This window comes from Misgurnus anguillicaudatus, chromosome 2 (assembly GCF_027580225.2).
Source record: "Misgurnus anguillicaudatus chromosome 2, ASM2758022v2, whole genome shotgun sequence".
In the NCBI taxonomy this organism is placed as follows: domain Eukaryota; kingdom Metazoa; phylum Chordata; class Actinopteri; order Cypriniformes; family Cobitidae; genus Misgurnus; species Misgurnus anguillicaudatus.
In genome coordinates, this window is record NC_073338.2 from 2,675,627 (window position 1) to 2,747,465 (window position 71,839).

Consider the following 71,839-nt stretch of genomic DNA (forward strand, 5'->3'; position numbering starts at 1 on the left):
AAGACAGAATTTTTTATTTTTGGGTGAACTGTCCCTTTAACACCGCAAGTTTAGCGCCCATGGTGGTTTCATACAGAATATAAACATGTAGGCTATTTTATAATTTTCATGTTGTCATTCCATTTTCCTTATACGAGTCATGCACAGTCCTGTTTGATAACCCGCATCCGCGCGATTAAAATAACAGTTGACCCATTATCCGACATCAGCATCAATTTATTTCATACCCGTTTTACATAAAGACCGGCCGCACCACAAATCGTGATGTAAGTAGAAACCTTTAAAGATCTTCATGCAGAACATTGACAGAAATAAGCACAGGACCATGCTTGTTCAAATATATTATCATTTAATGTGAAACTTTGTGAGGGTCGGCTGATTGACAGCTGAGCGGTCAGCAGTGTTTGAACACTCATAAGCGCTGCGCTTATATTTATTATTACCTTATAAATTGATGATATGATTGCAGTGATTCCAAAGGGATGTCCAAAAAAACTCAAGTAGAGTGTTAAATGTTTAAAGTTTAATGTCTCTTTCACGCTGCCCTGTGTAAACCCACGCGGGTGATGGCAAACGCGTGAGGAGCTTGCATTTTGCATTACCTTAAATTACCTTTAATTATGGTCATACAAATAAAAGTAAAACAACATTCAAAACTGTAATGTGTAAATTTATTTATGTAAAGTTACACTCGCAATAATAACAAAACATTGTGCTTTTTTAAATAGGTAAAAAGTGTTTTGTGCTGCATCGGTTTGGGAGCACGTCACACAAAAAATAAACTCCTATAGGCTATAGGCTACTTTTGAATTCGTTTTGTTAATTTGCTAATTATTTAAGGGAAACACATTTCATATAGGCTTATTTATTTTATTATTTTTTCACCAAAGAAAGACGTTATCATCACATTCTATTCATTTTAATGCTTTTTGCGCATAAACTAAACCCTTGGGGGAATTATTTATAAATGAATCAACAACGCAAATCAAGGAATTAACTTATTTCTCTATTTAAGACAGTCTGGCAGGGCGGTAACAGCGATACATCAAACACCGAAAAGTTTATAGGATTAGATTTGGAAGTAAGATTATGAAGAAAACAGCGGTCCTGACTCCTGGCTTTTTTCTATAAATTGAGCACGCGCGGCGTTGCTGTTCGGGTTACGTTCAAATAATTTCTTTAAAAGAATTATGCTCTGACTCGATTGAGGTTCATTACCTAATTCCGTCTTCGGGTTCGGACCTCTCGATCCCAGTGCCCGGTTGCATGAAAGTCCTTAAGCTAAGAAATCCCTTAAATATAAGGTTAAGGGTGCCCTTAATAAAAAATGGGTTGCAAGAAAAACCCTTAAGTGAACCTTAACGCTGTCAATAAGTATTTACCCTTAAATGCTAAAGTATTACCTTAAGTTCTGCTATGCGTTGCAACAAAGTCCTTAAGTCCAATTTTCCCTTAAAAACGTAAGGGACTATAACAGGTCCCTTAACGTCACACGCGATGGCTGATTGTATGGTTATTTATGAAAATGAAGTACCAACGCGCATTTCTAACGATCGAAATAATCCCTAGAGAAAAGTGATGCGTATTTATTAGGAGAATAGCGGTTTGATCATCCGTCAATCTAAAGTGTTTCCAGTTTGAATTACTTTGAGGTTTTATACATGCAGCACGTTACAGTCTGTTATTTGTGATGTTTCATTGTACACAAATCCGCCGTCTGTTGAGCTGCGTGCGTTGATTTGTTACCGCTGTGAGATTTTGTAACTACAGCAACCACGTCTCCGCTGCCGTGTTTTGGCAGAGACTGCCGTAAAATACTTAGTATAAACACTTAGGTAAGGGTGACAGTTAAGACCTTTGTTGCAACGCTCTTAAATAAATCCCTTACCTCAGGGAATTTTTCTCCCTCAGGGAAACCCTCACTTAAGGAGTTTCATGCAACCGGGACCGGTAAGTTAAGCAGGATCTTTCGCCACAAGTGTTGTATTGCCATGCTGGGCTTACAAATGCTCAGACAGGTTGCTCATCGCGTTGTCAGCAGTTGAAAGACACTTGTCGTGTGGGCATAGTGTGCATTTCACACGAATATTTTTGTCCTTTCGAGCAATACGCTGAAAGTAATGTGAATATCGCCCCAGTGGCTGAAACCCTCCGTCTTCATTTCCCGCTCCCCTTTGCACCAGCAGCTCCGTCAAATCAATCTCTATGGCCAGGGACGTCGTTAGGCCTATTTTAGGGGGGCTGAAGCTACCCCAAAATGTCCCTAAGCCCCCCTAAATGATTATAAGAACAACAGTAAAATTTGATTTATCAAAAACCGTTTCCTCATTAATATTTAGACTCAACAAATGTTATATATCCAGCTACAAAAAAACATCTGACAAGTCGGACAGAATACGCTAGATAAATGTCGAACGTCAAGTGACCAAACCGGAAAACGGCGATCGCTTCCGGTTGCCTGTATTAGTGATGGGTCGTTCGCGAACGAGCGGGTCTAAGAGCTGATTCTTTGTAGCGAACGAGCAGAGCCGAATCTTCAGACGCAGGCAGGGAAGCCGGCTCTTCTAAGGGAGCCGAGCCAGAAGAGCCGAATCTATGAAAAGAGCCGGACTGCCATCACTAAAATGTAGAGCCAGCGCTTGAACCGAAAGAGCCGAATCAATGAAGAGAGCCGGACTGCCCATCACTAATACACACGCTAGTACGCACGCTAATGGTAAAATAAAGATTGGTAAGTGTCGTGATACGGAGGAGTGAAATTGTAAGTTGTTTTTAATTACCTGCTGGCTGCTTACCTTTAGCTACGTTTTCTTGAGGTAAAGGAATGGGAATATTTTGGTTTGCTATTATTAGTCTTGCACAAGCAAAATACAAGAAATTGTTAACTTAGCAATCTAATCACAACTCTTTATTCTTTGCCAACAATATAGGCCTAATAATCTTTAAAATAAAATATCTCTAAATTAAAATATCGTAGGCTTAAGATGAGTAAATGCCCACACTCTCCACAGATACACATGTGAAACAAAAATGAAAGCAGTCATACAGTACATATTATACAGTAATCATTACTCCAAATCTTTTTATTCCTTCCGCCATCAGGTTATTGTATTTATACAGTAGACACTTTAAAAAGGATCCATATCAATAGCTTACCTGGTAAAATACTGCCTTTTTGTTGTTGATTTATATTATACATTGTATTCATTTGGCAGAATAAATCATCTTTAATTGAGAAATGCTCAAACCTGTGTGTTGTCAAATATCACTATGACTTTAAAACTCTAGTTCTTGGGTTAAACTGTATGCAAGTCAAACAAAATTGCACTCTGATTGAACATATCCACCATAGCATTCTGTGTGTGGACAACTTAATATAGAAATTAGATATAGTATGCTATTACTTTATCATTCAGTTACAAAAGCATACAGATAGCATTTAAGTCATTGCTTATAGAATAACTAATCAGGAGCAAAGTCTGGCCTAAATTCCCCCATGCAGCTTTGATGTGTCTAAAAGCTAACATTACAGTAACTTTTATTTTACAGAGTAGAAATGGAAGAGGAGGATATGTCTGTCATGTTTTACTTGTTAACATCTTGGTTTCTTGACTGGATGTTGACATAATTGTAGCTCAGTCAGATGTGAGTGCAAACATTTTGCAAACACAAGTTACAAATACTCTGTGGGCTGAGCCCCCCCTGTCTTCCAATCCTAGTGACGTCCCTGTCTATGGCAACGGCACACGTACAGGGACACGCATGCACGCACCACTTAAATAGACAGAACTTTACACCCAGGCAAACACTGCTTGGGTAACGCAGGAAAGCGCGTTCCTATAGTCTAGTAAAGTAGTGTAGTTACCAATATTATTAGTGTAATGCGTTACTTTACTTCGTTACCCAAAAAAGTAATGTAGTTACTGTAATCCTTTACTTTGTAACTCGTTACCCCCAACACTGTTTACCGTGATGACTATTGAGCAGTACTACCACGTGAAACTATTTATCACTACTAAACGCCCAGTGTTAGCATATAGCCCGTTAGCATCAACAAACAGGTGCCGGCTTTAGTTACCATTTGCCGATCTAATGGCGGACTCATCCAATGTATGCTATTCAGACCTGTCCTCACCTGAGCGGGAAGCTGTGGAGCAGTTGATACCCAGTTATCGCAGATCCTACGCGACGTACAGCGCCCAGTTCACCCAGGCTCCAGACGTCCACAAGCGACCGAGAAGTGCAAAAAGCGAACACCCTGCATCGCCCAGAATGAAAGCGATCGGGAAGCCGTGGAGGAGCTGCTGCCCGGCCTTCGCAGATTCAGCGTGCCTCACATCACCCTGGCTACAGACGTCCGCAGGCGATCGGGGCGTGCTGCAAGCGAGCTTCCCTCGCGATGTAGCTTCACGGACCACGTCCAGGTGACCGAAGACGCCATCACCCAACATGAAAGCGGTAAGACTCCGCTTGTTATTGTAACCTGCATTACTTGCCACATGTACAGTTTAGCTTCTTCTATCAGCACAGAGGGGTTTACTTGTGCTAAGTGTATTGAAGTAGTAAGGCTGAAGGAGAAGATTGCAGAACTAGAAGTGCGCATCCAAACGCTAGTTGATGACAGCAATACCGCTAATGCTACAAATGCTAATACCGCTAATGCTACAAACACTGTTTCGGGTGCACCTAGTGTTAAACGGAATACACATAGCTCGGTTCCGTCATCTGAGTCAAGGCGGCCGACTAACTGGGTGACTGTCAGGCGGAACAGTCGTTTCCGGTGCCCACCCAAGACCCCCCTGGAAATTTCAAACAGGTTCGATATTCTAAGCAATACACCGACTGAGACGTCTGTTAATAGTGCCTTGGTTATTGGAGATTCGATACTTAGGAACGCGAACATTGAGGCACCAGCCACCATAGTCGATTGTATACCGGGAGCCAGGTCTTCAGACATTAGATCAAAACTTAAAGTGCTGGCTAATGCTAAGCGTAAGTTTTCTAAAATTGTTATTCACGCCGGCACGAATGACACCAGACTCCGCCAGTCGGAGATCACCAAAGATAATAATAAAGAGATATGTGAAATTGCTAAAACAATGTCAGACAATGTAATATGCTCTGGTCCCCTCCCCGCCTACCGGGAGGATGAAACATACAGTAGATTATTGTCTCCTCACGACTGGATGTCAAAATGGTGCCCTCAGCATAACGTAGGGTTTATAGACAATTGGAAGCATTTCCGGGGGAGACCTGACCTGCTAAAGAGAGATGGCCTCCATCCGTCTCAGGAAGGAAGGGCGATTCTCTCTATAAATCTGACCAATAGTCTTACTTCTAATACAGTCTGACTATCCAGGGTACAGGTCAGGAAAAAGACGGATCGGCTTAACCGTCCGTCTGTTAGCTGCCGTGATATGTCAAGATCACTTATATCCCAGCACTTCGAGTCAATCTTACCAGAATATCAACACATTTCAACTGTATCTGTTCCCCGAACAAATAAATACAGAGCACCGCTTGCCACATCTGGTACAAATCTGATTAATATAAAATTAGAAAACAATACATTAACAGATGAATCTCGAATGTTAAAATTCGGCCTTCTTAACATTAGATCGCTTACCAATAAAGAACCTATTGTCAATGAAATAGTTACAGACCAAAACTTAGATGCACTCTGTTTAACAGAAACCTGGCTTAAAGCAGACGACTACATTAGTTTAAACAAATCCACCCCACAAGACTATTATTATAAACACGAACCTCGATTAAAGGGGAGAGGGGGTGGTGTAGCTACAATATACAACAACAGTTTTAAAGTAAACCAAAAATCTGAACTAAAATTTAAATCATTTGAACTAATGTTGTTAAATATGGAAATAACTGATCGTAACCACAATTAGCTCTCTTTTGCCTTAGCTACAATCTATAGACCTCCGGGCCACCATGCAGATTTCCTTAAAGAAATAGCAGATTTCCTGTCTGAGCTTGTAGTCACTGTAGATAAAGCTCTTATCGTTGGTGATTTTAATATTCATGTGGATAACCCAAAAGATGCACTAGGAAGTGCGTTTATGGATGTTCTAAATTCTCTCAATATTAGACAAAACGTGACAGGGCCAACGCATACTCGTAAGCACACATTAGACTTAATTCTGTCACTCGGGCTCAATATTAATGACATCAAAATATCACCTCAGAGTGATGAAGTTTCTGACCATTACCTTGTGTCATACACTGTACTTCTAGATAGGATCACTCAATCCACAACATGCTACAGATTAGCCAGAACAATAATTTCCACCACTAAAGATAGCTTTATTAGCACTCTTCCAGACCTGTCCCAAATTAAACATGTAGCAGATAACTGTGACGATCTAGATATTGTAATAGAAAACCTAAACAATGTCTGTTCCAACACATTGGATGCCGTTGCTCCCATTCGAAAAAAGAGAATAAAGAAAAACCGCCAGCTCAATGGTATGATCATCACACCGCAGCACTCAAAAAGGCAACTAGGAAAATGGAAAGAAATTATAGAAGCACAAAGTTAGAGGTATGGAGTGCAGCATGGAAAGAGAGTGTTAAACACTACAGACAGGCTATTAAAACCGCCAGATCTACCTATCTTAGCAAGCTTATAAATGAGAATCATAATAACCCTCGTTTCCTCTTCAGCACCGTTGCAAAACTAACTAGAAACAAAGAACAAACAGAAACCAATAGTAAACTTCAACACAATAGTAACGACTTCATGAACTTCTTTTCTAACAAAATTACGGCTATAAGGGAAAACATCGTAGCTACCCAGGCAGCCACCACTCTACCCGTTAGTTCACTTAACACTAGACTACCATACGAACATCTTGATTCATTTAAACCTACTACAATAGATGAGCTTTCTAGGCTAGTTACATCATCCAAATCATCGTCCTGTATATTAGACCCCGTTCCCACAAAACTACTTAAAGAGGTATTCCCTGTAGTGTCAACCCCAGTTCTAAATATCTTTAACTCATCGTTAGAAATAGGATACGTTCCAACAGCTTTCAAACTAGCAGCTATTAAACCGCTGATTAAAAAAACACAGCTTGATCAGGGAGAGCTTAATAACTTTAGACCAATCTCAAATCTCCCTTTTCTTTCGAAAATATTAGAAAAGGTAGTGGCAAGCCAGTTACGCACATTCTTGACAAATAATAGTACATATGAAAAGTTCCAATCAGGATTCAGGCCCCACCATAGCACAGAGACAGCATTGCTTAGAGTTACAAATGACCTCCTATTAACAGCCGATCGTGGTGAAATCTCAATTCTTATATAATTAGACCTTAGTGCAGCCTTTGACACAATAGATCATACAATCTTACTCAATAGACTAGAAAACTATGTTGGTATCAGTGGTCAGGCGCTAGCCTGGTTTAGGTCGTATCTAACCAATCGCTATCACTTTGTTTATGTAAACGAGGAAGAGTCATATCACTCCCTGATATGGTGTACCGCAGGGATCGGTTTTAGGTCCTATACTGTTCTCGTTATATATGTTACCCCTAGGAGACACTATCAGGAAACATAACATAAGTTTTCACTGCTATGCGGATGACACCCAGCTTTACATCTCCTCACATCCCAGCGAAACACACACGCTTTCTAAGCTATCAGACTGCATTAGCGATGTTAGTGACTGGATGGCACATAACTTTCTTAAGCTGAACTCCAATAAGACAGAGATACTTATTATTGAACCGAATCGCTACAAACATAATATGTCAGATTACAAGTTGCACATAGATGGCTGCACTGTGGTACCATCTTCCTCGGTTAGGAACTTAGGTGTGATGTTCGACAGCAACTTATCCTTCGATAGTCATATCGGCAACGTCTGCCGCACAGCATTCTTCCATCTTAGAAATATCTCAAAAATACGCCATATACTGTCTACATCTGACACAGAGAAGCTTATCCATGCTTTTATGACCTCTAGAATAGACTATTGTAACTCGCTACTCGGGGGATGCCATGCAAATCAGGTAAACAAGCTTCAGCTAGTTCAAAACGCTTCTGCAAGAGTGCTTACTCGATCTAAGAAGTATGACCACATAAGTCCAATTCTGGCATCTTTACACTGGCTACCAGTTAATTATCGCATACAATTTAAATTATCACTTATCACCTACAAAGCCTTAAATGGCCTAGCACCCTCATATCTTAGAGAATTACTATCAGAATACAATCCATCACGTGTACTGCGTTCGCAAAATTCTGGTCTCTTAGTTGTCCCTAAAATATCAAAAGTGTCTAAAGGTGGAAGATCCTTTTCCTACTTAGCCCCTAAGCTCTGGAATGATTTACCAACTGTTGTCCGAGAATCAGACACAATAGATACATTTAAATCTAGACTTAAAACTTTTCTCTTTAACAAGGCATTCACATAATTTGTTTTAGTAATGGTACTCATCTCACAATAGATAGCTTGTACAACCTAATAAATAAATAAACTAAATCCTCATTTTCGTCAACACTTCAAAGCATGGTAAATGCTATTAATATTATTAAGAAATATGTTTAATCTCTCCTTACTCGTTTACATATGTGCAGCAAACCATGAGCCGGGCATAAACTTTCAAAAACAAATGTCACGTATAAAATAGAAAAGGCTACATATAAGGAAAAGGAACGCTACTCTGTGCACATACAAACCACAATACAAGGCCAAACCTTCAAGACCAATAAAACCCCGAAACGGGCCATTAATTCCAAGCGCAGAGGAGTGATTGAAAGTTATGTATGGCATTATGTTATCACTTGCTCGGCCCTCCTCCTGAGGTTTCTGAGTCGAGTAGGGAAGTACTGTGAAGCCCAGACAGGCATCAGGGAGATGGCTGGCGCAGTCACGTCGCCGTCTCCCCTTTACTCCCCTTTACTCCCTTGCTCGTCCGGATTTCAATGAAGCTCGGTGGGTATAGATTTGTGGTATTAAGCCCACTAGTCGGGGGCGGTACTTCGGTTCTTAAAAGGGTGTCACTGCATCCATCTTGTGGGATTTGATTTTGTTTTACTAATCGTGCTGTTTATAATCTTAATTCATGTGTATTTTTACAACAATGATTTCTGTGCTGAGTACAAGAAAGTTGTCTGTGTGGGTGTGTAAAAGTTGAGAGGCTGTGGTTTCGGTTGGGGGAGAAACAGTATATGCTGAGGAATGTACATCTGGAAATTGTCAAGATAAGAAAGAGGTCTGAGGGGGAAAAGCAAACAGACAACCATGTTATTAACCAATGCTTTAATATTCACAGGATAAAATATGCAATGTATTTCTTACTTAATCAGTATTAATCATTTAATAATTGATGTAATAAAGATAAGATGTTGTCTTTGATAAATGTGTATTAACCAATGAAATGAAGGTTGCATACAGAATAACCTAATGGCAGAGGTGTAAAGAGTAGCTGAAAGCCATACTTGAGTAAAAGTACAAATTCCTTACTGTAAAAATTACTCCACTACAAGTTACAAGTTACCAATTTCAATATGACTTGAGTAAAAGTATTAAAGTAACCCAATTTAAAAGTACTCAAGTATTTTTACTCGTACTGAATGTTGGCTCAAAGATGCACTAGTCATCAACACAAAGAGACATTGTAGGTCAGTGAAAACTAAGAAAGTTTATTTATGAGGTTTTATTTCCTAATATAGAAAAGAAATCAAACTCCTAAAAATTTTGACCTGGCAGAACAAACACAGATTAAACATAGTCATAGTCTTTTGACAAAAATTGAATTAAGTTTTAGTCATATTTTTGTCATCTGAATTGATTTAGTTTAAGTCTAATTTTATTCAACTAAATGCCATGAGATTTTAGTCTAGAAATCTACATTCAATTTAATTTAAACCCATTTAATTTTAGTCTAGTGTCATTGTGTACTTGAATGTGCCATGCTGAAAAATATATAGCCTAACTTTGTGATATAAATATATGGTAACACTTTACAATAAGGTTCATTAGTTAACATTAGTTAGCTACATTACTCAACATGAACTAATAATGATCTGCACTTATACAGCATTTATTCATCTTTGTTAATGTTAATTTCAACAATTACTAATACTTTATTAAAATCTTGTTAACATTACCAAATATTCTTATATAGGCCTATCCTAAAAAAGATATAATTTTAATATTTAAAAAATTCCTGTAAACTAAAATTACACTAACACAAATATGATAATGCATATTAAAAACGTGAAGTTGTTCATTTGAAATATTAATTGTAAACACATGTAGTACGTAACACCACTATCTCACATTAAGTGCACTACATTTCTTCCGTCATGCATCCCTCTTTACAGTAAATACATTACAGCATACTTGATTAAATGTGAGGACAGTGAAATTGTACACTTATTATCAATCTTATAATGTACTTAAGTTACTTGGGCAATCAGTACAGGACCTCGCTGGTTTATTTTGGCTTATATAGTAAGTTATATCAAGTTATGTAACCAGCTCAGGTTAGCTGATACAGTAGCGTCAGAGTATATAAACATTTGTGCTTGCCTTTGAGTTGCGGGATGACCCTCCTGCAATCACGCTTCATGTTTGTTTTGATTGTAGCATCACATGTTTAACAAAGGGTCCCTTGACAGAATCAAATGTGATATGCATCCATATGTTTGCTCTTTATCTCTTCTCTCAGACCAGACGCGAACTTTTCTCTACAGTTTATGACATACGCAGCATGCAGATGTCACGCTACGGTGGCTCAACGCAAGCCATTCAGCGTTTGACATCAAAGTACCGCGAGACCAGACTTCTCCATATGCATTTGATTCGCTCTCGCAGTACTTTGATTTCATACGTTTGCTCTGCGCAACGCCAAATTAAGTCCCTCAGTTGTGTGTGTGCGTGTAACCTCGCGACCACAGATTCTATCCATCATCACCCTCTGACACTTTCGTCTCGTTTTTATTTGACGAATAAACAATGTAGCGAGTAACGTTAAGTGTCATTTCAAATGTAGTGGAGTAAAGAGTACAAATACCCAATCAAAAATGTAATTGAGTAGAGAGTAAAAGTTGCCTATATTTTGGATACTCAGTACAAGTACAAAGTAGCCCAAAAAATACTTAAGTACAGTAACGAAGTACATTTACTCTAGTACTTTACACCTCTGCCTAATGGGGGCATGGCAGCTCAACCTTGAAGAACAGAATCTCTTGTGCTTGTTCTTTGTGTGTGTGTGTGTGTGTGTGTGTGTGTGTGTTTCCTTCCCTAACTGATGGTTTTTTTAATAATGATTAAAGTGTTTGCTTAGAAGTAGTATTGCAGTAAAATATTTAATATGTGTTTATCTATCTAAAGAAGTTAATGTGTGCCTTATTCATATAACCAATTTTACGAATAATGAAATGATATCATGATATTGAAATGTGTTTTACATAATAATCACTTTCATTTTACAGTTTATGTTTTTTATAAACAAATGAATGTTTTATTAATGATTTGTTTTTAAGAAAGCGTTATAATATGCTATGTGAAGTCAATCATATGTGAAGTGGAGGAGTGCTGGGGAGGAAGTGACAGACTGCATGGCTCTCAGGGATGAGCGGAGAACAGTTTGTTTTTTTCTTTGTCTGTGTGTGTCTATCTTCGCCTGCAGGCTGAAACTGGGTGTGGTGATGGAGTCAGATTGACGAGGGGAACGGCCTTTGTGGGTGGAGATTCTAAGAAGATCGACGTCACATACTCTATAAATATTTGTTTCCCCAAATGCTGGTAGTTAGTCGATTGCCGATTGTGGCCTTGAGACTACCCAGCGCGCTGTAAAACTTTTTCATATCTGATCAATAAATAGTTTAAGTTTTATTACGGTGTCTTCCCTCTAATTATGAATATGCAATGGACGCCTTAAAGTCCAACAATCTCCAAAACATTCGCCGTCCCGTGCAATTTTCTCATTCTCCCTAAACCAAATTGTGCAGAGTCTGTCACTGGGGTGACGTTGTATCTTCAATACGTGTGTGTATATATATATGTGTGTGTATATATATATGTGTGTGTATATATATATATATATATATATATATATATATATATATATATATACGTGTATGTATGTGTGTATATATATATATATGTGTGTATATGTATATGTGTATACATATGAATGGCCCCTACGCTAATTGGGTTTTGTTTTTCTTTCTTTATGTCTCGTCCTCAACCGAGGACAATGAGACAAACAGACCCAGTTCCGGTAAATGTGAAAGTCGGCACACCTCTGACCCACCGACAGACCTTCAACGTGATGCCCAGCTGATGCATGACCAACGACCACCAGCAGAACGCCCTTAACCTCCGCCTAATCTCCTTAATCGTTTCAATGTATATATAAATATATCTCCCAAGGGGTTTTCCCTCCTAGTACTTTTTTTAACTTCCCTGGCTAAGCCTGGGTTTTTTTCTCCTAGGGGGTTTTTCAACCCGGGGAGGCAGCCTTTTTAGGCTTAACTTAGCACCTTCCCCTTTACGTTACATTAGCAATACACACGCTTATAATGTTGATTCATAGCCGCAGCAAATTTAGCTGCTTGTGCAATCGTGTATTATGTTGTGCTATCTGTCGTTTTTCTGTGCTTTCCACTGCTTCTATTAATGTAAAGCTGCTTTGAAACAATCACCAATTGTGAAAAGCGCTATATAAATAAAATTGAATTGAATTGAATTGAATCTCAAGCGGTGAAGGGGGCACTGCGCATATGTTCAGAGACAATTACAAGGATGAAAAACAAAAAAAACTGAGTAGAGTCCAGAAGGAGACTCAAAAAGACAATAATGTTCTTGGAGACAAGAGAAAAAACTGGACCCTGAACACTTTTTCATCTTCATACAAGCCTTTGAGTGAAAGAGGGGAAGAGTGAACCAGCCGTTCAATGTTTAGTAGGGATAAACAATCTTTATGAGAAAATCAGCTAGACAAATTGAAAGGCTGATCAAGAACTTATGTTGTTAGGTGTGACTACCTGTTCTGAAATCAAATCAGACTCCTATTAACTCATTCACCGCCAGCCTTTTTGAGAAAAGTTGCCCACCTGCATTTTTCTGATTTTAACAAAAGTTTCACAAAATTCCTTGCAGGAAAAATTATCTTCTATAAATATAAACATACAAATGATATCAAATTAAAGAACACACCCTCTGCTTTCAAACAAACAATAAACAAACAAACAAACAAAATGGGGAAAAACGTTTCATTATATATTTACTTTTTCCACTTAATTTAACCACTGAAATATGGATATTTCTCTTCAAAAATACAACATTTTGAGCAAAAAGCTTACAAAATTGTGTTTTTGTAAAGGAATTTATGTTAGAGATCAGACTCAGAATGACTATCAAACATAAAGGCAGTTAAAATAAATCATTAAATCTTTTAAACTTCCGTTTTTGTTAAATTCGGTTTGGCGCCATCTAGTGCATAAAAGCGGTATTACACTTTCACTTTGAAATTCGTCCAGAAAGGCATATTTATAAGTTAAATATTAACTCATAATTGACGATATAACCAATCACTGTATTAAAAAGCAAAAATATAAATGGCATAGAACAGCTATGGCAGAAAGGAAAATAAAATAGATGAAATAAATAAATTGAAATAACACCATAGGATATTATAAAAGGTAAACAAGAAAAAGCTGTGAGAATAGAGAAAAGAAGTAATTAATTATTGTAACAAACTTAGCATATCAAGCAAATAAATCTAAATTGTATCTAGTCTACAATTTAAGAGCAATTAAAGGAATAGTCTACTCATTTTCAATATTAAAATATGTTATTACCTTAACTAAGAATTGTTGATACATCCCTCTATCATATGTGTGCGTGCACGTAAGCGCTGGAGCGTGCTGTGATGCTTCGATAGCATTTAGCTTAGCCCCATTCATTCAATGGTACCATTTAGAGATAAAGTTAGAAGTGACCAAACACATCAACGTTTTTCCTATTTAAGACGAGTAGTTATACGAGCAAGTTTGGTGGTACAAAATAAAACGTAGCGCTTTTCCAAGCGGATTCAAAAGAGGAGCTACACCCCCTGGCGCAATAGCACCCTTGGGAGCACTCAGACTCGGCGCAGCAACACCCTCCCTCTCCCATTATGAGAGGGAGAAGGGGAGCGGACTTTTCAGGCGAGTCGAAGTACTCCCAAAAGTGCTATTACTTCATAAAATATAGTTCCTCTTTTAAATCCGCTTAGAAAAGCGCTATGTTTTATTTTGTACCACCAAACTTGCTCGTATAACTACTCGTCTTAAATAGGAAAAACGTTGATGTGTTTGGTCACTTCTAACTTTATCTCTAAATGGTAGCATTGAATGAATGGGGCTAAGCTAAATGCTATCGAAGCGTCGCAGCGCGCTCCAGCACTTACGTGCACGCACACAAATGATAGAGGGATGTATCAACAATTCTTAGTTAAGGTAATAACATATTTTAATATTGAAAATGAGTAGACTATTCCTTTAATGACAAGAAAAGATTGATGTTCCAAAAACCACATACTTTGATGACAAGTGTTTCTCCATTTGATAAACATTTTTACTGTGAATTATGATTTGCATAAGAAGTAGATACTTGCATTTACATATTTACTTATGAGGGAAAACATTATACAGGTTTAGAATGGATGAACTACCATTCCAACATGCTGAAAGTTTAATCTGGTTGATTAATGATAGAAGGTCGATCAAATGATGGGATGTCATGGAATATGGGCTCACAGGAAAACAGTTGATGTTGCCAGTACGGGCAAACAGATGTGGAAGCTAAAAAGGGCCTCAGAGTGTCTTGTTAGACTGTATAGAAGTGAAAAATTTCAGTCATAAATATTATTATCATAGATGTACATGGGGCAAATAAGTGGAATGAAAATTAATTATTTGATTCATGATAAGAATGAAGATTTTGAGTAATCGCAAGGGATGGTAGATAAAAAGGTATAGAAAAGGAATTATAATCAAAGCCATACTTAACAAAATGTGTGAAAATACTAATATTAACAGAATTTATGTTTTACCTTGTATTAATGAGCATGTAAACTAACAAAAGTTACGGTGGCCGACAGGGGTCGCTGCACTGCAACGAAAGAAAACACATGCAAATAGAAAAAACACCAGCAAATAAAGAAAACATCTTCATCAGTTTGACAACACATGCGCTGCAAAAACTCGCAACACATCCAAATACAGAAAACACGTTGCAAATTCTTAAAACACAAACAGAAACGCGTTCAAAATCTCACAACACGAACAATAACACAAAAGCGCTGCAAATTCTTAAAACAAAAACAGAAACGCGTTCCAAATTTCACAACACGAACAAATACAGACAACTAAAAGAAACTGAAAGGAGAACATTCTCTAGAAGTAAAAAGAAATTAAAGAAAACAGTGAGGGTAAGCTAATGTGAATGTTTAAGATAAGTTAATGTTATCTTAGTTAATGTTACACAAAACAGTATTTATAATTTATTTTAAATATTTTCCTATTAATGATTTAGATTTCTGTTGGGGTCATGAGTAAGAAAAGGCATGACTTCAAGCCCATAAGAGGGAAAAACCTGCCTTTAAATGTTGAACCTGAGTGGTCCTCTGAGCAACTTTTGGCAGCTGCCATTAAAAAACTAAAGGACTTCAATCAAGACATGGAAGATGGAGAATATGTCTTGCTTTATCCTGATGGCTCTCAGATAAAAAATATCCCTGGGACTGACACACCCTTTACCATTGGTCAATACAAAGAGACCATTGGAAAAGCTTATCAAAGGATCACATTTTACATCTGCACACTTAAGGCTTTTTTGTCAAAGAGTAAGTATGAGATTGTATATAAAATATGCTAGTATATGAAGAAATCTTTATGATTTAAATGCTTTGTGGAATTCCAACATTGCTTATTAGCCGACATATTTAATGGTACTAGACATGTAATTTGACTTGGATCACAAAATCTTTTGAGGTTATGGAGAAGACTCGTTTTCAGAAGATGAGGATGATGAAGTTGTTGTTAATGTTCCACCCAATAGGTCACCTCTTTCTGACACAGTGGTAGGTACATCTTAGGGATTTAGGTGTCAAAATGTCTATGGTTACAGTACAGTTATAATGCAATAAACTCTCTTAGCCACCCAATAGATAGGCATATGCAGACAGTGTTATAGGCTGAGAATTAGTTTAGTGTTTTATCTTTACACTTGGCAGCTTTGGTCAAGTCCTGAAAGTAGTACACCAGAGCCTAGACATTGGTAAGTTACATTTCTTCTAACACAATATTTTAGTCCATGTGCCAGCTACATGAATGTCAGTACAGTATATTTTAGTATTTGTTTTTAAACTGCAATAAAGAAAATGTTTTATGATAATTAAATGGTAATTTCTACTAAATTATTTGAAATCATTTCTATGTCTTAGGTCAACTGCAACTTCTGAGCCATCAACATCCCAGTCATGTAATGAGCAAGTAAGTAATATAAGTTATTTTTAGGGTGTTTATTTGATTTATTGTTGTAAAAATTAATTGTGCTGTGCTGTGTTATAGGGGCTGCATCCCAAAAGTGCAACAACATCCCAACAGGCCAAGAGTACAACAAGACTCCAACAGGCAACCACCCCAGTGGATCATTTCACATCAAGTGACTTTTACGAGTCAGTCATCAAATGACAACAGTCATAGAAAAACTTTATTCTGGTATTGTAGTAAAAAAGTATTATGACAGAGACATAGTTTTTCATTGTTTTGGCTCTGTACTCTAAACACTGCATTTGAAATAAAACACTGACTGTTACATGAAAGTACTGGGCTACAAGCAAACACAAAGCATCTTTGTGTTACAGTTTTTTATGGATTACCTGTGTTTCATTGTTGTTCTTGTACATTCTTTCCACAGTACATATACCAACATCTACGCACCTGTTATTATTGACAGCAGTTCATCAGATCTTGAGGAAGTAGAAAAATATCAAGAGAAAGACAGGTATGAGCAGCACCTTGTTGTTTACCATTAGCCTTTCTTGTTTTGTCGTCAGATACAGTATTTATTGACTAAACAACTTAAACACTATTTTTTGCTTTTGAGTATTCAAAGTTTTATTATAACAATTAAACTTTGAGAAATCTGACAAGCTGTCTTCTTCAGTTTACCCACTCACAGAAGAATGTAGACTTGTGGAAGGACTCTCAAAATCTACCCATTTAGGATTGTCATATCTAAATTACTGTATGGTTATGATTTTACATAAGTGTTCATACACCATCATACAAACAACATTTAAGTAGTTTATATAAACATACCTTACAAAAAACTACTGGTATGCATCTTGAGACAAACTAATGGCACTAATATGTTAAGATATGTCAGTACAAGATGTTTTAAAATGAAGACAGCTCAAACATGCATTTTATTCTGGGACTAGAATAAACCCTGTCTGGGAAACCACCCAATAATGTTTAAAATAATCCTCACAACTAAGAGGCAGTGTTAATATTTTCTTGATGTTTGCTTATTTTGCAGTGATGGACAAGATGGACTGACAGCTGCAGACATAGTGTCAAATCTGTCACATAAGCTTAACACAACATCCTGTAGCAGATTTAACATTAATCGGGCCAATGTCTGGGATGGTGCCTTAAGAGGTTTCAGGCGCTGCTCATTTGATCCCGCCTGCAGCATGTTGGTGAAATTTACAGATGATGCTGGCCTGATGGAAGAGGCTTTGGACAGTGGTGGGCCGACTCGAGAATTTTTAACTCTGTTGATGGATGCCATCAAAACGAGAAGAGTATTTGAAGGCAAAGACAATGCCAAATACCTCTCATATGATAGTAAAGGTAATACTTTTGTCATGTTTTTAAAATGTTGTAATTAAATCAGTTTGTCCTAACATTGCAATATTGGAATTTTTAGCTGCAGAAGACAATGAGTATTTCCACATTGGGAGAATGATCGCAGTATCCATTGTCCATGGAGGCCCAGGCCCTGCTTGTCTTTCCCCCAACTTTTTCCTTTACCTAATTGGTAAAGTAAAGACAGTTGATGCCCCAATTGAGGATATACCTGATGATGAGGTCAAGAAGGCCCTCCTTGAGGTAATTTTGTTAATATGGGAATCTAAATAATTAAAAAAATATTTTGTCAGCATCTTTCCCAAAACTATCAATAATATTGATACTTTAACAGCTGTACAAAGACTATGTTTAAAGGGATAGTTCACCCAAAAATTAAATTTTACCATCATTTTCTCACTCTCATGTTGTTACAAACCTGTACAATTTTTTTGTTCTGATGAACACAAAGGTGTTACGATGGTGATGAAGGATGAACCCAAAAGCAGACAGAAGGTACTAACTAAAGACTTTTATTATACAAAACAGAAAACAAAACTCACGAGGGGGCAAAACAACATAAACAGGATAACTTAAACAGAAGAGTGAACACTCAACAGGACAGGATACAAATCTACACTACAACACTAAACTGGATGACACTTAACAATAACTTGATAAAACACTACACACACAATAAACTTGACTTGAGATAACTAGACTTGACAGTACTCACAGGTATGGATACAATGCACAAGCACAGGACAACAAACACAAGGATCTTAAATAGAGGACAACTAATGAGGGCAACAGGTGGCAGGAGTTAAACAATGAAGATGAGAACAACAAGGGAGCAGGGTAAAAGAGACAAGACACAGGGAACACGTGGTCTAGTAAACCAATACTAAGACCACGTGAACCCACACAAAACATGGGTCTGTCATGATTCTGCCACAAGACTAGATTAAATAAAGGATAGGAGGGCAGAACCATGACAGAATCCCCCCCTAAAGGAGCGGCTTCCAGACGCTCCCCAGGGGAACACTAGACACGAGACATAACAGACTGACAGATAGACAGACACCAAGAAAACATGACAAATAACAACAATGGAAAACAAGCCTGTACAACAAATGGGTTGGGATGAAACAATAAAAACATCATACAAGGAAGGGGTGGTGGAGGAGCAATAAAGTTCATGTGAGGAAGTCCTGGTGGGGTGGAGCTGGGTGGGCAAGGGGTCTTGGGTCCCAAGTGGGAGGTAGAAGGTTTGGGGCGAAGAGTCCGGGTGGGTTTGGTAGGGTTCGTGGAGACAGCAGGCTTGGTGGGGGAAGGACAAGGAGGAATAGCTCCGGAAGGAGTAAACAGAGGCTGGGTAGAGGCAGGAATGACTGGGGGGACAAAAGGAGGCACGGCAGGGTTCCAGGGCGTGACGGGGGCAGACAAGGGAGCAGACAAAGGCGAGCGAGGACTCACTGGGTAGGGGAGAGAGCTCAGGGAGGACATGGAGACAGAGGCCGGGGATGATGCAGATGCACAGGATGACAGTGCAGGGGGGGAAGCAACAGATGGAGCCAGTGAGACAGGGGGCGCTGCGTCCGGCAGCGGAGACGAGACGGGGACCGTGACAGGGGCCGCTGCGTCCGGCAGCGGAGACGAGACGGGGACCGTGACAGGGGCCGCTGCGTCCGGCAGCGGAGACAGAACGGGGACCGTGACAGGGGGCGCTGCGGTAGGCTGCGCAGACGGCAGGGGCTGCAGCGGAGGCTGCGCAGACGGCAGGGGCTGCAGCGGAGGCTGCGCAGACGGCAGGGGCTGCAGCGGAGGCTGCGCAGACACACACAATAAACTTGACTTGAGATAACTAGACTTGACAGTACTCACAGGTATGGATACAATGCACAAGCACAGGACAACAAACACAAGGATCTTAAATAGAGGACAACTAATGAGGGCAACAGGTGGCAGGAGTTAAACAATGAAGATGAGAACAACAAGGGAGTGGGGTAAAAGAGACAAGACACAGGGAACACGTGGTCTAGTAAACCAATACTAAGACCACGTGAACCCACACAAAACATGGGTCTGTCTTGATTCTGTCACAAGACTAGATTAAATAAAGGACAGGAGGGCAGAACCATGACAAAAGGAAGATATTTTGAGAAATGTTTGAAACCAAACCATTTGTGGACCCCATTTACTTCCATAGTATACTTTTTTCCTACTATGGAAGTGAATGTGGTCCATGAACGGTTTGGTTACAAACATTTCTCAAAATATCTTTGTGTTCATCAAAACAACAAAATTTATACAGGTTTGTATCAACATGAAAGTGAGAAAATGATGGCAGAATTTTCATTTTTGGGTGAACTATCCCTTTAACACTACTGTTATGGAGGGTATGTGAGTCGTATGCACTGTCCATATGGGCAGTAAGTGCAAATCCAAAACAGACATAAGCAGTCTAAACTCATCTTTCAGTCAAATGTTTCCTAATGTTATTATTGTTCATTTTAACTTATGTTTTTATTACTTTATCAAAATTATTATCAGCTATTAAATAGGTAAACATTTTAATTTGATTTGTCATTTATCAAAATGTCATTTATTTCAGCATAATGAATACGTGTGTGCTTAAAACCTGATGTTCTTATTAGATTAAATTTAGTGTGAACAGGTGCTGAACTCTACACCATAAATGATAACTATGCAGCATATATCCAGAGTATTTCATTCTTTTAATTCTAATATTACTCTTCTATTTATAATTGTCTTTTGCTTGCATAAATGTAATTTGTCCCTATAACTGGTTAAGTAAAATAAATACATCTTTTTTTATTTTACTCTAGATAAAAAATGCTACATCACTGAGTGAACTCCAGGGAATCTGTGAACAACACTCCAGCATGCTTCAGACCGCAGGCTGCTATCGATTTTTGAGGACTCTGGAGGATAAGATGAAAGTAGTTAATGATTATATTCAGTGGTATTTTATCTACCGAAATCATCTTTCAATCCAGAGGTATAATATTCTTTTCTGTTGGCTTGTAAAAAATCTTTAATACAAAGTTACAAATATTTTATTCCTACTTTACAAACACTGTATGTGTTTAGTCACATAATGCACCTTTTGACTTGAAAAAGTAATTATTAAATTACAGCTATTGTCAATTGGAATGTATTTTGTAGGTTCAAAGAGGGACTAGCAACACTCAATGTTTTTAATGCCTTGGAGCAGCATCCTTCACTCTTCTTCTCATTCATGTGCTACACTGAGAGCAAGCTGACGGCTGATGCTGTAGAGAACCTCTTCCACGTTCAGCTTAGTGAACCCGGAAGCACCAGCCGTCAGGAGGAGGCCAGAGTACTGAGCTACTGGCGAGATTATCTGCTTTACTTGGAAGGTAGCATCTATGAAATTTATAATAAAAATTATAGTAATGTGCTGAGTTAATTAATCAATAAACAGAATGAACTTTAAAGAGCACCAATTATGCTAATAAATTGGCACGTTAGCACGTTATTGCAGTATCCCATAGTACATACATGTTATTAAAACTTGAACTAATGCATTGTGAGTCTTATAAATTACTTACATACCTCACCGATTTCCCACTCTCTGGAAAACGCTCGGTTTAGTTCCTGTCTCCGCCTCCCAAAATGTCTAGTGTAATCGGATCGGTCAGATGACTACTCAACTGTTATTGGTCAGCTGGGTTCGGCGTGTGTTTGAAAGGTTACGCCCCTGACTACGCGTGGGTTGACCCGTTCTGACTGAGAGTCACAGCCTCAGAGGCAACGTAAACAAGCGTTATATTTCTCTATAAACGATGGTGTCTGTACTGCCTTACCACTTCGAGCTCGATCCAGAGAGTTCAGAAGGCCGTTACGATATAAACAATCTCCGTCAATGAATGCGATTGGATTTAACTTTTTTAGGTGTCCTTAGCTCTGCCAGAATGCTAAACGAAGACGAAAATGTGTTGCAAAGACATCCAAAAGGTAATTATAACGTACTACATAACTATATGGAAACACCAAATGTAGCACATACAAAGTATTTGTTGAAATGATTATAAAACGATTTCACTTGGTAATTTCTACATTATTTTACTATAGTAATTTTTTTTATAAAAGACTGCTTACATACTCTATTACTGTGCAAACTATATGGAAACACCAAATGTAGCACATAGAAAGTATTTGTTGAAATGATTATAAAACGATTTCACTTGGTAATTTCTACATTATTTTACTATAGTAAATTTTTTTTATAAAAGACTGCTTACATACTCTATTACTGTGCAAACTATATGGAAACACCAAATGTAGCACATAGAAAGTATTTGTTGAAACGATTATAAAACGATTTCACTTGGTAATTTCTACATTATTTTACTATAGTAAACTTTATTACAAGACTGCTTACATACTATTTTACTGTGCAAACTATATGGAAACACCAAATGTAGCACAAAAAAAGTATTAATTGCAATGGATGTTAGTTCTACATTATTTTACTATGGTAAACTTTATTATGAAAGAGCTTACTTATAAGTGCTATGTTTTTACTTATTAGGTTTTAAGGAGAATGCAACAGGTTCCAGGGCCTCTTACCTGCGTGATTCATCATCCAGGTTTTGCACAAATTGTCTAAATCCCTACACACAGAACATTTATTGTACCGACTATAAGCCTTTGAGGCGCAGGACTAGAGTAAGTTTTATTACAGTTTTAAACCAATAACACTAAAGTATTATTATAGTAACAAAGTACCCAAAAGAACAAAAGATGTAACTTTAAAGAAAATATAGTAGTCAGTCAAAAGTTTATTTATTACAAATATATATTTAAATGTTAAACAATATACAAATAAACATACTTTAGTAACCATATTGTGCTCTTCTTTCAAAAATTGTTCAATTCACTTCTTACAGCTATCTATTCAGATAAATGGCATATCAAAGCTTTGTCAGCTGGTGCTATCTAAGACGACACTTTAGGGTTATCATCCTGTCGTGTGTTGTTCTCCAGATATGCTTGGAGCTTCCTGATCGGAATGTTGGCTTCCGACGACCCCTGCACTGAAGATGGCATGCAATCACGTCCTCCTTTGAAGGTCTCTCAAACTGTGATGCCAGGTCCATTGGAATCGGGGTTTCCTTCAGCTTATCTTCAAATACCTCAGCAAACACAAGCCTGATCACATCATCCACATAACTGTACAAATATTGCAGTCAATAAATATTTTGTTTTGATCATTTATTTCCCTGCTTCATACATTAAAACAGTAAGTTTTTAATTATGAATGTATTTGAAATAAAACATTACTGCTTACAGTATGTAACTTGTGTGTTTTGGGAACATAGCCTTGTACTTTCCCTCTCCTGCTTTTGTTATGGCTTGGTGACATTGTAATGGATGGCTGCAAGGTACAACCTGTAAAAATATAAATAAGCAATACATTTATTTTAAAAGTAAATACTACTGTACTTTGTTTAACACAGTTACTAAAATACTTAAATACCTGCACAGCATTCCAATAAATGGGAAAGTCACATTTTTTTGCTGCAAATCTGAAATCTCAGGCTACGGACGGCAAAGGCATCCACTGATGATGGTGATGTAAACATTGTGAAACGATGCTACTGCCTGGGTTCCTATGATTATGCAGAGAAAAAAAACTTTGTCATCATCAGTTATACATTTAAGACTGGTAGTGGTTTCACTAGCTAAATACATCATATGTGTTACACACCTTTGCTCCTCATATGTCAGTCTGACTCCTTGTACTGTGTGTAATGATGTTGCATGTTTGCATACAGTGTAGAAGGATGTGTCCAGCTGCGAATCTAGGATATAGACAAATAAAACAAACATGTATTCAGTCAAAAAGACATATTATAACAATAGAGTACAACGATTATAAATCGTTAGACTATTCATTAAAACGTTATTGTATTACATGGCCCAACATTAGCAACACACATTACGTGTTTGTTTCAAAATCTAAGAAAGCTTCAAGTAAAATACATATAACGTTAAACAAATCATCTGGACTTAGAGTTTCTTGAGTTTGATCATGAGAACAAACTTTACCCGTAACAGTTTAGCTGGAGCAGCTTAGCAAGTTTGTAAACACGTCTAAAATAAACATCGATAAAAACGATAGTCTGCATAATTCAACATACACGTGTGTAAATATGGTACGTTGTTTATGAAATACATTATTACAACACAAAACAATTAGCTTGCAAGCTTAGCTCTACACATAGATATATATCTGAGCTATACAAGCACATAATGTTAAGCTCCGGTTACAGGTAACGTAACTTACAGTAAAGGCAAATAATAAACATGAATACTTACAGCCTGTGATCCAGAGACGTCGCGCAGCTTCGGTTCATGAGAAGCAGTTATTGTGAAAACTCCATGAACAACTTCTGACTGGATTTTTCCGGAACCGTATTAAACATGATGTCCTCTGTGTAAGTCCATAAAGTGCTATTTTGCCCTTGCATCTAAAGAGACAGCGTCTACTCGAGAGATTTAATCGCTTAAACAATGAAACAAGAGTTTGCAAACAGGGTCAAAGCAGGGACTCCCAACCTCCGCCATTTTAGCTCTCTTCTGACTCAGCGCTCTTCAACCCCTGTCTTTGAGGGCGTACCCAAGCAAAGCAGAGAGGGCTGAACTATGATAATGCTGGTCTTCTCTACGTCACCAATCCCAGGAAGTAAACTGTTGCCTACAATCCGAGTGTTTTTTGTAGTCCTCGAACGTTAGAGACGATAACTCGCGTCATCGTTTTCTTTGAGGTATGTACTTTTTGAATATCGTTAGCATGTACTAATACACACTTACACACAAAAGGATGTTTAAAAACGTGTATCTCATAATAGGTGCTCTTTAATTTCTTAAGCGGTTAATATTCTGCCCCCCAGAAAAAGAGGCTGGTCCTTCTTTGGAGGATGTCCTTATGTTTGGAACTGGGCTAAAGAAAGTTCCTCCTGCTGCAATACACCCAAAGCCAGAGCTAGTTTTTCAGAAAAAATCACGCTTTCCTGTGGCAAATGTATGCTCAAACACAATCAAAATTCCAGTCTTACCCAGTTATGAAGAGTTTCAAGAAGCCATAGATTATGGCATACAAAACTCCCCTGGGTTTGGTCTTCCTTGAAACCAGGGTTGAGATCTTTTTTTTTTTATTCAAATTTAATTACTGCAAGTGTTCAACTGTTCTATCCTGTTTTGGAATTTTGGCATCTTCATATAACTTAAGTTTTAACCTGCACTTGTCACTTTAACATTTAAAGCTACTTAACAAATACCACGCTCAGGTTAAAGGTTTTGGTTGTATACTGATATTCAAGACTGTATACTGATGATGAATATACACTGGGAAGATACAATATACATTTATTTTGACATTTTTCCTGATGGATCAAGTAAAATAAAGATTGTGTTATGGCATAGAGCTTAAACAGTTCACAAATTTGCTGATGTTCAAAAAAATAACACTGGTGTTAAACAAATCCAGCGAAAAATAAAGTGAATTAATAGTCTTCTTCTCTCTTCTTTTGTTAATACACAATAATCTACCCTGTCTAGATAAATAGTGTTTTGAGGATGGGACAATATTTGGCCTGATATACAACTATTTGAAAATCTGTAATCTGATGGTGCAAAAATATCAAAATATTGAGAAGGTTAAAGTTGTCCTAAGGAAGTCCTCAGCAACTGCTTCCACTCACAAAAATAAATATTTACAGTAAGAAATGTACTAAATTAACTGAATTCTAAAGTCCGGACATATTTTTGAGTGATATGTAATTCTCAACAGCAGTTGTCCAGTTGATTGGTGGAGCCAGTCTACTCTGTCTCTGTAAATTCGCAAAATGAACTTGAAGATTATCATCCCCACACAGACTCCGCTGTTCAGGCAGAATGTCCTCAAACTCTTGTAAGACTTCCTGAGACACTGGGAATCCACAGTCCCTTGCATTAAACCTAAAGCCAGTGAAAAAAAGCAATGGTAAAAAATTAAAATTATGTAAGTCAGTTCCTCAGCTGTTATAAATTAGGGATGCATATCAATTAATCACGATTAATCTATAGCATAATAAAAGTTTTTGTTTACATCATATATGTGTGTGAACTGTGTATAATAATTATGTATATATAAATATGCACACATGCATGTATGATTTTAAGACATATATATATTTATATATTAAGTATTTATATATAATATAAATTATACAAATGTATATACACATGTAAACATTTCTTAAATATATACATGCATGTGTGTGCATTTATCTATACAAAGTTATTATACACAGTACACACACATATATGATGTAAACAAAAACTTTTATTCTGCTATAGATTAATCGCGATTAATTGTTATATTAAATAACAAATTTTTTTATTAGTTTTTATTTGATAAGAGAAATTAAAATAAATTTGAGTGAGGCCTTCAATCTTTACATCATCTCAAATAAGATCCTTGCGTTTGTTTCTATATAACAAATTTTCAAAAATGTATTATAGTTTTTAAGTTCAAAATATGTTTCATTTGTTGGAATCTGACAAAAAAAGTCAGAAAAATCAATTTTGAAAAAAATCTAAAGACTTGATAAGGTTCAAAAACAAAATCACCACACCCACACCTTAAAATCACTGTTAAAACGAATAGATCTGGCACACACAGTCAAAAAACATATATGGTAAAACTTTCTTTCATTTGAAGCACCGGTCACATTTACTGAACATAGTCACACATTGCATAGATTAAATACAAACCTATGAGGCAGGTGGTACATGGCTTCAGGTTTACCAGAAGGACAACGAGATTGACGAACAGGCCGGATGGTGTGGTTATTCCAAAGTTCTCTGTATTCATCAAGCTCTTTCTGCAAGACGCCCAAGAAGACATACCTTAGAAGGCACTTATGTTCATGGCTTCCACTGAAAAGGTGCCGCTCCCGTAGGTCACTGAAGAGATCAATCCAGAACTGAGTCCTATTAATGTAAGACATTATAATGTTTTACATCAGTGGCAAATAAATGCTTTATGGAAATGATTTGTTAAGTAAAAACAACAATCTGGCTACAATGAGGAGCTACAGATGGGCCCAATCCTTAAAGAATAGGTTAATGTATGTATGAGTAAGTCTTTATTAAAAAGACTAACTAACAAGAACACCAAGACACGTTTAATTTGCTGCTATCAGCCCACATTATCAAAAATGCTTTATAAGCATCAATTAACGTTTTGCATTACATTTTGTTTTGTGTTATTCATATATGTTGTTCACACTAAAAACTGTTCATATGACAACACAACAGTTTGGAATATTCTGAAATTAATTTTGTACAAAAACAGAACATTTAATATTGTGGACTGACTAGTAGCATTACATTGACATAAGAGGGATTTGGCATTTTTTCTTGGAATCGGTCTGTTTTACCTTTGCTTTCTAAAAAAGGACCACCAACCCTCAATTCGCTGGTTTGCAGTCGAGGTGCCATACACATGACTGAGTACTCCGGCGAAATCATCTGTATGATGTGATCTTAATGCACAGTGAATGGCTACCATAGTGCCATTTTCTGTTCCACAGTCTGTGCGAAGGCGTGCAGGAAGCCCAAATTGAAATACACACTGCATATAATTATGAGCAATTATTCCTGGATCGTTATTAGAGCTGGCACTGCAGAGCCACATCACTTTCCTTGAAAATCCATCAATGCATCCACTGATGCCAATACCAAATGGTTTGAGCTTATCATACCCATCAACATGCCACACTTGGTTTGGTCCTTCTGTAAAGTATCCTCTTCGGACAAACCTGCGTGTATGGCGAAGATGAACTCCAGATGGATCCAGTCTGCGAAGAGCATTCATTACATCATCCCGTTTAACTGTCAGGCCATGCTTTTGTCTTAATGTCTGCCACATAGCTCTGTAACCTAAAAGCCGTCCTGAACCCGTCAACTCATGACTAATAGCTGCATGCACAGAGGCAATGGGAGTAAAGTCAGTCCTCCTAGTTAAACCTGCACTCTTTAGCCTTCTCTTTAATGTCTTTAGACTCAAGATAATGTTGTGTCTTGTTTCAAGAAAGTCACAGATCACTTGGTATGTGTGGCCCTCTAAGAAGTATTTACGGATAAGGCCTGCCTCTGAGAGTTCATCTGAGACCGCTCCTGGGCCTGAAGAGAAAATAGCACAAGATCATCAGGAATACAGGAATCCACAAACACACACATCTTAAAAAAACATTAAAATCAGTTTAAGTAGTAAAAACAAACATTTGATGCCCTTTAAAAAGTGAAAGTATTTCACAAATTCAAGTAATAAAAGATGAACAAAAATCAAACCTCCAGCTGGGATTAATGTGCCTTTTAGTGGCTACTTTCATGCATGCATCAAATTCCTAAACACCTTTTAAACACATTTAATAGGAACTGTTATCCTACATGCACAGTTTGGTCTGTATTTGGTGGAGTTTGTGTATTTGCACCAATAAGAGTGATTAATGTGCAATGAGTCTACAATGACCAGTCCTAAACACACAGCTAACAAAAGTGTCAGTAAAACACTTTGAAATGGAGAGGAATCAAAGTCAGGGCCTTGTAGACCAGTAAAATAAAGCTAAACCAGAACAGAAAGTTAATTTGTGTTCTAGTTAACTAGCTATTAAAATACAATTGACAGTAACTGTATGTCATTAATAATCACGAAATTAAATCATTAAAGTGATTTCCAGCTCAGAAAAGCAGTTTAGAGTGAAAAATCAACGTTTCAGGCTGAAATGTGACTTTTCATGCAAAAGTGCACAACTCTGCTTAAAATGCTTACAGGAGTATTCTAACGATGAAACAAGCCGTTTAAAGTGATTTCCAGCTCAGAAAAGCAGTTTAGAGTGAAAAATCAACGTTTAAGGCTGAAATGTGACTTTTCATGCAAAAGTGCCCAACTCTGCTTAAAATGCTTACAGGAGCATCCTAACGATGAAACAAGCCGTTTAAAGTGATTTCCAGCTCAGAAAAGCAGTTTAGAGTGAAAAATCAACGTTTAAGGCTGAAATGTGACTTTTCATGCAAAAGTGCACAACTCTGCTTAAAATGCTTACAGGAGCATTCTAACGATGAAACAAGCCGTTTAAAGTGATTTCCAGCTCAGAAAAGCAGTTTAGAGTGAAAATCAACGTTTCAGGCTGAAATGTGACTTTTCATGCAAAAGTGCCCAACTCTGCTTAAAATGCTTACAGGAGCATTCTAACGATGAAACAAGCCGTTTAAAGTGATTTCCAGCTCAGAAAAGCAGTTTAGAGTGAAAAATCAACGTTTCAGGCTGAAATGTGACTTTTCATGCAAAAGTGCACAACTCTGCTTAAAATTCTTACAGGAGCATTCTAAGCCGTTTAAAGTGATTTCCAGCTCAGAAAAGCAGTTTAGAGTGAAAAATCAACGTTTCAGGCTGAAATGTGACTTTTCATGCAAAAGTGCACAACTCTGCTTAAAATGCTTACAGGAGCATTCTAACGATGAAACAAGCCGTTTAAAGTGATTTCCAGCTCAGAAAAGCAGTTTAGAGTGAAAAATCAAAGTTTCAGGCTGAAATGTGACTTTTCATGCAAAAGTGCCCAACTCTGCTTAAAATGCTTACAGGAGCATTCTAACGATGAAACAAGCCGTTTAAAGTTATTTCCAGCTCAGAAAAGCAGTTTAGAGTGAAAAATCAACGTTTCAGGCTGAAATGTGACTTTTCATGCAAAAGTGCACAACTCTGCTTAAAATGCTTACAGGAGCATTCTAACGATGAAACAAGCCGTTTAAAGTGATTTCCAGCTCAGAAAAGCAGTTTAGAGTGAAAAATCAACGTTTCAGGCTGAAATGTGACTTTTCATGAAAAAGTGCACAACTCTGCTTAAAATGCTTACAGGAGCATTCTAACGATGAAACAAGCCGTTTAAAGTGATTTCCAGCTCAGAAAAGCAGTTTGGAGTGAAAAATCAAAGTTTCAGGCTGAAATGTGACTTTTCATGCAAAAGTGCACAACTCTGCTTAAAATGCTTACAGGAGCATTCTAAGCCGTTTAAAGTGATTTCCAGCTCAGAAAAGCAGTTTAGAGTGAAAAATCAACGTTTCAGGCTGAAATGTGACTTTTCATGCAAAAGTGCACAACTCTGCTTAAAATGCTTACAGGAGCATTCTAAGCCGTTTAAAGTGATTTCCAGCTCAGAAAAGCAGTTTGGAGTGAAAAATCAACGTTTCAGGCTGAAATGTGACTTTTCATGCAAAAGTGCACAACTCTGCTTAAAATGCTTACAGGAGCATTCTAACGATGAAACAAGCCGTTTAAAGTGATTTCCAGCTCAGAAAAGCAGTTTAGAGTGAAAAATCAACGTTTCAGGCTGAAATGTGACTTTTCATGCAAAAGTGCCCAACTCTGCTTAAAATGCTTACAGGAGCATTCTAACGATGAAACAAGCCGTTTAAAGTGATTTCCAGCTCAGAAAAGCAGTTTAGAGTGAAAAATCAACGTTTCAGGCTGAAATGTGACTTTTCATGCAAAAGTGCACAACTCTGCTTAAAATGCTTACAGGAGCATTCTAATGATGAAACACGCCGTTTAAAGTGATTTCCAGCTCAGAAAAGCAGTTTATAGTGAAAAATCAACGTTTCAGGCTAAAATGTGACTTTTCAGGCAAAAGTGCACAACTCTGCTTAAAATTCTTACAGGAGCATTCTAACGATGAAACAAGCCGTTTAAAGTGATTTCCAGCTCAGAAAAGCAGTTCAGAGTGAAAAATCAACGTTTCAGGCTAAAATGTGACTTTTCATGCAAAAGTGCCCAACTCTGCTTAAAATGCTTACAGGAGCATTCTAACGATGAAACAAGCCGTTTAAAGTGATTTCCAGCTCAGAAAAGCAGTTTAGAGTGAAAAATCAACGTTTCAGGCTGAAATGTGACTTTTCATGCAAAAGTGCACAACTCTGCTTAAAATGCTTACAGGAGCATTCTAACGATGAAACAAGCCGTTTAAAGTGATTTCCAGCTCAGAAAAGCAGTTTAGAGTGAAAAATCAACGTTTCAGGCTGAAATGTGACTTTTCATGCAAAAGTGCACAACTCTGCTTAAAATGCTTACAGGAGCATTCTAAGCCGTTTAAAGTGATTTCCAGCTCAGAAAAGCAGTTTGGAGTGAAAAATCAACGTTTCAGGCTGAAATGTGACTTTTCATGCAAAAGTGCACAACTCTGCTTAAAATGCTTACAGGAGCATTCTAAAGATGAAACAAGCCGTTTAAAGTGATTTCCAGCTCAGAAAAGCAGTTTAGAGTGAAAAATCAACGTTTCAGGCTGAAATGTGACTTTTCATGCAAAAGTGCCCAACTCTGCTTAAAATGCTTACAGGAGCATTCTAATGATGAAACACGCCGTTTAAAGTGATTTCCAGCTCAGAAAAGCAGTTTAGAGTGAAAAATCAACGTTTCAGGCTGAAATGTGACTTTTCATGCAAAAGTGCCCAACTCTGCTTAAAATGCTTACAGGAGCATTCTAACGATGAAACAAGCCGTTTAAAGTGATTTCCAGCTCAGAAAAGCAGTTTAGAGTGAAAAATCAACGTTTCAGGCTGAAATGTGACTTTTCATGCAAAAGTGCACAACTCTGCTTAAAATGCTTACAGGAGCATTCTAATGATGAAACACGCCGTTTAAAGTGATTTCCAGCTCAGAAAAGCAGTTTATAGTGAAAAATCAACGTTTCAGGCTAAAATGTGACTTTTCAGGCAAAAGTGCACAACTCTGCTTAAAATTCTTACAGGAGCATTCTAACGATGAAACAAGCCGTTTAAAGTGATTTCCAGCTCAGAAAAGCAGTTTAGAGTGAAAAATCAACGTTTCAGGCTAAAATGTGACTTTTCATGCAAAAGTGCCCAACTCTGCTTAAAATGCTTACAGGAGCATTCTAACGATGAAACAAGCCGTTTAAAGTGATTTCCAGCTCAGAAAAGCAGTTTAGAGTGAAAAATCAACGTTTCAGGCTGAAATGTGACTTTTCATGCAAAAGTGCACACCCAGCTAGAAATAAAAAGCTCCAAGAACGTTCCCCGAAAGTTCCCAATGCTCCCCAAAACACCCTGCCAACGTTAAAAGCGATTAGTTTTTTTTTTAGTTCTAAGAACGTTTCTGTTGTCTGAACGTTAGAGTAATGTTACATTTTACCATTTTTAAACGTTATGACAATGTCATGTTCCAATGCCCACACAATGTTCAAAACAACAACTGTTTATTATATTGACTTGTTTGATTGTTATGTAAATGATAGAGAAACATTGCATTTTATTATTTTATAAAACACTATTTCTGAATGTTCAGTAAATATACCGCTATAGAAAACTCAATTCACTTACTAGGTTTAGATGTTGATGTTTTGTTTCATTTTAAGTCACCCTTATTGTGATTAGTGTGTGTTTTAGTTGGGCTCTTGACACTTGACTTTTTGCTTGCTAGTGTTTTTCTGGTTGTGTTAACTTTGTGTTAATGAACCACGTTTGTTATGAAAAGTTAATAGTGTAATTCTATGGCTGTTGGCACACAATGGCAAAGATCATCACCTAATTCATTTACTAATCAAAAGTTTATTTATTGGTAATGTATATTAGATCCAGCTCTTTCACAGCAGTTTGTCATTGAGGAGTTTTATAGGCTTTGGACAAAAAACACCCGCTGCACAACTGGGACGCACAAACACCAAGAACCAGACCACGAATCTCAACCATGGTGACAAACAAAATTGTTAAAATATCCTTATTTATCCATGCTGCAGTGCATGCTGGGAGTCCTGAATGAGATTTGTAATTTGTTAATACCCAGCATGCATTGCAGCATGAAGTTTTTCATTTGATTGTCGCCATGGTTGAGATTCGTGGTCTGGTTCTTGATGTTTGTGCGTCCCAATTGTGCAGCGGATATTTTTTGTCCAAAGTTTCTGAAACTCCTTAATGACAAACGGCTGTGAAAGCACTGGATCTCATTTACATTTTTGACAGAAAATAAATTTTTGATTAGTAAATTAATTAGGTGATGATCTTTACCATTATGTACCACACACCACAGAATTACACTATTAACTTTTCATAACAAATGTGGTGCATTAACACAAAGTTAACACAACCAGGAAAAAACTAGAAAGCAAAAAGTCAAGTGTCAAGAGTCCATCTAAAACAAACACTAATCACAATAAGGGTGACTTCAAATGAAACAAAACATCAACATCTGAACCTGGGGGGTGGATTGTGTTTTCTGCAGCAGTTTATTTGCTGAACATTCAGAAATGTTTTATAAAATAATAATATGCAATGTTTCTCTATCATTTACATAACAATTAAACAAATCAATATAATAAGCAGTTGTTGTTTTGAACATTGTGTGAACGTTGAAGCATGACATTGTCATAACGTTTAAAAATGGTAAAATGTAACATTACTCTAACGTTCAGACAACAGAAACGTTCTTAGAACTTAAAAAAAACTAATCGCTTTTAACGTTGGCAGAATGTTTTTGGGAACATTGGGAACTTTCAGGGAACGTTCTTAGAACTTTTTATTTCTAGCTGGGCAACTCTGCTTAAAATACTTACAGGAGCATTCTAACGATGAAACAAGCCGTTTAAAGTGATTTCCAGCTCAGAAAAGCAGTTTAGAGTGAAAAATCAACGTTTCAGGCTGAAATGTGACTTTTCATGCAAAAGTGCACAACTCTGCTTAAAATTCTTACAGAAGCATTCTAACGATGAAACAAGCCGTTTAAAGTGATTTCCAGCTCAGAAAAGCAGTTTGGAGTGAAAAATCAACGTTTCAGGCTGAAATGTGACTTTTCATGCAAAAGTGCACAACTCTGCTTAAAATGCTTACAGGAGCATTCTAACGATGAAACAAGCCGTTTAAAGTGATTTCCAGCTCAGAAAAGCAGTTTAGAGTGAAAAATCAACGTTTCAGGCTGAAATGTGACTTTTCATGCAAAAGTGCACAACTCTGCTTAAAATTCTTACAGAAGCATTCTAACGATGAAACAAGCCGTTTAAAGTGATTTCCAGCTCAGAAAAGCAGTTTGGAGTGAAAAATCAACGTTTCAGGCTGAAATGTGACTTTTCATGCAAAAGTGCACAACTCTGCTTAAAATTCTTACAGAAGCATTCTAACGATGAAACAAGCCGTTTAAAGTGATTTCCAGCTCAGAAAAGCAGTTTAGAGTGAAAAATCAACGTTTCAGGCTGAAATGTGACTTTTCATGCAAAAGTGCACAACTCTGCTTAAAATTCTTACAGAAGCATTCTAACGATGAAACAAGCCGTTTAAAGTGATTTCCAGCTCAGAAAAGCAGTTTAGAGTGAAAAATCAACGTTTCAGGCTGAAATGTGACTTTTCATGCAAAAGTGCACAACTCTGCTTAAAATGCTTACAGCAGCATTCTAACGATGAAACAAGCCGTTTAAAGTGATTTCCAGCGCAGAAAAGCAGTTTAGAGTGAAAAATCAACGTTTCAGGCTGAAATGTGACTTTTCATGCAAAAGTGCACAACTCTGCTTAAAATGCTTACAGGAGCATTCTAAGCCGTTTAAAGTGATTTCCAGCTCAGAAAAGCAGTTTGGAGTGAAAAATCAACGTTTCAGGCTGAAATGTGACTTTTCATGCAAAAGTGCACAACTCTGCTTAAAATGCTTACAGGAGCATTCTAACAATGAAACAAGCCGTTTAAAGTGATTTCCAGCTCAGAAAAGCAGTTTAGAGTGAAAAATCAACGTTTCAGGCTGAAATGTGACTTTTCATGCAAAAGTGCACAACTCTGCTTAAAATGCTTACAGGAGCATTCTAACGATGAAACAAGCCGTTTAAAGTGATTTCCAGCTCAGAAAAGCAGTTTGGAGTGAAAAATCAACGTTTCAGGCTGAAATGTAACTTTACATGCAAAAGTGCACAACTCTGCTTAAAATGCTTACAGGAGCATTCTAAGCCGTTTAAAGTGATTTCCAGCTCAGAAAAGCAGTTTAGAGTGAAAAATCAACGTTTCAGGCTGAAATGTGACTTTTCATGCAAAAGTGCCCAACTCTGCTTAAAATGCTTACAGGAGCATTCTAACGATGAAACAAGCCGTTTAAAGTGATTTCCAGCTCAGAAAAGCAGTTTGGAGTGAAAAATCAACGTTTCAGGTTGAAATGTGACTTTTCATGCAGAAGTGCACAACTCTGCTTAAAATGAGTTGTGCACTTCTAAGCATTCTAAGCCGTTTAAAGTGATTTCCAGCTCAGAAAAGCAGTTTAGAGTGAAAAATCAACGTTTCAGGCTGAAATGTGACTTTTCATGCAAAAGTGCCCAACTCTGCTTAAAATGCTTACAGGAGCATTCTAACGATGAAACAAGCTGTTTAAAGTGATTTCCAGCTCAGAAAAGCAGTTTGGAGTGAAAAATCAACGTTTCAGGTTGAAATGTGACTTTTCATGCAAAAGTGCAGAACTCTGCTTAAAATGCTTACAGGAGCATTTTAAGCCGTTTAAAGTGATTTCCAGCTCAGAAAAGCAGTTTGGAGTGAAAAATCAACGTTTCAGGCTGAAATGTGACTTTTCATGCAAAAGTGCCCAACTCTGCTTAAAATGCTTACAGGAGCATTCTAACGATGAAACAAGCTGTTTAAAGTGATTTCCAGCTCAGAAAAGCAGTTTGGAGTGAAAAATCAACGTTTCAGGTTGAAATGTGACTTTTCATGCAAAAGTGCCCAACTCTGCTTAAAATGCTTACAGGAGCATTCTAACGATGAAACAAGCCGTTTAAAGTGATTTCCAGCTCAGAAAAGCAGTTTAGAGTGAAAAATCAACGTTTCAGGCTGAAATGTGACTTTTCATGCAAAAGTGCACACCCAGCTAGAAACAAAAAGTTCTAAGAACGTTCCCTGAAAGTTCCCAATGTTCCCAAAAACATTCTGCCAACGTTAAAAGCGATTAGTTTTTTTTAGTTCTAAGAACGTTTCTGTTGTCTGAACGTTAGAGTAATGTTACATTTTACCATTTTTAAACGTTATGACAATGTCATGTTCTAATGTTCACACAATGTTTAAAACAACAACTGCTTATTATATTGATTTGTTTAATTGTTATGTAAATGATAGAGAAACATTGCATTTTATTATTTTATAAAACACTATTTCTGAATGTTCAGTAAATATATTGCTATAGAAAACTCAATTCACTTACTAGGTTTAGATGTTGATGTTTTGTTTCATTTTAAGTCACCCTTATTGTGATTAGTGTGTGTTTTAGTTGGGCTCTTGACACTTGACTTTTTGCTTGCTAGTGTTTTTCTGGTTGTGTTAACTTTGTGTTAATGATCCACGTTTGTTATGAAAAGTTAATAGTGTAATTCTATGGTTGTTGGTACATAATGGTAAAGATCATCACCTAATTCATTTACTAATCAAAAGTTTATTTATTGGTAATGTATATTAGATCCAGATCTTTCACAGCAGTTTGTCATTAAGGAGTTTTAGAAGCTTTGGACAAAAAATATCCGCTGTATAATTGGGATGCACAAACATCAAGAATCAGACTATGAATCTCAACCATGGTGACAAATAAAATTGTTAAAATATCCTTATTTATCCATGCTGCAGTGAATGCTGGGAGTCCTGAATGAGATTTGTAATTTGTTAATACCCAGCATGCATTGGAGCATGAAGTTTTTCATTTAATTGTCACCATGATTGAGATTCATACTCTGATTCTTGATGTTTGTGCGTCCCAATTGTACAGGGGTTATTTTTGTCCAACGTTTCTAAAACTCCTTAATGACAAACAGCTGTGAAAGCACTGGATCTCATTTACATTTTTGACAGAAAAAAAATTTTTGATTAGTAAATTAATTAGGTGATGATTTTTACCATTATGTACCACACACCACAGAATTACACTATTAACTTTTCATAACAAATGTGGTGCATTAACACAAAGTTAACACAACGAGGAAAAAACTAGAAAGCAAAAAGTCAAGTGTCAAGAGTCCATCTAAAACAAACACTAATCACAATAAGGGTGACTTAAAATGAAACAAAACATCAACATCTAAACCTAATAAGTGAATTGTGTTTTCTACAGCAATATATTTACTGAACATTCAGAAATGTTTTATAAAATAATAATATGCAATGTTTCTCTATCATTTACATAACAATTAAACAAATCAATATAATAAGCAGTTGTTGTTTTAAACATTGTGTGAACATTAGAACATGACATTGTCATAACGTTTAAAAATGGTCAAATGTAACATTACTCTAACGTTCAGACAACAGAAACGTTCTTAGAACTTAAAAAAAACTAATCGCTTTTAACGTTGGCAGAATGTTTTTGGGAACATTGGGAACTTTCAGGGAACGTTCTTAGAACTTTTTATTTCTAGCTGGGCAACTCTGCTTAAAATGCTTACAGGAGCATTCTAACGGTGAAACAAGCCGTTTAAAGTGATTTCCAGCTCAGAAAAGCAGTTTAGAGTGAAAAATCAACGTTTCAGGCTGAAATGTGACTTTTCATGCAGAAGTGCACAACTCTGCTTAAAATGCTTACAGGAGCATTCTAACGATGAAACAAGCCGTTTAAAGTGATTTCCAGCTCAGAAAAGCAGTTTAGAGTAAAAATCAACGTTTCAGGATGAAATGTGACTTTTCATGCAAAAGTGCACAACTCTGCTTAGAATGCTTACAGGAGCATTCTAACGATGAAACAAGCCGTTTAAAGTGATTTCCAGCTCAGAAAAGCAGTTTAGAGTGAAAAATCAACGTTTCAGGCTGAAATGTGACTTTTCATGCAAAAGTGCACAACTCTGCTTAAAATGCTTACAGGAGCATTCTAACGATGAAACAAGCCGTTTAAAGTGATTTCCAGCTCAGAAAAGCAGTTTAGAGTGAAAAATCAACGATTCAGGCTGAAATGTGACTTTTCATGCAAAAGTGCACAACTCTGCTTAAAATGCTTACAGGAGCATTCTAAGCCGTTTAAAGTGATTTCCAGCTCAGAAAAGCAGTTTGGAGTGAAAAATCAACGTTTCAGGCTGAAATGTGACTTTTCATGTAAAAGTGCACAACTCTGCTTAAAATGCTTACAGGAGCATTCTAACGATGAAACAAGCCGTTTAAAGTGATTTCCAGCTCAGAAAAGCAGTTTAGAGTGAAAAATCAACGTTTCAGGCTGAAATGTGACTTTTCATACAAAAGTGCACAACTCTGCTTAAAATGCTTGCAGGAGCATTCTAACGATGAAACAAGCCGTTTAAAGTGATTTCCAGCTCAGAAAAGCAGTTTGGAGTGAAAAATCAACGTTTCAGGCTGAAATGTAACTTTACATGCAAAAGTGCACAACTCTGCTTAAAATGCTTACAGGAGCATTCTAAGCCGTTAAAAGTGATTTCCAGCTCAGAAAAGCAGTTTAGAGTGAAAAATCAACGTTTCAGGCTGAAATGTGACTTTTCATGCAAAAGTGCCCAACTCTGCTTAAAATGCTTACAGGAGCATTCTTACAATGAAACAAGCCGTTTAAAGTGATTTCCAGCTCAGAAAAGCAGTTTGGAGTGAAAAATCAACGTTTCAGGTTGAAATGTGACTTTTCATGCAAAAGTGCACAACTCTGCTTAAAATGCTTACAGGAGCATTCTAAGCCGTTTAAAGTGATTTCCAGCTCAGAAAAGCAGTTTAGAGTGAAAAATCAACGTTTCAGGCTGAAATGTGACTTTTTATGCAAAAGTGCCCAACTCTACTTAAAATGGTTACAGGAGCATTCTTACGATGAAACAAGCCGTTTGAAGTGATTTCCAGCTCAGAAAAGCAGTTTGGAGTGAAAAATCAACGTTTCAGGTTGAAATGTGACTTTTCATGCAAAAGTGCACAACTCTGCTTAAAATGCTTACAGGAGCATTCTAACGATGAAACAAGCCGTTTAAAGTGATTTCCAGCTCAGAAAAGCAGTTTAGAGTGAAAAATCAACGTTTCAGGCTGAAATGTGACTTTTCATGCAAAAGTGCACAACTCTGCTTAAAATGCTTACAGGAGCATTCTAACGATGAAACAAGCCGTTTAAAGTGATTTCCAGCTCAGAAAAGCAGTTTAGAGTGAAAAATCAACGTTTCAGGCTGAAATGTGACTTTTCATGCAAAAGTGCACAACTCTGCTTAAAATGCTTACAGGAGCATTCTAAGCCGTTTAAAGTGATTTCCAGCTCAGAAAAGCAGTTTAGAGTGAAAAATCAACGTTTCAGGCTGAAATGTGACTTTTCATGCAAAAGTGCACAACTCTGCTTAAAATGCTTACAGGAGCATTCTAAGCAGTTTAAAGTGATTTCCAGCTCAGAAAAGCAGTTTAGAGTGAAAAATCAACGTTTTTAGGCTGAAATGTGACTTTTCATGCAAAAGTGCACAACTCTGCTTAAAATGCTTACAGGAGCATTCTAACGATGAAACAAGCCGTTTAAAGTGATTTCCAGCTCAGAAAAGCAGTTTAGAGTGAAAAATCAACGTTTCAGGCTGAAATGTGACTTTTCATGCAAAAGTTCACAACTCTGCTTAAAATGCTTACAGGAGCATTCTAAGCCGTTTAAAGTGATTTCCAGCTCAGAAAAGCAGTTTAGAGTGAAAAATCAACGTTTCAGGCTGAAATGTGACTTTTCATGCAAAAGTGCACAACTCTGCTTAAAATGCTTACAGGAGCATTCTAAGCCGTTTAAAGTGATTTCCAGCTCAGAAAAGCAGTTTAGAGTGAAAAATCAACGTTTCAGGCTGAAATGTGACTTTTCATGCAAAAGTTCACAACTCTGCTTAAAATGCTTACAGGAGCATTCTAAGCCGTTTAAAGTGATTTCCAGCTCAGAAAAGCAGTTTGGAGTGAAAAATCAACGTTTCAGGTTGAAATGTGACTTTTCATGCAAAAGTGCACAACTCTGCTTAAAATGCTTACAGGAGCATTCTAAGCCGTTTAAAGTGATTTCCAGCTCAGAAAAGCAGTTTAGAGTGAAAAATCAACGTTTCAGGCTGAAATGTGACTTTTCATGCAAAAGTTCACAACTCTGCTTAAAATGCTTACAGGAGCATTCTAAGCCGTTTAAAGTGATTTCCAGCTCAGAAAAGCAGTTTGGAGTGAAAAATCAACGTTTCATGTTGAAATGTGACTTTTCATGCAAAAGTGCACAACTCTGCTTAAAATGCTTACAGGAGCATTCTAAGCCGTTTAAAGTGATTTCCAGCTCAGAAAAGCAGTTTAGAGTGAAAAATCAACGTTTCAGGCTGAAATGTGACTTTTCATGCAAAAGTGCCCAACTCTACTTAAAATGCTTACAGGAGCATTCTTACGATGAAACAAGCCGTTTGAAGTGATTTCCAGCTCAGAAAAGCAGTTTGGAGTGAAAAATCAACGTTTCAGGTTGAAATGTGACTTTTCATGCAAAAGTGCACAACTCTGCTTAAAATGCTTACAGGAGCATTCTAACGATGAAACAAGCCGTTTAAAGTGATTTCCAGCTCAGAAAAGCAGTTTAGAGTGAAAAATCAACGTTTCAGGCTGAAATGTGACTTTTCATGCAAAAGTGCACAACTCTGCTTAAAATGCTTACAGGAGCATTCTAACGATGAAACAAGCCGTTTAAAGTGATTTCCAGCTCAGAAAAGCAGTTTAGAGTGAAAAATCAACGTTTCAGGCTGAAATGTGACTTTTCATGCAAAAGTGCACAACTCTGCTTAAAATGCTTACAGGAGCATTCTAAGCAGTTTAAAGTGATTTCCAGCTCAGAAAAGCAGTTTAGAGTGAAAAATCAACGTTTTTAGGCTGAAATGTGACTTTTCATGCAAAAGTGCACAACTCTGCTTAAAATGCTTACAGGAGCATTCTAACGATGAAACAAGCCGTTTAAAGTGATTTCCAGCTCAGAAAAGCAGTTTAGAGTGAAAAATCAACGTTTCAGGCTGAAATGTGACTTTTCATGCAAAAGTTCACAACTCTGCTTAAAATGCTTACAGGAGCATTCTAAGCCGTTTAAAGTGATTTCCAGCTCAGAAAAGCAGTTTGGAGTGAAAAATCAACGTTTCAGGTTGAAATGTGACTTTTCATGCAAAAGTGCACAACTCTGCTTAAAATGCTTACAGGAGCATTCTAAGCCGTTTAAAGTGATTTCCAGCTCAGAAAAGCAGTTTAGAGTGAAAAATCAACGTTTCAGGCTGAAATGTGACTTTTCATGCAAAAGTTCACAACTCTGCTTAAAATGCTTACAGGAGCATTCTAAGCCGTTTAAAGTGATTTCCAGCTCAGAAAAGCAGTTTGGAGTGAAAAATCAACGTTTCAGGTTGAAATGTGACTTTTCATGCAAAAGTGCACAACTCTGCTTAAAATGCTTACAGGAGCATTCTAAGCCGTTTAAAGTGATTTCCAGCTCAGAAAAGCAGTTTAGAGTGAAAAATCAACGTTTCAGGCTGAAATGTGACTTTTCATGCAAAAGTGCACAACTCTGCTTAAAATGCTTACATGAGCATTCTAACGATGAAACAAGCCGTTTTAAGTGATTTCCAGCTCAGAAAAGCAGTTTAGAGTGAAAAATCAACGTTTCAGGCTGAAATGTGACTTTTCATGCAAAAGTGCACAACTCTGCTTAAAATGCTTACAGGAGCATTCTAACGATGAAACAAGCCGTTTAAAGTGATTTCCAGCTCAGAAAAGCAGTTTAGAGTGAAAAATCAACGTTTCAGGCTGAAATGTGACTTTTCATGCAAAAGTGCACAACTCTGCTTAAAATGCTTACAGGAGCATTCTAAGCCGTTTAAAGTGATTTCCAGCTCAGAAAAGCAGTTTAGAGTGAAAAATCAACGTTTCAGGCTGAAATGTGACTTTTCATGCAAAAGTGCACAACTCTGCTTAAAATGCTTACAGGAGCATTCTAAGCAGTTTAAAGTGATTTCCAGCTCAGAAAAGCAGTTTAGAGTGAAAAATCAACGTTTTTAGGCTGAAATGTGACTTTTCATGCAAAAGTGCACAACTCTGCTTAAAATGCTTACAGGAGCATTCTAACGATGAAACAAGCCGTTTAAAGTGATTTCCAGCTCAGAAAAGCAGTTTAGAGTGAAAAATCAACGTTTCAGGCTGAAATGTGACTTTTCATGCAAAAGTTCACAACTCTGCTTAAAATGCTTACAGGAGCATTCTAAGCCGTTTAAAGTGATTTCCAGCTCAGAAAAGCAGTTTAGAGTGAAAAATCAACGTTTCAGGCTGAAATGTGACTTTTCATGCAAAAGTTCACAACTCTGCTTAAAATGCTTACAGGAGCATTCTAAGCCGTTTAAAGTGATTTCCAGCTCAGAAAAGCAGTTTAGAGTTAAAAATCAACGTTTCAGGCTGAAATGTGACTTTTCATGCAGAAGTGCACAACTCTGCTTAAAATGAGTTGTGCACTTCTAAGCATTCTAAGCCGTTTAAAGTGATTTCCAGCTCAGAAAAGCAGTTTAGAGTGAAAAATCAACGTTTCAGGCTGAAATGTGACTTTTCATGCAAAAGTGCCCAACTCTGCTTAAAATGCTTACAGGAGCATTCTAACGATGAAACAAGCTGTTTAAAGTGATTTCCAGCTCAGAAAAGCAGTTTGGAGTGAAAAATCAACGTTTCAGGTTGAAATGTGACTTTTCATGCAAAAGTGCAGAACTCTGCTTAAAATGCTTACAGGAGCATTTTAAGCCGTTTAAAGTGATTTCCAGCTCAGAAAAGCAGTTTGGAGTGAAAAATCAACGTTTCAGGCTGAAATGTGACTTTTCATGCAAAAGTGCCCAACTCTGCTTAAAATGCTTACAGGAGCATTCTAACGATGAAACAAGCTGTTTAAAGTGATTTCCAGCTCAGAAAAGCAGTTTGGAGTGAAAAATCAACGTTTCAGGTTGAAATGTGACTTTTCATGCAAAAGTGCACAACTCTGCTTAAAATGCTTACAGGAGCATTCTAACGATGAAACAAGCCGTTTAAAGTGATTTCCAGCTCAGAAAAGCAGTTTGGAGTGAAAAATCAACGTTTCAGGCTGAAATGTAACTTTACATGCAAAAGTGCACAACTCTGCTTAAAATGCTTACAGGAGCATTCTAACGATGAAACAAGCCGTTTAAAGTGATTTCCAGCTCAGAAAAGCAGTTTAGAGTGAAAAATCAACGTTTCAGGCTGAAATGTGACTTTTCATACAAAAGTGCACAACTCTGCTTAAAATGCTTGCAGGAGCATTCTAACGATGAAACAAGCCGTTTAAAGTGATTTCCAGCTCAGAAAAGCAGTTTGGAGTGAAAAATCAACGTTTCAGGCTGAAATGTAACTTTACATGCAAAAGTGCACAACTCTGCTTAAAATGCTTACAGGAGCATTCTAAGCCGTTAAAAGTGATTTCCAGCTCAGAAAAGCAGTTTAGAGTGAAAAATCAACGTTTCAGGCTGAAATGTGACTTTTCATGCAAAAGTGCCCAACTCTGCTTAAAATGCTTACAGGAGCATTCTTACAATGAAACAAGCCGTTTAAAGTGATTTCCAGCTCAGAAAAGCAGTTTGGAGTGAAAAATCAACGTTTCAGGTTGAAATGTGACTTTTCATGCAAAAGTGCACAACTCTGCTTAAAATGCTTACAGGAGCATTCTAAGCCGTTTAAAGTGATTTCCAGCTCAGAAAAGCAGTTTAGAGTGAAAAATCAACGTTTCAGGCTGAAATGTGACTTTTTATGCAAAAGTGCCCAACTCTACTTAAAATGGTTACAGGAGCATTCTTACGATGAAACAAGCCGTTTGAAGTGATTTCCAGCTCAGAAAAGCAGTTTGGAGTGAAAAATCAACGTTTCAGGTTGAAATGTGACTTTTCATGCAAAAGTGCACAACTCTGCTTAAAATGCTTACAGGAGCATTCTAACGATGAAACAAGCCGTTTAAAGTGATTTCCAGCTCAGAAAAGCAGTTTAGAGTGAAAAATCAACGTTTCAGGCTGAAATGTGACTTTTCATGCAAAAGTGCACAACTCTGCTTAAAATGCTTACAGGAGCATTCTAACGATGAAACAAGCCGTTTAAAGTGATTTCCAGCTCAGAAAAGCAGTTTAGAGTGAAAAATCAACGTTTCAGGCTGAAATGTGACTTTTCATGCAAAAGTGCACAACTCTGCTTAAAATGCTTACAGGAGCATTCTAAGCCGTTTAAAGTGATTTCCAGCTCAGAAAAGCAGTTTAGAGTGAAAAATCAACGTTTCAGGCTGAAATGTGACTTTTCATGCAAAAGTGCACAACTCTGCTTAAAATGCTTACAGGAGCATTCTAAGCAGTTTAAAGTGATTTCCAGCTCAGAAAAGCAGTTTAGAGTGAAAAATCAACGTTTTTAGGCTGAAATGTGACTTTTCATGCAAAAGTGCACAACTCTGCTTAAAATGCTTACAGGAGCATTCTAACGATGAAACAAGCCGTTTAAAGTGATTTCCAGCTCAGAAAAGCAGTTTAGAGTGAAAAATCAACGTTTCAGGCTGAAATGTGACTTTTCATGCAAAAGTTCACAACTCTGCTTAAAATGCTTACAGGAGCATTCTAAGCCGTTTAAAGTGATTTCCAGCTCAGAAAAGCAGTTTAGAGTGAAAAATCAACGTTTCAGGCTGAAATGTGACTTTTCATGCAAAAGTGCACAACTCTGCTTAAAATGCTTACAGGAGCATTCTAAGCCGTTTAAAGTGATTTCCAGCTCAGAAAAGCAGTTTAGAGTGAAAAATCAACGTTTCAGGCTGAAATGTGACTTTTCATGCAAAAGTTCACAACTCTGCTTAAAATGCTTACAGGAGCATTCTAAGCCGTTTAAAGTGATTTCCAGCTCAGAAAAGCAGTTTGGAGTGAAAAATCAACGTTTCAGGTTGAAATGTGACTTTTCATGCAAAAGTGCACAACTCTGCTTAAAATGCTTACAGGAGCATTCTAAGCCGTTTAAAGTGATTTCCAGCTCAGAAAAGCAGTTTAGAGTGAAAAATCAACGTTTCAGGCTGAAATGTGACTTTTCATGCAAAAGTTCACAACTCTGCTTAAAATGCTTACAGGAGCATTCTAAGCCGTTTAAAGTGATTTCCAGCTCAGAAAAGCAGTTTGGAGTGAAAAATCAACGTTTCATGTTGAAATGTGACTTTTCATGCAAAAGTGCACAACTCTGCTTAAAATGCTTACAGGAGCATTCTAAGCCGTTTAAAGTGATTTCCAGCTCAGAAAAGCAGTTTAGAGTGAAAAATCAACGTTTCAGGCTGAAATGTGACTTTTCATGCAAAAGTGCCCAACTCTACTTAAAATGCTTACAGGAGCATTCTTACGATGAAACAAGCCGTTTGAAGTGATTTCCAGCTCAGAAAAGCAGTTTGGAGTGAAAAATCAACGTTTCAGGTTGAAATGTGACTTTTCATGCAAAAGTGCACAACTCTGCTTAAAATGCTTACAGGAGCATTCTAACGATGAAACAAGCCGTTTAAAGTGATTTCCAGCTCAGAAAAGCAGTTTAGAGTGAAAAATCAACGTTTCAGGCTGAAATGTGACTTTTCATGCAAAAGTGCACAACTCTGCTTAAAATGCTTACAGGAGCATTCTAACGATGAAACAAGCCGTTTAAAGTGATTTCCAGCTCAGAAAAGCAGTTTAGAGTGAAAAATCAACGTTTCAGGCTGAAATGTGACTTTTCATGCAAAAGTGCACAACTCTGCTTAAAATGCTTACAGGAGCATTCTAAGCAGTTTAAAGTGATTTCCAGCTCAGAAAAGCAGTTTAGAGTGAAAAATCAACGTTTTTAGGCTGAAATGTGACTTTTCATGCAAAAGTGCACAACTCTGCTTAAAATGCTTACAGGAGCATTCTAACGATGAAACAAGCCGTTTAAAGTGATTTCCAGCTCAGAAAAGCAGTTTAGAGTGAAAAATCAACGTTTCAGGCTGAAATGTGACTTTTCATGCAAAAGTTCACAACTCTGCTTAAAATGCTTACAGGAGCATTCTAAGCCGTTTAAAGTGATTTCCAGCTCAGAAAAGCAGTTTGGAGTGAAAAATCAACGTTTCAGGTTGAAATGTGACTTTTCATGCAAAAGTGCACAACTCTGCTTAAAATGCTTACAGGAGCATTCTAAGCCGTTTAAAGTGATTTCCAGCTCAGAAAAGCAGTTTAGAGTGAAAAATCAACGTTTCAGGCTGAAATGTGACTTTTCATGCAAAAGTTCACAACTCTGCTTAAAATGCTTACAGGAGCATTCTAAGCCGTTTAAAGTGATTTCCAGCTCAGAAAAGCAGTTTGGAGTGAAAAATCAACGTTTCAGGTTGAAATGTGACTTTTCATGCAAAAGTGCACAACTCTGCTTAAAATGCTTACAGGAGCATTCTAAGCCGTTTAAAGTGATTTCCAGCTCAGAAAAGCAGTTTAGAGTGAAAAATCAACGTTTCAGGCTGAAATGTGACTTTTCATGCAAAAGTGCACAACTCTGCTTAAAATGCTTACATGAGCATTCTAACGATGAAACAAGCCGTTTTAAGTGATTTCCAGCTCAGAAAAGCAGTTTAGAGTGAAAAATCAACGTTTCAGGCTGAAATGTGACTTTTCATGCAAAAGTGCACAACTCTGCTTAAAATGCTTACAGGAGCATTCTAACGATGAAACAAGCCGTTTAAAGTGATTTCCAGCTCAGAAAAGCAGTTTAGAGTGAAAAATCAACGTTTCAGGCTGAAATGTGACTTTTCATGCAAAAGTGCACAACTCTGCTTAAAATGCTTACAGGAGCATTCTAAGCCGTTTAAAGTGATTTCCAGCTCAGAAAAGCAGTTTAGAGTGAAAAATCAACGTTTCAGGCTGAAATGTGACTTTTCATGCAAAAGTGCACAACTCTGCTTAAAATGCTTACAGGAGCATTCTAAGCAGTTTAAAGTGATTTCCAGCTCAGAAAAGCAGTTTAGAGTGAAAAATCAACGTTTTTAGGCTGAAATGTGACTTTTCATGCAAAAGTGCACAACTCTGCTTAAAATGCTTACAGGAGCATTCTAACGATGAAACAAGCCGTTTAAAGTGATTTCCAGCTCAGAAAAGCAGTTTAGAGTGAAAAATCAACGTTTCAGGCTGAAATGTGACTTTTCATGCAAAAGTTCACAACTCTGCTTAAAATGCTTACAGGAGCATTCTAAGCCGTTTAAAGTGATTTCCAGCTCAGAAAAGCAGTTTAGAGTGAAAAATCAACGTTTCAGGCTGAAATGTGACTTTTCATGCAAAAGTTCACAACTCTGCTTAAAATGCTTACAGGAGCATTCTAAGCCGTTTAAAGTGATTTCCAGCTCAGAAAAGCAGTTTAGAGTTAAAAATCAACGTTTCAGGCTGAAATGTGACTTTTCATGCAGAAGTGCACAACTCTGCTTAAAATGAGTTGTGCACTTCTAAGCATTCTAAGCCGTTTAAAGTGATTTCCAGCTCAGAAAAGCAGTTTAGAGTGAAAAATCAACGTTTCAGGCTGAAATGTGACTTTTCATGCAAAAGTGCCCAACTCTGCTTAAAATGCTTACAGGAGCATTCTAACGATGAAACAAGCTGTTTAAAGTGATTTCCAGCTCAGAAAAGCAGTTTGGAGTGAAAAATCAACGTTTCAGGTTGAAATGTGACTTTTCATGCAAAAGTGCAGAACTCTGCTTAAAATGCTTACAGGAGCATTTTAAGCCGTTTAAAGTGATTTCCAGCTCAGAAAAGCAGTTTGGAGTGAAAAATCAACGTTTCAGGCTGAAATGTGACTTTTCATGCAAAAGTGCCCAACTCTGCTTAAAATGCTTACAGGAGCATTCTAACGATGAAACAAGCTGTTTAAAGTGATTTCCAGCTCAGAAAAGCAGTTTGGAGTGAAAAATCAACGTTTCAGGTTGAAATGTGACTTTTCATGCAAAAGTGCACAACTCTGCTTAAAATGCTTACAGGAGCATTCTAACGATGAAACAAGCCGTTTAAAGTGATTTCCAGCTCAGAAAAGCAGTTTGGAGTGAAAAATCAACGTTTCAGGCTGAAATGTGACTTTTCATGCAAAAGTGCACAACTCTGCTTAAAATGCTTACAGGAGCATTCTAAGCCGTTTAAAGTGATTTCCAGCTCAGAAAAGCAGTTTGGAGTGAAAAATCAAAGTTTCAGGCTGAAATGTGACTTTTCATGCAAAAGTGCACAACTCTGCTTAAAATGCTTACAGGAGCATTCTAACGATGAAACAAGCCGTTTAAAGTGATTTCCAGCTCAGAAAAGCAGTTTAGAGTGAAAAATCAACGTTTCAGGCTGAAATGTGACTTTTCATGCAAAAGTGCCCAACTCTGCTTAAAATGCTTACAGGAGCATTCTAACGATGAAACAAGCCGTTTAAAGTGATTTCCAGCTCAGAAAAGCAGTTTAGAGTGAAAAATCAACGTTTCAGGCTGAAATGTGACTTTTCATGCAAAAGTGCCCAACTCTGCTTAAAATGCTCACAGGAGCATTCTAACGATGAAACAAGCCGTTTAAAGTGATTTCCAGCTCAGAAAAGCAGTTTAGAGTGAAAAATCAACGTTTCAGGCAGAAATGTGACTTTTCATGCAAAAGTGCACAACTCTGCTTAAAATGCTTACAGGAGCATTCTAACGATGAAACAAGCCGTTTAAAGTGATTTCCAGCTCAGAAAAGCAGTTTAGAGTAAAAATCAACGTTTCAGGATGAAATGTGACTTTTCATGCAAAAGTGCACAACTCTGCTTTAAAATGCTTACAGGAGCATTCTAACGATGAAACAAGCCGTTTAAAGTGATTTCCAGCTCAGAAAAGCAGTTTAGAGTGAAAAATCAACGTTTCAGGCTGAAATGTGACTTTTCATGCAAAAGTGCACAACTCTGCTTAAAATGCTTACATGAGCATTCTAACGATGAAACAAGCCGTTTTAAGTGATTTCCAGCTCAGAAAAGCAGTTTAGAGTGAAAAATCAACGTTTCAGGCTGAAATGTGACTTTTCATGCAAAAGTGCACAACTCTGCTTAAAATGCTTACAGGAGCATTCTAACGATGAAACAAGCCGTTTAAAGTGATTTCCAGCTCAGAAAAGCAGTTTAGAGTGAAAAATCAACGTTTCAGGCAGAAATGTGACTTTTCATGCAAAAGTGCACAACTCTGCTTAAAATGCTTACAGGAGCATTCTAACGATGAAACAAGCCGTTTAAAGTGATTTCCAGCTCAGAAAAGCAGTTTAGAGTGAAAAATCAACGTTTCAGGCTGAAATGTGACTTTTCATGAAAAAGTGCACAACTTTGCTTAAAATGCTTACAGGAGCATTCTAACGATGAAACAAGCCGTTTAAAGTGATTTCCAGCTCAGAAAAGCAGTTTGGAGTGAAAAATCAAAGTTTCAGGCTGAAATGTGACTTTTCATGCAAAAGTGCACAACTCTGCTTAAAATGCTTACAGGAGCATTCTAAGCCGTTTAAAGTGATTTCCAGCTCAGAAAAGCAGTTTAGAGTGAAAAATCAACGTTTCAGGCTGAAATGTGACTTTTCATGCAAAAGTGCCCAACTCTGCTTAAAATGCTTACAGGAGCATTCTAACGATGAAACAAGCCGTTTAAAGTGATTTCCAGCTCAGAAAAGCAGTTTGGAGTGAAAAATCAACGTTTCAGGCTGAAATGTAACTTTACATGCAAAAGTGCACAACTCTGCTTAAAATGCTTACAGGAGCATTCTAAGCCGTTTAAAGTGATTTCCAGCTCAAGAAAAGCAGTTTGGAGTGAAAAATCAACGTTTCAGGCTGAAATGTGACTTTTCATGCAAAAGTGCACAACTCTGCTTAAAATGCTAACAGGAGCATTCTAACGATGAAACAAGCCGTTTAAAGTGATTTCCAGCTCAGAAAAGCAGTTTGGAGTGAAAAATCAACGTTTCAGGCTGAAATGTAACTTTACATGCAAAAGTGCACAACTCTGCTTAAAATGCTTACAGGAGCATTCTAAGCCGTTTAAAGTGATTTCCAGCTCAGAAAAGCAGTTTAGAGTGAAAAATCAACGTTTCAGGCTGAAATGTGACTTTTCATGCAAAAGTGCCCAACTCTGCTTAAAATGCTTACAGGAGCATTCTAACGATGAAACAAGCCGTTTAAAGTGATTTCCAGCTCAGAAAAGCAGTTTGGAGTGAAAAATCAACGTTTCAGGTTGAAATGTGACTTTTCATGCAAAAGTGCACAACTCTGCTTAAAATGCTTACAGGAGCATTCTAACAATGAAACAAGCCGTTTAAAGTGATTTCCAGCTCAGAAAAGCAGTTTAGAGTGAAAAATCAACGTTTCAGGCTGAAATGTGACTTTTCATGCAAAAGTGCACAACTCTGCTTAAAATGCTTACAGGAGCATTCTAACGATGAAACAAGCCGTTTAAAGTGATTTCCAGCTCAGAAAAGCAGTTTGGAGTGAAAAATCAACGTTTCAGGCTGAAATGTAACTTTACATGCAAAAGTGCACAACTCTGCTTAAAATGCTTACAGGAGCATTCTAAGCCGTTTAAAGTGATTTCCAGCTCAGAAAAGCAGTTTGGAGTGAAAAATCAACGTTTCAGGCTGAAATGTGACTTTTCATGCAAAAGTGCACAACTCTGCTTAAAATGCTTACAGGAGCATTCTAACGATGAAACAAGCCGTTTAAAGTGATTTCCAGCTCAGAAAAGCAGTTTAGAGTGAAAAATCAACGTTTCAGGCTGAAATGTGACTTTTCATGCAAAAGTGCCCAACTCTGCTTAAAATGCTTACAGGAGCATTCTAACGATGAAACAAGCCGTTTAAAGTGATTTCCAGCTCAGAAAAGCAGTTTAGAGTGAAAAATCAACGTTTCAGGCTGAAATGTGACTTTTCATGCAAAAGTGCCCAACTCTGCTTAAAATGCTTACAGGAGCATTCTAACGATGAAACAAGCCGTTTAAAGTGATTTCCAGCTCAGAAAAGCAGTTTAGAGTGAAAAATCAACGTTTCAGGCAGAAATGTGACTTTTCATGCAAAAGTGCACAACTCTGCTTAAAATGCTTACAGGAGCATTCTAATGATGAAACAAGCCGTTTAAAGTGATTTCCAGCTCAGAAAAGCAGTTTAGAGTAAAAATCAACGTTTCAGGATGAAATGTGACTTTTCATGCAAAAGTGCACAACTCTGCTTAAAATGCTTACAGGAGCATTCTAACGATGAAACAAGCCGTTTAAAGTGATTTCCAGCTCAGAAAAGCAGTTTAGAGTGAAAAATCAACGTTTCAGGCTGAAATGTGACTTTTCATGCAAAAGTGCACAACTCTGCTTAAAATGCTTACATGAGCATTCTAACGATGAAACAAGCCGTTTTAAGTGATTTCCAGCTCAGAAAAGCAGTTTAGAGTGAAAAATCAACGTTTCAGGCTGAAATGTGACTTTTCATGCAAAAGTGCACAACTCTGCTTAAAATGCTTACAGGAGCATTCTAACGATGAAACAAGCCGTTTAAAGTGATTTCCAGCTCAGAAAAGCAGTTTAGAGTGAAAAATCAACGTTTCAGGCAGAAATGTGACTTTTCATGCAAAAGTGCACAACTCTGCTTAAAATGCTTACAGGAGCATTCTAACGATGAAACAAGCCGTTTAAAGTGACTTCCAGCTCAGAAAAGCAGTTTAGAGTGAAAAATCAACGTTTCAGGCTGAAATGTGACTTTTCATGAAAAAGTGCACAACTTTGCTTAAAATGCTTACAGGAGCATTCTAACGATGAAACAAGCCGTTTAAAGTGATTTCCAGCTCAGAAAAGCAGTTTGGAGTGAAAAATCAAAGTTTCAGGCTGAAATGTGACTTTTCATGCAAAAGTGCACAACTCTGCTTAAAATGCTTACAGGAGCATTCTAAGCCGTTTAAAGTGATTTCCAGCTCAGAAAAGCAGTTTAGAGTGAAAAATCAACGTTTCAGGCTGAAATGTGACTTTTCATGCAAAAGTGCACAACTCTGCTTAAAATGCTTACAGGAGCATTCTAAGCCGTTTAAAGTGTTTTCCAGCTCAGAAAAGCAGTTTGGAGTGAAAAATCAACGTTTCAGGCCGAAATGTGACTTTTCATGCAAAAGTGCACAACTCTGCTTAAAATGCTTACAGGAGCATTCTAACGATGAAACAAGCCGTTTAAAGTGATTTCCAGCTCAGAAAAGCAGTTTAGAGTGAAAAATCAAAGTTTCAGGCTGAAATGTGACTTTTCATGCAAAAGTGCACAACTCTGCTTAAAATGCTTACAGGAGCATTCTAACGATGAAACAAGCCGTTTAAAGTGATTTCCAGCTCAGAAAAGCAGTTTAGAGTGAAAAATCAACGTTTCAGGCTGAAATGTGACTTTTCATGAAAAAGTGCACAACTCTGCTTAAAATGCTTACAGGAGCATTCTAACGATGAAACAAGCCGTTTAAAGTGATTTCCAGCTCAGAAAAGCAGTTTGGAGTGAAAAATCAACGTTTCAGGCTAAAATGTGACTTTTCATGCAAAAGTGCACAACTCTGCTTAAAATGCTTACAGGAGCATTCTAAGCTGTTTAAAGTGATTTCCAGCTCAGAAAAGCAGTTTAGAGTGAAAAATCAACGTTTCAGGCTGAAATGTGACTTTTCATGCAAAAGTGCACAACTCTGCTTAAAATGCTTACAGGAGCATTCTAAGCCGTTTAAAGTGATTTCCAGCTCAGAAAAGCAGTTTGGAGTGAAAAATCAACGTTTCAGGCTGAAATGTGACTTTTCATGCAAAAGTGTCCAACTCTGCTTAAAATGCTTACAGGAGCATTCTAACGATGAAACAAGCCGTTTAAAGTGATTTCCAGCTCAGAAAAGCAGTTTAGAGTGAAAAATCAACGTTTCAGGCTAAAATGTGACTTTTCATGCAAAAGTGCACAACTCTGCTTAAAATTCTTACAGGAGCATTCTAACGATGAAACAAGCCGTTTAAAGTGATTTCCAGCTCAGAAAAGCAGTTTAGAGTGAAAAATCAACGTTTCAGGCTGAAATGTGACTTTTCATGCAAAAGTGCCCAACTCTGCTTAAAATGCTTACAGGAGCATTCTAACGATGAAACAAGCCGTTTAAAGTAATTTCCAGCTCAGAAAAGCAGTTTAGAGTGAAAAATCAACGTTTCAGGCTGAAATGTGACTTTTCATGCAAAAGTGCACACCCAGCTAGAAACAAAAAGTTCCAAGAACGCTCCCTGAAAGCTCCCGAATGCTCCCAAAAACACTCTGCCAACGTTAAAAGCGATTAGTTTTTTTTAGTTCTAAGAACGTTTCTGTTGTCTGAACGTTAGAGTAATGTTACATTTTACCATTTTTAAACGTTATGACAATGTCATGTTCTAATGTTCACACAATGTTTAAAACAACAACTGCTTATTATATTGATTTGTTTAATTGTTATGTAAATGATAGAGAAACATTGCATTTTATTATTTTATAAAACACTATTTCTGAATGTTCAGTAAATATATTGCTATAGAAAACTCAATTCACTTACTAGGTTTAGATGTTGATGTTTTGTTTCATTTTAAGTCACCCTTATTGTGATTAGTGTGTGTTTTAGTTGGGCTCTTGACACTTGACTTTTTGCTTGCTAGTGTTTTTCTGGTTGTGTTAACTTTGTGTTAATGATCCACGTTTGTTATGAAAAGTTAATAGTGTAATTCTATGGTTGTTGGTACATAATGGTAAAGATCATCACCTAATTCATTTACTAATCAAAAGTTTATTTATTGGTAATGTATATTAGATCCAGATCTTTCACAGCAGTTTGTCATTAAGGAGTTTTAGAAGCTTTGGACAAAAAATATCCGCTGTATAATTGGGATGCACAAACATCAAGAATCAGACTATGAATCTCAACCATGGTGACAAATAAAATTGTTAAAATATCCTTATTTATCCATGCTGCAGTGAATGCTGGGAGTCCTGAATGAGATTTGTAATTTGTTAATACCCAGCATGCATTGGAGCATGAAGTTTTTCATTTAATTGTCACCATGATTGAGATTCATACTCTGATTCTTGATGTTTGTGCGTCCCAATTGTACAGGGGTTATTTTTGTCCAACGTTTCTAAAACTCCTTAATGACAAACAGCTGTGAAAGCACTGGATCTCATTTACATTTTTGACAGAAAAAAAATTTTTGATTAGTAAATTAATTAGGTGATGATTTTTACCATTATGTACCACACACCACAGAATTACACTATTAACTTTTCATAACAAATGTGGTGCATTAACACAAAGTTAACACAACGAGGAAAAAACTAGAAAGCAAAAAGTCAAGTGTCAAGAGTCCATCTAAAACAAACACTAATCACAATAAGGGTGACTTAAAATGAAACAAAACATCAACATCTAAACCTAATAAGTGAATTGTGTTTTCTACAGCAATATATTTACTGAACATTCAGAAATGTTTTATAAAATAATAATATGCAATGTTTCTCTATCATTTACATAACAATTAAACAAATCAATATAATAAGCAGTTGTTGTTTTAAACATTGTGTGAACATTAGAACATGACATTGTCATAACGTTTAAAAATGGTCAAATGTAACATTACTCTAACGTTCAGACAACAGAAACGTTCTTAGAACTTAAAAAAAACTAATCGCTTTTAACGTTGGCAGAATGTTTTTGGGAACATTGGGAACTTTCAGGGAACGTTCTTAGAACTTTTTATTTCTAGCTGGGCAACTCTGCTTAAAATGCTTACAGGAGCATTCTAACGGTGAAACAAGCCGTTTAAAGTGATTTCCAGCTCAGAAAAGCAGTTTAGAGTGAAAAATCAACGTTTCAGGCTGAAATGTGACTTTTCATGCAGAAGTGCACAACTCTGCTTAAAATGCTTACAGGAGCATTCTAACGATGAAACAAGCCGTTTAAAGTGATTTCCAGCTCAGAAAAGCAGTTTAGAGTAAAAATCAACGTTTCAGGATGAAATGTGACTTTTCATGCAAAAGTGCACAACTCTGCTTAGAATGCTTACAGGAGCATTCTAACGATGAAACAAGCCGTTTAAAGTGATTTCCAGCTCAGAAAAGCAGTTTAGAGTGAAAAATCAACGTTTCAGGCTGAAATGTGACTTTTCATGCAAAAGTGCACAACTCTGCTTAAAATGCTTACAGGAGCATTCTAACGATGAAACAAGCCGTTTAAAGTGATTTCCAGCTCAGAAAAGCAGTTTAGAGTGAAAAATCAACGATTCAGGCTGAAATGTGACTTTTCATGCAAAAGTGCACAACTCTGCTTAAAATGCTTACAGGAGCATTCTAAGCCGTTTAAAGTGATTTCCAGCTCAGAAAAGCAGTTTGGAGTGAAAAATCAACGTTTCAGGCTGAAATGTGACTTTTCATGTAAAAGTGCACAACTCTGCTTAAAATGCTTACAGGAGCATTCTAACGATGAAACAAGCCGTTTAAAGTGATTTCCAGCTCAGAAAAGCAGTTTAGAGTGAAAAATCAACGTTTCAGGCTGAAATGTGACTTTTCATACAAAAGTGCACAACTCTGCTTAAAATGCTTGCAGGAGCATTCTAACGATGAAACAAGCCGTTTAAAGTGATTTCCAGCTCAGAAAAGCAGTTTGGAGTGAAAAATCAACGTTTCAGGCTGAAATGTAACTTTACATGCAAAAGTGCACAACTCTGCTTAAAATGCTTACAGGAGCATTCTAAGCCGTTAAAAGTGATTTCCAGCTCAGAAAAGCAGTTTAGAGTGAAAAATCAACGTTTCAGGCTGAAATGTGACTTTTCATGCAAAAGTGCCCAACTCTGCTTAAAATGCTTACAGGAGCATTCTTACAATGAAACAAGCCGTTTAAAGTGATTTCCAGCTCAGAAAAGCAGTTTGGAGTGAAAAATCAACGTTTCAGGTTGAAATGTGACTTTTCATGCAAAAGTGCACAACTCTGCTTAAAATGCTTACAGGAGCATTCTAAGCCGTTTAAAGTGATTTCCAGCTCAGAAAAGCAGTTTAGAGTGAAAAATCAACGTTTCAGGCTGAAATGTGACTTTTTATGCAAAAGTGCCCAACTCTACTTAAAATGGTTACAGGAGCATTCTTACGATGAAACAAGCCGTTTGAAGTGATTTCCAGCTCAGAAAAGCAGTTTGGAGTGAAAAATCAACGTTTCAGGTTGAAATGTGACTTTTCATGCAAAAGTGCACAACTCTGCTTAAAATGCTTACAGGAGCATTCTAACGATGAAACAAGCCGTTTAAAGTGATTTCCAGCTCAGAAAAGCAGTTTAGAGTGAAAAATCAACGTTTCAGGCTGAAATGTGACTTTTCATGCAAAAGTGCACAACTCTGCTTAAAATGCTTACAGGAGCATTCTAACGATGAAACAAGCCGTTTAAAGTGATTTCCAGCTCAGAAAAGCAGTTTAGAGTGAAAAATCAACGTTTCAGGCTGAAATGTGACTTTTCATGCAAAAGTGCACAACTCTGCTTAAAATGCTTACAGGAGCATTCTAAGCCGTTTAAAGTGATTTCCAGCTCAGAAAAGCAGTTTAGAGTGAAAAATCAACGTTTCAGGCTGAAATGTGACTTTTCATGCAAAAGTGCACAACTCTGCTTAAAATGCTTACAGGAGCATTCTAAGCCGTTTAAAGTGATTTCCAGCTCAGAAAAGCAGTTTAGAGTGAAAAATCAACGTTTCAGGCTGAAATGTGACTTTTCATGCAAAAGTGCACAACTCTGCTTAAAATGCTTACAGGAGCATTCTAACGATGAAACAAGCCGTTTAAAGTGATTTCCAGCTCAGAAAAGCAGTTTAGAGTGAAAAATCAACGTTTCAGGCTGAAATGTGACTTTTCATGCAAAAGTGCACAACTCTGCTTAAAATGCTTACAGGAGCATTCTAAGCCGTTTAAAGTGATTTCCAGCTCAGAAAAGCAGTTTAGAGTGAAAAATCAACGTTTCAGGCTGAAATGTGACTTTTCATGCAAAAGTGCACAACTCTGCTTAAAATGCTTACAGGAGCATTCTAACGATGAAACAAGCCGTTTAAAGTGATTTCCAGCTCAGAAAAGCAGTTTAGAGTGAAAAATCAACGTTTCAGGCTGAAATGTGACTTTTCATGCAAAAGTTCACAACTCTGCTTAAAATGCTTACAGGAGCATTCTAAGCCGTTTAAAGTGATTTCCAGCTCAGAAAAGCAGTTTAGAGTGAAAAATCAACGTTTCAGGCTGAAATGTGACTTTTCATGCAAAAGTGCACAACTCTGCTTAAAATGCTTACAGGAGCATTCTAAGCCGTTTAAAGTGATTTCCAGCTCAGAAAAGCAGTTTAGAGTGAAAAATCAACGTTTCAGGCTGAAATGTGACTTTTCATGCAAAAGTTCACAACTCTGCTTAAAATGCTTACAGGAGCATTCTAAGCCGTTTAAAGTGATTTCCAGCTCAGAAAAGCAGTTTGGAGTGAAAAATCAACGTTTCAGGTTGAAATGTGACTTTTCATGCAAAAGTGCACAACTCTGCTTAAAATGCTTACAGGAGCATTCTAAGCCGTTTAAAGTGATTTCCAGCTCAGAAAAGCAGTTTAGAGTGAAAAATCAACGTTTCAGGCTGAAATGTGACTTTTCATGCAAAAGTTCACAACTCTGCTTAAAATGCTTACAGGAGCATTCTAAGCCGTTTAAAGTGATTTCCAGCTCAGAAAAGCAGTTTGGAGTGAAAAATCAACGTTTCATGTTGAAATGTGACTTTTCATGCAAAAGTGCACAACTCTGCTTAAAATGCTTACAGGAGCATTCTAAGCCGTTTAAAGTGATTTCCAGCTCAGAAAAGCAGTTTAGAGTGAAAAATCAACGTTTCAGGCTGAAATGTGACTTTTCATGCAAAAGTGCCCAACTCTACTTAAAATGCTTACAGGAGCATTCTTACGATGAAACAAGCCGTTTGAAGTGATTTCCAGCTCAGAAAAGCAGTTTGGAGTGAAAAATCAACGTTTCAGGTTGAAATGTGACTTTTCATGCAAAAGTGCACAACTCTGCTTAAAATGCTTACAGGAGCATTCTAACGATGAAACAAGCCGTTTAAAGTGATTTCCAGCTCAGAAAAGCAGTTTAGAGTGAAAAATCAACGTTTCAGGCTGAAATGTGACTTTTCATGCAAAAGTGCACAACTCTGCTTAAAATGCTTACAGGAGCATTCTAACGATGAAACAAGCCGTTTAAAGTGATTTCCAGCTCAGAAAAGCAGTTTAGAGTGAAAAATCAACGTTTCAGGCTGAAATGTGACTTTTCATGCAAAAGTGCACAACTCTGCTTAAAATGCTTACAGGAGCATTCTAAGCAGTTTAAAGTGATTTCCAGCTCAGAAAAGCAGTTTAGAGTGAAAAATCAACGTTTTTAGGCTGAAATGTGACTTTTCATGCAAAAGTGCACAACTCTGCTTAAAATGCTTACAGGAGCATTCTAACGATGAAACAAGCCGTTTAAAGTGATTTCCAGCTCAGAAAAGCAGTTTAGAGTGAAAAATCAACGTTTCAGGCTGAAATGTGACTTTTCATGCAAAAGTTCACAACTCTGCTTAAAATGCTTACAGGAGCATTCTAAGCCGTTTAAAGTGATTTCCAGCTCAGAAAAGCAGTTTGGAGTGAAAAATCAACGTTTCAGGTTGAAATGTGACTTTTCATGCAAAAGTGCACAACTCTGCTTAAAATGCTTACAGGAGCATTCTAAGCCGTTTAAAGTGATTTCCAGCTCAGAAAAGCAGTTTAGAGTGAAAAATCAACGTTTCAGGCTGAAATGTGACTTTTCATGCAAAAGTTCACAACTCTGCTTAAAATGCTTACAGGAGCATTCTAAGCCGTTTAAAGTGATTTCCAGCTCAGAAAAGCAGTTTGGAGTGAAAAATCAACGTTTCAGGTTGAAATGTGACTTTTCATGCAAAAGTGCACAACTCTGCTTAAAATGCTTACAGGAGCATTCTAAGCCGTTTAAAGTGATTTCCAGCTCAGAAAAGCAGTTTAGAGTGAAAAATCAACGTTTCAGGCTGAAATGTGACTTTTCATGCAAAAGTGCACAACTCTGCTTAAAATGCTTACATGAGCATTCTAACGATGAAACAAGCCGTTTTAAGTGATTTCCAGCTCAGAAAAGCAGTTTAGAGTGAAAAATCAACGTTTCAGGCTGAAATGTGACTTTTCATGCAAAAGTGCACAACTCTGCTTAAAATGCTTACAGGAGCATTCTAACGATGAAACAAGCCGTTTAAAGTGATTTCCAGCTCAGAAAAGCAGTTTAGAGTGAAAAATCAACGTTTCAGGCTGAAATGTGACTTTTCATGCAAAAGTGCACAACTCTGCTTAAAATGCTTACAGGAGCATTCTAAGCCGTTTAAAGTGATTTCCAGCTCAGAAAAGCAGTTTAGAGTGAAAAATCAACGTTTCAGGCTGAAATGTGACTTTTCATGCAAAAGTGCACAACTCTGCTTAAAATGCTTACAGGAGCATTCTAAGCAGTTTAAAGTGATTTCCAGCTCAGAAAAGCAGTTTAGAGTGAAAAATCAACGTTTTTAGGCTGAAATGTGACTTTTCATGCAAAAGTGCACAACTCTGCTTAAAATGCTTACAGGAGCATTCTAACGATGAAACAAGCCGTTTAAAGTGATTTCCAGCTCAGAAAAGCAGTTTAGAGTGAAAAATCAACGTTTCAGGCTGAAATGTGACTTTTCATGCAAAAGTTCACAACTCTGCTTAAAATGCTTACAGGAGCATTCTAAGCCGTTTAAAGTGATTTCCAGCTCAGAAAAGCAGTTTAGAGTGAAAAATCAACGTTTCAGGCTGAAATGTGACTTTTCATGCAAAAGTGCCCAACTCTGCTTAAAATGCTTACAGGAGCATTCTTACGATGAAACAAGCCGTTTGAAGTGATTTCCAGCTCAGAAAAGCAGTTTGGAGTGAAAAATCAACGTTTCAGGTTGAAATGTGACTTTTCATGCAAAAGTGCACAACTCTGCTTAAAATGCTTACAGGAGCATTCTAAGCCGTTTAAAGTGATTTCCAGCTCAGAAAAGCAGTTTAGAGTGAAAAATCAACGTTTCAGGCTGAAATGTGACTTTTCATGCAAAAGTGCACAACTCTGCTTAAAATGCTTACAGGAGCATTCTAAGCCGTTTAAAGTGATTTCCAGCTCAGAAAAGCAGTTTAGAGTGAAAAATCAACGTTTTTAGGCTGAAATGTGACTTTTCATGCAAAAGTGCACAACTCTGCTTAAAATGCTTACAGGAGCATTCTAACGATGAAACAAGCCGTTTAAAGTGATTTCCAGCTCAGAAAAGCAGTTTAGAGTGAAAAATCAACGTTTCAGGCTGAAATGTGACTTTTCATGCAAAAGTGCACAACTCTGCTTAAAATGCTTACAGGAGCATTCTAACGATGAAACAAGCCGTTTAAAGTGATTTCCAGCTCAGAAAAGCAGTTTAGAGTGAAAAATCAACGTTTCAGGCTGAAATGTGACTTTTCATGTAAAAGTGCACAACTCTGCTTAAAATGCTTACAGGAGCATTCTAACGATGAAACAAGCCGTTTAAAGTGATTTCCAGCTCAGAAAAGCAGTTTGGAGTGAAAAATCAACGTTTCAGGTTGAAATGTGACTTTTCATGCAAAAGTGCACAACTCTGCTTAAAATGCTTACAGGAGCATTCTAACAATGAAACAAGCCGTTTAAAGTGATTTCCAGCTCAGAAAAGCAGTTTAGAGTGAAAAATCAACGTTTCAGGCTGAAATGTGACTTTTCATGCAAAAGTGCCCAACTCTGCTTAAAATGCTTACAGGAGCATTCTAACGATGAAACAAGCCGTTTAAAGTGATTTCCAGCTCAGAAAAGCAGTTTGGAGTGAAAAATCAACGTTTCAGGTTGAAATGTGACTTTTCATGCAAAAGTGCACAACTCTGCTTAAAATGCTTACAGGAGCATTCTAACAATGAAACAAGCCGTTTAAAGTGATTTCCAGCTCAGAAAAGCAGTTTAGAGTGAAAAATCAACGTTTCAGGCTGAAATGTGACTTTTCATGCAAAAGTGCACAACTCTGCTTAAAATGCTTACAGGAGCATTCTAACGATGAAACAAGCCGTTTAAAGTGATTTCCAGCTCAGAAAAGCAGTTTGGAGTGAAAAATCAACGTTTCAGGCTGAAATGTAACTTTACATGCAAAAGTGCACAACTCTGCTTAAAATGCTTACAGGAGCATTCTAAGCCGTTTAAAGTGATTTCCAGCTCAGAAAAGCAGTTTGGAGTGAAAAATCAACGTTTCAGGCTGAAATGTGACTTTTCATGCAAAAGTGCACAACTCTGCTTAAAATGCTTACAGGAGCATTCTAACGATGAAACAAGCCGTTTAAAGTGATTTCCAGCTCAGAAAAGCAGTTTAGAGTGAAAAATCAACGTTTCAGGCTGAAATGTGACTTTTCATGCAAAAGTGCCCAACTCTGCTTAAAATGCTTACAGGAGCATTCTAACGATGAAACAAGCCGTTTAAAGTGATTTCCAGCTCAGAAAAGCAGTTTAGAGTGAAAAATCAACGTTTCAGGCTGAAATGTGACTTTTCATGCAAAAGTGCCCAACTCTGCTTAAAATGCTTACAGGAGCATTCTAACGATGAAACAAGCCGTTTAAAGTGATTTCCAGCTCAGAAAAGCAGTTTAGAGTGAAAAATCAACGTTTCAGGCAGAAATGTGACTTTTCATGCAAAAGTGCACAACTCTGCTTAAAATGCTTACAGGAGCATTCTAACGATGAAACAAGCCGTTTAAAGTGATTTCCAGCTCAGAAAAGCAGTTTAGAGTAAAAATCAACGTTTCAGGATGAAATGTGACTTTTCATGCAAAAGTGCACAACTCTGCTTAAAATGCTTACAGGAGCATTCTAACGATGAAACAAGCCGTTTAAAGTGATTTCCAGCTCAGAAAAGCAGTTTAGAGTGAAAAATCAACGTTTCAGGCTGAAATGTGACTTTTCATGCAAAAGTGCACAACTCTGCTTAAAATGCTTACATGAGCATTCTAACGATGAAACAAGCCGTTTTAAGTGATTTCCAGCTCAGAAAAGCAGTTTAGAGTGAAAAATCAACGTTTCAGGCTGAAATGTGACTTTTCATGCAAAAGTGCACAACTCTGCTTAAAATGCTTACAGGAGCATTCTAACGATGAAACAAGCCGTTTAAAGTGATTTCCAGCTCAGAAAAGCAGTTTAGAGTGAAAAATCAACGTTTCAGGCAGAAATGTGACTTTTCATGCAAAAGTGCACAACTCTGCTTAAAATGCTTACAGGAGCATTCTAACGATGAAACAAGCCGTTTAAAGTGACTTCCAGCTCAGAAAAGCAGTTTAGAGTGAAAAATCAACGTTTCAGGCTGAAATGTGACTTTTCATGAAAAAGTGCACAACTTTGCTTAAAATGCTTACAGGAGCATTCTAACGATGAAACAAGCCGTTTAAAGTGATTTCCAGCTCAGAAAAGCAGTTTGGAGTGAAAAATCAAAGTTTCAGGCTGAAATGTGACTTTTCATGCAAAAGTGCACAACTCTGCTTAAAATGCTTACAGGAGCATTCTAAGCCGTTTAAAGTGATTTCCAGCTCAGAAAAGCAGTTTAGAGTGAAAAATCAACGTTTCAGGCTGAAATGTGACTTTTCATGCAAAAGTGCACAACTCTGCTTAAAATGCTTACAGGAGCATTCTAAGCCGTTTAAAGTGTTTTCCAGCTCAGAAAAGCAGTTTGGAGTGAAAAATCAACGTTTCAGGCCGAAATGTGACTTTTCATGCAAAAGTGCACAACTCTGCTTAAAATGCTTACAGGAGCATTCTAACGATGAAACAAGCCGTTTAAAGTGATTTCCAGCTCAGAAAAGCAGTTTAGAGTGAAAAATCAAAGTTTCAGGCTGAAATGTGACTTTTCATGCAAAAGTGCACAACTCTGCTTAAAATGCTTACAGGAGCATTCTAACGATGAAACAAGCCGTTTAAAGTGATTTCCAGCTCAGAAAAGCAGTTTAGAGTGAAAAATCAACGTTTCAGGCTGAAATGTGACTTTTCATGAAAAAGTGCACAACTCTGCTTAAAATGCTTACAGGAGCATTCTAACGATGAAACAAGCCGTTTAAAGTGATTTCCAGCTCAGAAAAGCAGTTTGGAGTGAAAAATCAACGTTTCAGGCTAAAATGTGACTTTTCATGCAAAAGTGCACAACTCTGCTTAAAATGCTTACAGGAGCATTCTAAGCTGTTTAAAGTGATTTCCAGCTCAGAAAAGCAGTTTAGAGTGAAAAATCAACGTTTCAGGCTGAAATGTGACTTTTCATGCAAAAGTGCACAACTCTGCTTAAAATGCTTACAGGAGCATTCTAAGCCGTTTAAAGTGATTTCCAGCTCAGAAAAGCAGTTTGGAGTGAAAAATCAACGTTTCAGGCTGAAATGTGACTTTTCATGCAAAAGTGTCCAACTCTGCTTAAAATGCTTACAGGAGCATTCTAACGATGAAACAAGCCGTTTAAAGTGATTTCCAGCTCAGAAAAGCAGTTTAGAGTGAAAAATCAACGTTTCAGGCTAAAATGTGACTTTTCATGCAAAAGTGCACAACTCTGCTTAAAATTCTTACAGGAGCATTCTAACGATGAAACAAGCCGTTTAAAGTGATTTCCAGCTCAGAAAAGCAGTTTAGAGTGAAAAATCAACGTTTCAGGCTGAAATGTGACTTTTCATGCAAAAGTGCCCAACTCTGCTTAAAATGCTTACAGGAGCATTCTAACGATGAAACAAGCCGTTTAAAGTAATTTCCAGCTCAGAAAAGCAGTTTAGAGTGAAAAATCAACGTTTCAGGCTGAAATGTGACTTTTCATGCAAAAGTGCACACCCAGCTAGAAACAAAAAGTTCTAAGAACGTTCCCTGAAAGTTCCCAATGTTCCCAAAAACATTCTGCCAACGTTAAAAGCGATTAGTTTTTTTTAGTTCTAAGAACGTTTCTGTTGTCTGAACGTTAGAGTAATGTTACATTTTACCATTTTTAAACGTTATGACAATGTCATGTTCTAATGTTCACACAATGTTTAAAACAACAACTGCTTATTATATTGATTTGTTTAATTGTTATGTAAATGATAGAGAAACATTGCATTTTATTATTTTATAAAACACTATTTCTGAATGTTCAGTAAATATATTGCTATAGAAAACTCAATTCACTTACTAGGTTTAGATGTTGATGTTTTGTTTCATTTTAAGTCACCCTTATTGTGATTAGTGTGTGTTTTAGTTGGGCTCTTGACACTTGACTTTTTGCTTGCTAGTGTTTTTCTGGTTGTGTTAACTTTGTGTTAATGATCCACGTTTGTTATGAAAAGTTAATAGTGTAATTCTATGGTTGTTGGTACATAATGGTAAAGATCATCACCTAATTCATTTACTAATCAAAAGTTTATTTATTGGTAATGTATATTAGATCCAGATCTTTCACAGCAGTTTGTCATTAAGGAGTTTTAGAAGCTTTGGACAAAAAATATCCGCTGTATAATTGGGATGCACAAACATCAAGAATCAGACTATGAATCTCAACCATGGTGACAAATAAAATTGTTAAAATATCCTTATTTATCCATGCTGCAGTGAATGCTGGGAGTCCTGAATGAGATTTGTAATTTGTTAATACCCAGCATGCATTGGAGCATGAAGTTTTTCATTTAATTGTCACCATGATTGAGATTCATACTCTGATTCTTGATGTTTGTGCGTCCCAATTGTACAGGGGTTATTTTTGTCCAACGTTTCTAAAACTCCTTAATGACAAACAGCTGTGAAAGCACTGGATCTCATTTACATTTTTGACAGAAAAAAAATTTTTGATTAGTAAATTAATTAGGTGATGATTTTTACCATTATGTACCACACACCACAGAATTACACTATTAACTTTTCATAACAAATGTGGTGCATTAACACAAAGTTAACACAACGAGGAAAAAACTAGAAAGCAAAAAGTCAAGTGTCAAGAGTCCATCTAAAACAAACACTAATCACAATAAGGGTGACTTAAAATGAAACAAAACATCAACATCTAAACCTAATAAGTGAATTGTGTTTTCTACAGCAATATATTTACTGAACATTCAGAAATGTTTTATAAAATAATAATATGCAATGTTTCTCTATCATTTACATAACAATTAAACAAATCAATATAATAAGCAGTTGTTGTTTTAAACATTGTGTGAACATTAGAACATGACATTGTCATAACGTTTAAAAATGGTCAAATGTAACATTACTCTAACGTTCAGACAACAGAAACGTTCTTAGAACTTAAAAAAAACTAATCGCTTTTAACGTTGGCAGAATGTTTTTGGGAACATTGGGAACTTTCAGGGAACGTTCTTAGAACTTTTTATTTCTAGCTGGGCAACTCTGCTTAAAATGCTTACAGGAGCATTCTAACGGTGAAACAAGCCGTTTAAAGTGATTTCCAGCTCAGAAAAGCAGTTTAGAGTGAAAAATCAACGTTTCAGGCTGAAATGTGACTTTTCATGCAGAAGTGCACAACTCTGCTTAAAATGCTTACAGGAGCATTCTAACGATGAAACAAGCCGTTTAAAGTGATTTCCAGCTCAGAAAAGCAGTTTAGAGTAAAAATCAACGTTTCAGGATGAAATGTGACTTTTCATGCAAAAGTGCACAACTCTGCTTAGAATGCTTACAGGAGCATTCTAACGATGAAACAAGCCGTTTAAAGTGATTTCCAGCTCAGAAAAGCAGTTTAGAGTGAAAAATCAACGTTTCAGGCTGAAATGTGACTTTTCATGCAAAAGTGCACAACTCTGCTTAAAATGCTTACAGGAGCATTCTAACGATGAAACAAGCCGTTTAAAGTGATTTCCAGCTCAGAAAAGCAGTTTAGAGTGAAAAATCAACGATTCAGGCTGAAATGTGACTTTTCATGCAAAAGTGCACAACTCTGCTTAAAATGCTTACAGGAGCATTCTAAGCCGTTTAAAGTGATTTCCAGCTCAGAAAAGCAGTTTGGAGTGAAAAATCAACGTTTCAGGCTGAAATGTGACTTTTCATGTAAAAGTGCACAACTCTGCTTAAAATGCTTACAGGAGCATTCTAACGATGAAACAAGCCGTTTAAAGTGATTTCCAGCTCAGAAAAGCAGTTTAGAGTGAAAAATCAACGTTTCAGGCTGAAATGTGACTTTTCATACAAAAGTGCACAACTCTGCTTAAAATGCTTGCAGGAGCATTCTAACGATGAAACAAGCCGTTTAAAGTGATTTCCAGCTCAGAAAAGCAGTTTGGAGTGAAAAATCAACGTTTCAGGCTGAAATGTAACTTTACATGCAAAAGTGCACAACTCTGCTTAAAATGCTTACAGGAGCATTCTAAGCCGTTAAAAGTGATTTCCAGCTCAGAAAAGCAGTTTAGAGTGAAAAATCAACGTTTCAGGCTGAAATGTGACTTTTCATGCAAAAGTGCCCAACTCTGCTTAAAATGCTTACAGGAGCATTCTTACAATGAAACAAGCCGTTTAAAGTGATTTCCAGCTCAGAAAAGCAGTTTGGAGTGAAAAATCAACGTTTCAGGTTGAAATGTGACTTTTCATGCAAAAGTGCACAACTCTGCTTAAAATGCTTACAGGAGCATTCTAAGCCGTTTAAAGTGATTTCCAGCTCAGAAAAGCAGTTTAGAGTGAAAAATCAACGTTTCAGGCTGAAATGTGACTTTTTATGCAAAAGTGCCCAACTCTACTTAAAATGGTTACAGGAGCATTCTTACGATGAAACAAGCCGTTTGAAGTGATTTCCAGCTCAGAAAAGCAGTTTGGAGTGAAAAATCAACGTTTCAGGTTGAAATGTGACTTTTCATGCAAAAGTGCACAACTCTGCTTAAAATGCTTACAGGAGCATTCTAACGATGAAACAAGCCGTTTAAAGTGATTTCCAGCTCAGAAAAGCAGTTTAGAGTGAAAAATCAACGTTTCAGGCTGAAATGTGACTTTTCATGCAAAAGTGCACAACTCTGCTTAAAATGCTTACAGGAGCATTCTAACGATGAAACAAGCCGTTTAAAGTGATTTCCAGCTCAGAAAAGCAGTTTAGAGTGAAAAATCAACGTTTCAGGCTGAAATGTGACTTTTCATGCAAAAGTGCACAACTCTGCTTAAAATGCTTACAGGAGCATTCTAAGCCGTTTAAAGTGATTTCCAGCTCAGAAAAGCAGTTTAGAGTGAAAAATCAACGTTTCAGGCTGAAATGTGACTTTTCATGCAAAAGTGCACAACTCTGCTTAAAATGCTTACAGGAGCATTCTAAGCCGTTTAAAGTGATTTCCAGCTCAGAAAAGCAGTTTAGAGTGAAAAATCAACGTTTCAGGCTGAAATGTGACTTTTCATGCAAAAGTGCACAACTCTGCTTAAAATGCTTACAGGAGCATTCTAACGATGAAACAAGCCGTTTAAAGTGATTTCCAGCTCAGAAAAGCAGTTTAGAGTGAAAAATCAACGTTTCAGGCTGAAATGTGACTTTTCATGCAAAAGTGCACAACTCTGCTTAAAATGCTTACAGGAGCATTCTAAGCCGTTTAAAGTGATTTCCAGCTCAGAAAAGCAGTTTAGAGTGAAAAATCAACGTTTCAGGCTGAAATGTGACTTTTCATGCAAAAGTGCACAACTCTGCTTAAAATGCTTACAGGAGCATTCTAACGATGAAACAAGCCGTTTAAAGTGATTTCCAGCTCAGAAAAGCAGTTTAGAGTGAAAAATCAACGTTTCAGGCTGAAATGTGACTTTTCATGCAAAAGTTCACAACTCTGCTTAAAATGCTTACAGGAGCATTCTAAGCCGTTTAAAGTGATTTCCAGCTCAGAAAAGCAGTTTAGAGTGAAAAATCAACGTTTCAGGCTGAAATGTGACTTTTCATGCAAAAGTGCACAACTCTGCTTAAAATGCTTACAGGAGCATTCTAAGCCGTTTAAAGTGATTTCCAGCTCAGAAAAGCAGTTTAGAGTGAAAAATCAACGTTTCAGGCTGAAATGTGACTTTTCATGCAAAAGTTCACAACTCTGCTTAAAATGCTTACAGGAGCATTCTAAGCCGTTTAAAGTGATTTCCAGCTCAGAAAAGCAGTTTGGAGTGAAAAATCAACGTTTCAGGTTGAAATGTGACTTTTCATGCAAAAGTGCACAACTCTGCTTAAAATGCTTACAGGAGCATTCTAAGCCGTTTAAAGTGATTTCCAGCTCAGAAAAGCAGTTTAGAGTGAAAAATCAACGTTTCAGGCTGAAATGTGACTTTTCATGCAAAAGTTCACAACTCTGCTTAAAATGCTTACAGGAGCATTCTAAGCCGTTTAAAGTGATTTCCAGCTCAGAAAAGCAGTTTGGAGTGAAAAATCAACGTTTCATGTTGAAATGTGACTTTTCATGCAAAAGTGCACAACTCTGCTTAAAATGCTTACAGGAGCATTCTAAGCCGTTTAAAGTGATTTCCAGCTCAGAAAAGCAGTTTAGAGTGAAAAATCAACGTTTCAGGCTGAAATGTGACTTTTCATGCAAAAGTGCCCAACTCTACTTAAAATGCTTACAGGAGCATTCTTACGATGAAACAAGCCGTTTGAAGTGATTTCCAGCTCAGAAAAGCAGTTTGGAGTGAAAAATCAACGTTTCAGGTTGAAATGTGACTTTTCATGCAAAAGTGCACAACTCTGCTTAAAATGCTTACAGGAGCATTCTAACGATGAAACAAGCCGTTTAAAGTGATTTCCAGCTCAGAAAAGCAGTTTAGAGTGAAAAATCAACGTTTCAGGCTGAAATGTGACTTTTCATGCAAAAGTGCACAACTCTGCTTAAAATGCTTACAGGAGCATTCTAACGATGAAACAAGCCGTTTAAAGTGATTTCCAGCTCAGAAAAGCAGTTTAGAGTGAAAAATCAACGTTTCAGGCTGAAATGTGACTTTTCATGCAAAAGTGCACAACTCTGCTTAAAATGCTTACAGGAGCATTCTAAGCAGTTTAAAGTGATTTCCAGCTCAGAAAAGCAGTTTAGAGTGAAAAATCAACGTTTTTAGGCTGAAATGTGACTTTTCATGCAAAAGTGCACAACTCTGCTTAAAATGCTTACAGGAGCATTCTAACGATGAAACAAGCCGTTTAAAGTGATTTCCAGCTCAGAAAAGCAGTTTAGAGTGAAAAATCAACGTTTCAGGCTGAAATGTGACTTTTCATGCAAAAGTTCACAACTCTGCTTAAAATGCTAACAGGAGCATTCTAAGCCGTTTAAAGTGATTTCCAGCTCAGAAAAGCAGTTTGGAGTGAAAAATCAACGTTTCAGGTTGAAATGTGACTTTTCATGCAAAAGTGCACAACTCTGCTTAAAATGCTTACAGGAGCATTCTAAGCCGTTTAAAGTGATTTCCAGCTCAGAAAAGCAGTTTAGAGTGAAAAATCAACGTTTCAGGCTGAAATGTGACTTTTCATGCAAAAGTTCACAACTCTGCTTAAAATGCTTACAGGAGCATTCTAAGCCGTTTAAAGTGATTTCCAGCTCAGAAAAGCAGTTTGGAGTGAAAAATCAACGTTTCAGGTTGAAATGTGACTTTTCATGCAAAAGTGCACAACTCTGCTTAAAATGCTTACAGGAGCATTCTAAGCCGTTTAAAGTGATTTCCAGCTCAGAAAAGCAGTTTAGAGTGAAAAATCAACGTTTCAGGCTGAAATGTGACTTTTCATGCAAAAGTGCACAACTCTGCTTAAAATGCTTACATGAGCATTCTAACGATGAAACAAGCCGTTTTAAGTGATTTCCAGCTCAGAAAAGCAGTTTAGAGTGAAAAATCAACGTTTCAGGCTGAAATGTGACTTTTCATGCAAAAGTGCACAACTCTGCTTAAAATGCTTACAGGAGCATTCTAACGATGAAACAAGCCGTTTAAAGTGATTTCCAGCTCAGAAAAGCAGTTTAGAGTGAAAAATCAACGTTTCAGGCTGAAATGTGACTTTTCATGCAAAAGTGCACAACTCTGCTTAAAATGCTTACAGGAGCATTCTAAGCCGTTTAAAGTGATTTCCAGCTCAGAAAAGCAGTTTAGAGTGAAAAATCAACGTTTCAGGCTGAAATGTGACTTTTCATGCAAAAGTGCACAACTCTGCTTAAAATGCTTACAGGAGCATTCTAAGCAGTTTAAAGTGATTTCCAGCTCAGAAAAGCAGTTTAGAGTGAAAAATCAACGTTTTTAGGCTGAAATGTGACTTTTCATGCAAAAGTGCACAACTCTGCTTAAAATGCTTACAGGAGCATTCTAACGATGAAACAAGCCGTTTAAAGTGATTTCCAGCTCAGAAAAGCAGTTTAGAGTGAAAAATCAACGTTTCAGGCTGAAATGTGACTTTTCATGCAAAAGTTCACAACTCTGCTTAAAATGCTTACAGGAGCATTCTAAGCCGTTTAAAGTGATTTCCAGCTCAGAAAAGCAGTTTAGAGTGAAAAATCAACGTTTCAGGCTGAAATGTGACTTTTCATGCAAAAGTGCCCAACTCTGCTTAAAATGCTTACAGGAGCATTCTTACGATGAAACAAGCCGTTTGAAGTGATTTCCAGCTCAGAAAAGCAGTTTGGAGTGAAAAATCAACGTTTCAGGTTGAAATGTGACTTTTCATGCAAAAGTGCACAACTCTGCTTAAAATGCTTACAGGAGCATTCTAAGCCGTTTAAAGTGATTTCCAGCTCAGAAAAGCAGTTTAGAGTGAAAAATCAACGTTTCAGGCTGAAATGTGACTTTTCATGCAAAAGTGCACAACTCTGCTTAAAATGCTTACAGGAGCATTCTAAGCCGTTTAAAGTGATTTCCAGCTCAGAAAAGCAGTTTAGAGTGAAAAATCAACGTTTTTAGGCTGAAATGTGACTTTTCATGCAAAAGTGCACAACTCTGCTTAAAATGCTTACAGGAGCATTCTAACGATGAAACAAGCCGTTTAAAGTGATTTCCAGCTCAGAAAAGCAGTTTAGAGTGAAAAATCAACGTTTCAGGCTGAAATGTGACTTTTCATGCAAAAGTGCACAACTCTGCTTAAAATGCTTACAGGAGCATTCTAACGATGAAACAAGCCGTTTAAAGTGATTTCCAGCTCAGAAAAGCAGTTTAGAGTGAAAAATCAACGTTTCAGGCTGAAATGTGACTTTTCATGCAAAAGTGCACAACTCTGCTTAAAATGCTTACAGGAGCATTCTAAGCCGTTTAAAGTGATTTCCAGCTCAGAAAAGCAGTTTAGAGTGAAAAATCAACGTTTCAGGCTGAAATGTGACTTTTCATGCAAAAGTGCACAACTCTGCTTAAAATGCTTACAGGAGCATTCTAAGCAGTTTAAAGTGATTTCCAGCTCAGAAAAGCAGTTTAGAGTGAAAAATCAACGTTTTTAGGCTGAAATGTGACTTTTCATGCAAAAGTGCACAACTCTGCTTAAAATGCTTACAGGAGCATTCTAACGATGAAACAAGCCGTTTAAAGTGATTTCCAGCTCAGAAAAGCAGTTTAGAGTGAAAAATCAACGTTTCAGGCTGAAATGTGACTTTTCATGCAAAAGTTCACAACTCTGCTTAAAATGCTTACAGGAGCATTCTAACGATGAAACAAGCCGTTTAAAGTGATTTCCAGCTCAGAAAAGCAGTTTAGAGTGAAAAATCAACGTTTCAGGCTGAAATGTGACTTTTCATGCAAAAGTTCACAACTCTGCTTAAAATGCTTACAGGAGCATTCTAACGATGAAACAAGCCGTTTAAAGTGATTTCCAGCTCAGAAAAGCAGTTTAGAGTGAAAAATCAACGTTTCAGGCTGAAATGTGACTTTTCATGCAAAAGTGCACAACTCTGCTTAAAATGCTTACAGGAGCATTCTAACGATGAAAC

At 37.2% G+C, this 71,839-nt stretch overlaps 2 protein-coding genes and 1 long non-coding RNA gene across 3 annotated transcripts; 1 reads left to right on the forward strand and 2 right to left on the reverse strand.

The window, feature by feature from the left end:
- Positions 1 to 15,383: 15,383 nt before the first annotated feature.
- LOC129424368 (G2/M phase-specific E3 ubiquitin-protein ligase) lies at positions 15,384 to 25,139 on the forward strand. Its single transcript, XM_073871740.1, has 12 exons — positions 15,384 to 15,452; positions 15,557 to 15,866; positions 16,015 to 16,103; positions 16,257 to 16,300; positions 16,467 to 16,515; positions 16,594 to 16,700; positions 16,943 to 17,029; positions 17,567 to 17,883; positions 17,960 to 18,141; positions 20,727 to 20,899; positions 21,067 to 21,281; positions 24,822 to 25,139. Exons 2-12 carry the CDS (start codon positions 15,572 to 15,574, stop codon positions 25,055 to 25,057), a joined length of 1,794 nt encoding a protein of 597 aa, XP_073727841.1. The 5' UTR covers positions 15,384 to 15,452; positions 15,557 to 15,571; the 3' UTR covers positions 25,058 to 25,139.
- LOC129423995 (uncharacterized) lies at positions 22,689 to 23,868 on the reverse strand. The gene is made up of 4 exons (XR_012371365.1): positions 23,636 to 23,868; positions 23,405 to 23,537; positions 23,216 to 23,316; positions 22,689 to 23,097 (listed from the first exon to the last, which is right to left on the reverse strand). It is a non-coding gene; the product is annotated as an uncharacterized lncRNA (long non-coding RNA).
- A 140-nt stretch (positions 25,140 to 25,279) lies between the features above and the next one.
- Positions 25,280 to 28,162, reverse strand: LOC129424369 (uncharacterized). Its single transcript, XM_073871742.1, has 3 exons — positions 27,354 to 28,162; positions 26,686 to 26,904; positions 25,280 to 25,887 (listed from the first exon to the last, which is right to left on the reverse strand). The coding sequence occupies exons 1-3, from the start codon at positions 27,842 to 27,844 to the stop codon at positions 25,677 to 25,679; spliced, it is 921 nt and encodes a 306-aa protein (XP_073727843.1). The 5' UTR covers positions 27,845 to 28,162; the 3' UTR covers positions 25,280 to 25,676.
- Between the last annotated feature and the right edge of the window lie 43,677 nt (positions 28,163 to 71,839).

Bases quoted from the DNA above. Each gene is read 5' to 3' on its own strand.
- LOC129424368 (XM_073871740.1), top strand. From the start codon at position 15,572: ATGAGTAAGAAAAGGCATGACTTCAAGCCCATAAGAGGGAAAAACCTG. The intron at 16,516-16,593 runs GTAAGTAATATA...GCTGTGTTATAG, and splicing joins CCCAGTCATGTAATGAGCAA to GGGCTGCATCCCAAAAGTGC. The intron at 20,900-21,066 runs GTATAATATTCT...TGTATTTTGTAG, and splicing joins AATCATCTTTCAATCCAGAG to GTTCAAAGAGGGACTAGCAA.
- LOC129424369 (XM_073871742.1), bottom strand. From the start codon at position 27,844: ATGTGGCAGACATTAAGACAAAAGCATGGCCTGACAGTTAAACGGGAT. The intron at 26,905-27,353 runs GTAAAACAGACC...TTACATTAATAG, and splicing joins TCCTTTTTTAGAAAGCAAAG to GACTCAGTTCTGGATTGATC. The intron at 25,888-26,685 runs GTTTGTATTTAA...CACTGGCTTTAG, and splicing joins ATGTACCACCTGCCTCATAG to GTTTAATGCAAGGGACTGTG.